The sequence below is a fragment of the Haliotis asinina genome, chromosome 12 (genome assembly GCF_037392515.1).
Source record: "Haliotis asinina isolate JCU_RB_2024 chromosome 12, JCU_Hal_asi_v2, whole genome shotgun sequence".
NCBI lineage: Eukaryota > Metazoa > Mollusca > Gastropoda > Lepetellida > Haliotidae > Haliotis > Haliotis asinina.
In genome coordinates this window covers 16,311,735-16,383,823 of record NC_090291.1, presented here as the reverse complement: position 1 = coordinate 16,383,823, position 72,089 = coordinate 16,311,735, and the positions used below count along the sequence as shown (strand labels likewise).

Sequence of the window (72,089 nt, the reverse complement as noted above, 5' to 3'; positions counted from 1 at the left end):
AATCTACTATTTATTGTGTCAATAAGCATGAATACCGGTAATGACTGCTGCCAGTGGAATGAAAAAACAGTCAGACGCTCATAAACTGTCCCTTTTAGACGTTGCGCATGAATCAAGTGATTTAAACAGAGGTGAACTCGGATGAAGCGAGTAGTTGATTAGGCACATCACAGAAATTCTGACTACTTCTAATCCGGATTTTCATGGATTTGACGAAACTCGTGACTTCATAGTAGTGACGTCCCCAGTGATTAAAACGTGACTTCACCTTCAAGAAACATTAATGCTTTAATATTTATTGACTACATATGCTATAATTGGTGAAAAAAACATCGCATACAATCGCCAACACACAGATATGCATGTAAACTCATGGGCAAAAGAAACTTATCACCCGACATTATTTGTGTTAAAAACGACAAAAACAAAAAAATGTCAGAAAGAATGTTTATATAAGAAAGATAAGCCATTTACACAGCAAAAACTGTATTTGTTGATGCCCTGTCAATGTTCATGCATGCAGGAAGTGAGGTAGATGACACATGGGGTGGACGTGAAAGTTTACACAGAGGATTGCATTCACAGAGTGTGTGGAAAACTGAATCTTGGAAGTGTCTGAGCACAGTACCTAGTGTGTCCACCCCTTGAATCAATGCACGCTAGTACACGTCTCCGCATTGATGTCGTCAAACGCCTGATGACGTCAGGAGGAATCCTCTGCCACAGTTCCAAGAGAACTTGCTCCAATTGTTGGCGATTTGCTGGTGGTTGCTGTCGTTGTCTTAGCTGTCTGTCGAGATGATCCCAGAGGTGTTCAATGGGATTCATGTCTGGGGAACGTGCTGGCCAGGGCAAAACGTTGATGTTGGCGTTGTTGAGGTAATCTTCAACGATTCTGGCAGTATGCGGACGTGCATTGTCCTGTTGCAAAAGAACACCTCTTGGCTGTTGACGCACAAAGGGCAAAACAACTGGCCTCAAGACTTCGTCCCTATACCTTTGGGCTGTCAGATTTCCATGCAGGATGACAAGCTGTGTCCTCTGATCAGCACAAATCCCACCCCACACCATGATACCACCTCCTCCAAATGGGTGCACCTCTTGAATGCAGTTCCTCGCCAATCGCTCACCTCTACGTCGGTATACACGGGCTCGGCCATCATTTCTGTACAAGTTGAAACGACTTTCATCAGTGAAGAGCACTCTCTGCCAGTCACGTCGCTGCCACCGACGTACTGTTCGTGCCCACTGCAGCCGACGTTGACAATGTTGGCGGGTCAAGGGCATTCCACGGAATGGACGGCGAGCTCTGATACCAGCAGCACGGAGACGTCTTAGTACGGTTCGTCTGCTGATGCGGTGTCCCAAGGCTGTGGTCGCCGTTGACGTCGCTGTGACGAATCTGTTCCGTAGGTGTATCGTACGGATATGGCGGTCTTCGGCGGGCGTCGTAACCCTTGGTCTACCTGATCTTGGACGGTCAGTGGTCTGACCTGTCTGCTGAAAACGTCTCAGGAGGTTGCTGATTGTTGCCTGGCTGCAGTGGAATGTTCTGGCAATCTGACGTTGTGACGCCCCCATATGGGCCATACCGATGGCCCTATTGCGTTGCTCCGATGACAGTCGTGGCATAACTTTGATATGCTTTTTGATAATGCATGATTGCACTGTCGAACAGCTGTATTTATGCAACCAATGTGCACGAGAACTTTTGGTTACACTCAAAAAACCTTTTTCACTGTTTTTCGTGCTTTCACGAAAATCACAATATCTCGGGTTTTTTGCTTGCTACTCAGCTTAAAAATGTGTTTTAGCGAATGTTTTCTCAGTATGTTTTACCTAGTTCAGTTTTGTTTAGAAGCGTAAATGGAAATTTTAAAGTGATAAGTTTCTTTTGCCCATGAGTTTATGTTCTGTACTTGAAATGCTTAATGGTCTGATTAATGAGAACTGAATGCTGGTCAGTCTCCACACAACCAAATGGAAACCACTAATATTGATTTCCGTTTGTAATTGCCATTGATTGGATTCATGACCTGAACGTACATATACCTGTACAATTTCAAAATTTGTCAGATTTGAAGCCAATTTGCCCGTGAAGGTTTGCCTGTGAAAGAAGACACAGATCCTCATCAAATAATCTCACAACCCCCTTCAATCAGTGATGACGCCTTTGTACTGTGAAGCGACACCATTGATGGGTCGTTAATAGGTGGATACCTTCTCCCAGATTTGCTTGACAATGTAGTGATAACGTCAAGTCTTGGAACAATGTTTGGTAACATCTTTCGTGTACCTCACTAATTTTGCGTAAATGTCAGACGCACGCGTTTTTATACCAATGTACATATTCAGAAATATTTTAAACATGACCATGGCCGGCTATAGATAAAGGGATTTTGACATCAATTGCCAGTATATAGTATGATTTGAAAAAAAACCCCGAAGAATTGATATGTATGCACAGTACTTCACATGCGTAAATCACTGACGAGTGAGAGGCGAGTGCTTTTAATTGATCAAATATTAAACAGAGTGATGAAAACACCGACATCGTAAGTACATTAGAAACATTCACGAAACTTAACTGCTTTATTGATCCTAACAAGCACAGTGGGCATTTATAGCGTATGAGTTCAAAGTGTGGACCGTCGTTCCTTCATTTCGTGCTGGACTGACAGAGGCAGCTAGTCCGTCATGCAGATTTCTGCCACAGCCTTGACTGTACTGGTGTTGATCATGAATCTCCCACTGAGTGTCACCATCATAAGAGAGATACACCAAGACCTGAGACACAAACTACTCACAAACTATTCGCCGGAGATATTACCCACGACCAAAGATTTCAGATTTCTCAACATATCTCTGACATTTCATCCGTTTTCAATTATGGGACTTGACTTTGCTAACTCTGTTGTGACATTTTCTGCATTGTTTCAGTCAGATTGGGAGGATCCTAATTTGACATGGAATAGTAACGACTACGGTGGTGTTTCAATGGTTATTCTCTCTCCAACCGATGTCTGGACACCCAAACCTCTCATACCCAACAGTGCAGACTCCAGGTCCATTCTTGAAGGTGATAATCCATTGGCGGTGTATGATGACGGACGTGTTAGCCAGCAATTTGTGAGTACGTATAAAACTACTTGCAAAATTGACAGCACAGTGTTTCCATTTGATAGTCAGAGATGTCAGATGATTATTTTAACTCCTTCATTGTGTCAGGTTATACCATCTGTAGCGATGCATATGTCCTCCTGGATAGAAACATCGTCTGAATGGATAATATTGAGTGCATCATCGGAAAAAAGTTCTGGTATTGTTTTTTTTCACGCTGTACATGCATCGTCAGTCAACCTTCTACGTGACCACCATTTTGTTTCCCATGTGTCTGTTGTCTCTCCTGAATGCATGTTCATTCCTACTCCCAATCGACTCAGGGGAAAGGATGTCGTACCTCATCACAATATGCATGTCTTATTCTGTGTTTCTGGTCTTCATCATTGATGTGATGCCCAAGTCAGGATCCCTGTCAAGAATGGCTGTGTATCTGATTCTAGTTCTCACTCAGAGTTGTCTGGCCATCATAACCACAATGTTCATCCTCAAAAAGCGCAGCTGTATCAAAGCAGGATCTTGCTTTCGACACAGAAAAGTTACATCTTCCAGTTCCAGTACACCTCAGACCATAAATGACATTAATGGCACAAATACTTTGGACATGATGTTCTTCGTGTTTTTCCTTCTATGGTGGGGTCTCAGCATTCTGGTTTTCTTTGTTTAGCCTCAGAACATGAAGAAGTTCCTGTCAAGAATGTTTGATGCCATTCGATGCAAGTCATGCCATCGAAGTATTCCGCAGCATAGCTAAACAAACATAGCTGCTTGGATATCGTATGGTCTAATATAGTCTATCAATGTTAGCAAACGGTTCAAGACACTCTGTATTCTAATGTCTGAGACACAAACACCAGGGGGGAAGTATTCCTCATGCTCCCGTATTTTTCAGGGTCTTTTTCCCAAATGTTATTCATCATTCCCCAGTCTCTCTAGTTGCATTTGTTTTTTGGTGGGGACACACTTGCTACTATAAATGACAACGTTCAATCAAATGACTCGCCTTTATTATTCAAGACTCACATTCTGATACCTCATTTGACATTTGCCCATGGTCGATTATGATGCACGCGATATGGTTATGAAAGTATGAATAGTATCTGATTAAAGGGCAAGACACATGATTACACGGAATGCTGTCCAACGCAACTGTATTCCAGGTGAACAGCTTGTGATTCTTTTACTGTGGTGATTGCTAAGAATTTTAAGGAGAGTAATATTTCTTGGTCTCCAGCATTTCACAGGCTCATGTAAACACTGGTTAGGGTCACAGATATCGGGGCGACTGGGAGAAGATATTTGTAATGAAGGAAACCTTCACTGGGGATATACATGGTTGTTTCTGTAATGTGTCACCGAATTGATCTAACAAGGATTTCCCAAAGTCTGGATATCATGTCAAAGATATGACATGCCATGCGTTCTTTCGTCCTTGTATTTATATATTTAGATTGTTTAGGTTACATTAGTGTCTTGAAACCTACCATTTCCTGCTGTAGTTATGGCTTTGTGTTGAAACTACTTTTGGAAGATGCAAAGTAAAAATGAGAAGTGTAGTCATGTTTTGTCAGTTGTTAATGACTGCTGTCGAACATACTTTGAAGAAAGTAATTATTGCATTGCAATAACTGTCATGTCTATTTTACATTGCACAGTCAAAATGTTAAGACGTGCCATTTGAGTTGTAGAGTTGGACAAACAGCTGACACATCCATTTATGTGACATCGACGAAAGAGAATACCAAGCTCGTATTACTTTGAACAGAATCCATCGGTAGGTTGGGGTGTAGCAATGGACATGTCAATGATTGTGAGGTATAAATGTCCTTATCTGGAACTGAACTATATGCAAATTTGTGACTGGTTATTGATTTTTGGTGTGTGTGTGTTTTCTACACAAACAATGTTTTTCGTAACCATGCTTGATGTCGTAATAAAGAATAAATGATCTATGTTTCGTTTCTCCTCTGAAAGTCAACAATTACTGAATATCGAAATATTGTTTTATGCCTGAATGGTATTGAATCAGCGTACCAACCTAGCTATGCAAGTATGCTTGTTTTTTGGTTATTTTGTGATCGCAGTTATAACATGTTTCCTTTGTCGCTCCTTTGTCGGTGGTGATATCTTATTGAACAAAATACCTTGGAAAAAATGTGGGAAGACAAGTGGTGCTGTACACCGACGTGATATTGCTGGAATTATGCTAAATGCGACGCAAACTCATACTCACTCGCCTTCCTGATTGTCTTGTATTTCTGATGCACATCAACGAGACAGACCAGAACGCTTTAATAAGTAGGTGTAAGGGGAGCATGTATATATAACATATCACAGTTGTATTACATTGTACCGATCGAATATTTACCCCCAAAACGATGTATATGCATCTATAATTATGTGAAATTACATTAAATAAGTTGGTTTTATATACCAATTTGATGAACAGTGTTTACAAACGTCAAGTCATTGACTTGTACCGACAATTACTTAACCAGTTTCTTAGCAACGATGTAAACATAAACAAACAGTTGTTATAAACTCGCCTCCGGAGGCGATAACTTTGAAGCTATTGACACATCACAGGATCACATGGTGTAATTACTAGAGGATACTAAACGACCCTCCGTGTAAATACCCAATAACACCTGAAAATTGGCCTACACATGATGTTAATCAACATTGTAAACAAAAAGGTAAACCAGAGGGTTTTACTGTCTGCACTCGTTTGTGTGGAATACTTGTACATCAGTGAAGTGTTATCAGCTAGCCGTTTCAGCTGGTTCCCATGGTAGCATCTGGAGCAGTTCATTTGTGACGTCATTCTGACTTTACGTCACAATATGATTTGAATGACGTCACCGCTGCGGATGACAAAACAAAACAAGAGTTTGCGATGTTTCTACGTGTCAATACGCAGCGAATAGTCTTGCCGTTTCCGGGTTTCGAATACCATTTGATCATGTTTTTCAACCAATCAGATTACGGCACACAGTGACTTTTGGTTTAAAATATTGTCGTAAAAATATTACACTACAGTATCTCCCACGGGAGGGTAATAAAAGAGGATGTTTTGGGGTTGGTAAAACAGCAAGTCGATCTTGAAATAGATGGGTATAAGAAAGATGAAACGCACCACACCAGTTAAGATCTTCATTATCTGAATGCACTCATTAAACAAGATCACCTTAAGTCTATGGTATCCAATCACAAAAGTGGATCACATCCTACACGGGAAACTGAGAATCTTGATTAGATGGAAACCTACATTGGACATCTCTCAACTGAAATGCACTTTATTCACTCACGCTGAAAACTTCAGCATGTATACAAACGGTATGCTAGATGCAATGTACATTGAGAGAAAAAGTTCCTAGCTTATTGGTGTCAAAGAGGGTAATCATTTCATACATATTTGGTCTGACATAATAATACTTCTGAATATATTTTTGTCTTTCTAATTGTAATTTGAGACATACAAAAAAATAATGAAATTCAGCATCAATATCAGATAAGATTCAGGTTACACAAAGTGCACTTTCTATCATTTACCGGGATTTGTCGTAATCTGTTTGTCTGAGTGGAAGGAAATTACTGAAAGTTCGAAATTTTATCAAGTTATTGTAATGCAGAAAATTACACTACCCGGGTTCGAATTGGTCTTCAGGAACCCAAGCTTGTTCAAAGAGACGTCTAACGGGATCGGATGGTCAGACTCGCTGACTTTGGTTGATATCATTGGATCGATGCTCATGCAGTTGATCAATGGATTGTCTGGTCCAGATTTGATTATTTACATCCTGCTGTCATATAGCTAAAATATTGTTAAGCGCAGTGACGAACAAGAAAACAAAAACAGATTCAACATGGAAGTCTGGAAATACGCATGATGAGCACTGTTGACAGGGTCGTGATCACTACCCAGTGAAGTGTTAATTATAAACTCTTCCAGGTTCTCGATTGCGGATGATTGTGGACAGGGAAGTCATTGAGTAAACTGTGAAATAGTGGTTGAAAGGCAGACGAAATGTATAGGCCATAAAATTGCTGAACATTTAGAAAAAACAAACAAGAGTGATCATGTAATGATATAATTCAAACAATGGAAACTGATGGAAAAGTGTCCGTTGGCCTTTTACTATACATGCATGATAATTCGCACCACACATGACGGAACGACTGAAGACGCGCGAAGCGAGCATGGAAGCATGGCAGGTTGATTTCTGGTTGAAGACAACAGATTTCCCACTTCCCTGTGTTGTGCATCAGAAAGGTGTGAATAATTCACACTCTGTACATTTTTATGTCCAGACACTTGCATGATATGCGGAGCATACTTGCATATATATGGAGCTACGTTGTTGTCCTGCAAATTCTGCCAGTGATGTGTGCTCCACTTATCATCCTTTTCATCAACGAACCGATTTTATTTTTACCTATGGGCTGTCACTGAAACCATAGTTGACCAGGAAGCGGTCCACACTTACAAGCTGTGGCGAGATAATAAGGTGTGTCGGAATTGCTGTGATCCGACGGTCTAAGACATTTGTACAGTTTGTACATGACAACCGGACATCTGCGTGTATTTTCGTCATTGGCCCACGCCCGAGGAGGAAGGACTCGCGCATTTCTTGGATCGGCCCCAGTGCATGTCTTCGTTTGCCTCTCACACATCTCAAGATATTCCTTTCCATCAGTGTCGGTCTTAAGTGAACTGTCACCCAAGAATAAATTGCGGTGGGGTGTACAAGACCGCATCCTGAAGTAGATTGTGTTTTGCCACCACAAAGCGTTTACTATGGATTCGGGATTGTCACCACCCAACTGCAATTAGTTTACTTCGTCATCTATCAAGGCCTCAAATTTATTTGGTAAGTTACCCTTTCCATCCCTCTTTAACTGTCTTTGTTTTGACATGAGTACCGTTTTCATTTGTCCCAAAACGGGATCAGTCGCTATGGACCTGCTATAATTGGCATGTTTTAAATGTATGTCAAAACTGACGAGCATGCCACGTAATGTAGCTGGTTGATACTCCTCACCATTAACTTTTCTGGCACTCATGAAAAACTTTGATAAAATTTTGTTCAGCTCAGTGGGAGGGATGTCATAAATTTGTCTGTGTTCATTGTGCATGGAAGACGTACGAATTCAAGATAGTAAGGTCATATTTCGTCTTTTAAGGAGTGTTTTCGTTTTATATTTCAATGTCAAAAACATCGCGAAATCTTTCGACTTTAGCCTCATCAAAGAAATTGTCATTAGGGAGATCACTGAGTACTTGCATGGGTAGATGTATGTCACTGTTTGCTTCACAATGCGCTGAAGTTACAGTCTCTGGTAACTTCCTACTTCTGTATCTTGGAACTTCTTTAACACCATTGGCAGTTTGCACAACGAACGCGTCAAGGGAATTCAGAGGCTGTGTAACACTGATAACACGACCCTTTAGCTGGTTATCTATCTGAACGAGACTGTTGACTGGGACAGGAGAAGCCATCTTGTTGTCGTCTGCGATTGTGTTAACTTAGCTAATGTAAAAAGATAATTCATGAAGTTTGTACTTCAATAAACACGGTGTCTGAAAATTATTTTGTTTGTAAAGTCTTGTATTTGATAGCATTGGTTTGTTCTCGTAGTAGGGAGACTGAACATTCGTAGTAAATTTGTAGTAAAAAGTTATGAATAAAAATGGGGTCATATGGGTCATGGTCGGATAGCTGACCAATGAAATTCGTTTTAGGGTTTATTACACGTGTGGAACATATGATTTTTATGTACTCGGTAATGTTTCACTGTATGGATAATAAAACGATTTACGAAATGTGTACGACTTGTCATTGTATATTTATGACGTGCTACAGAGACCATGGAGAGGCTCGCCTTTGAACACCTAGTATCACCATGTAAATAGTCATCATGAACACATGCTTTAGGATATACATCCGTAAAGAAATAATAGACCACGAGTTTTCATTCATGAAGCATTCAATTCGAAAGAAAAAACGATGTTCTTTAATTTCGGCAGTGCCAAAACCTTTTCTTAAACGTGTATAGCTTTATCCGGCCGGCTCTTAAAACCTTCCATAAATGTCAGGGCACTGAAGTTGGAAGCAGAATGCACGTGGAAATCTGGCACAGTACTAATGACTATAAAAGGTCAAAGCCGTATATTTGTCCTTTGGAAACTGGAACTGAGAAACTACCGAGACTGAATGCTCCCAATCAGGACTTCAATCCTGGGCGAGGACAAGCACGTCGTATAGCTGCAGTTAGTTCAAGGTACAACAGAGCGCCATATCATGTTTATGGGTACGTCCGCTTCAATTCAGAGCCAGTAGTGGCAGACCCAAAATAATCAAATATGGCTTTTCCATCTATCTCGCTGACATGCTTCTGTCAAGCGGTCCGTAGGTCATATGCCTAATTTGAAAAATCGATTTCCAAATAATCAAGAAACGTTACAGATGTATCTAGTCATCCTTCTGGAAACAGTCCTATTCCAAACCTTCTTGAATGTTCAGTCCGCCAAGTTTATGTGCATAAAACTGTGTCAAGAATTTATTGCCACATGCTGTCAGACACAATAGGATATTCTTTGACAGCTTTTCAATAATTTGTTTCCACTGACAGTTAAAACAAGAATGTAAAACAGTTTCGTGAGAGACGATATCAAAGAGGATTTAGGTTTACAACTAAACACTCTCTTGTGTACATGTATGCTATCTGAATTAGTTTTGCATATTTTTGACGAAAGGTCAGCAAATTGTTTTCAGAGAGCCCTCGAGTAGCTCCTCTTTCAGATATACTCCCCAAAATAGCTGAATGAAATATTAAGACGAGTTTTGGTGTGATTCATGCTGTCCTTGACAAACGTCTTTTAGGGAAACATGTACGGTGACGATTGTTTTGTACTCTGCGAGTAACAAGCCACCGCCAGTATCAACGCTGTGTTCTAATTATTTGGGCGTTTAATTTTTCCCAAGTGCTAAGAAATGTGATTCAACATATTCAACATGTATATGTGTTCGGATAAGAATTGTTTCTCTGGGATACCTCTCGCTGCTGCTCACCTACATCTTCTGCCAACTTTGATTCGAATACCTTAAAGTGTCTGTAAACACACAGTAAACTGGCATATAGTCCTTGGCCTTACGAAAGGGACAGTCAATCATTGCTACCTATGATAAGATGTTAGCGTCACCCATCCCTGGCTCAGTATACGCCGAAATCTCCTTTTATTGTCCCCAAGTGCCTAACGATAACAGAAGCACAACACTATCTGACGCGTGATGAAATTCTTGTGAAAAGAAGGTGTCCGTGCTTTGGGAATCGTGGCACTCCCAGGTTTCATTGCAACACATCTGTTATACAGTTTTTGACCCATGATCCAGTACCTACACCATTTGATTTGACCACGAACAGCAGAGATATCGACATTCCACCCCTTCCCAACTCTGTCACAGAGTTCATTCATGCCACCAGTCATAATTATATGCACCCACTGAAAGAAGTTGCGTTTCTGGTGTCATCGGGTTGTTCATACAAATTGTTCCTATCCGCCTGGCGTATTTCGCTGCAGCTGCCAAATGTCCTTGTTGTGCATGCCTCTAATCACGGTATGGTGTGTTCTCATTGCAAAATACTGAGATCTTTACCTAATTGTGTAAATTGCAAGTACATGTTTTACTTTACATGGAAGTAATCGTGCTGCACGACTCTGCTATGACGATTCTAAATGTGTGTTATTAATTGGCACACGTCATTTAACCACGTTCAGGCAAAACAAAAACTAAAATCAGGAAAGTGTTGGAAAATTCAGCCGAAACTTAAAATAACAAAAATGCTACATTTACAAATTTGTTATGTTGAAACTGTACTTTGAAAGTTTTGGGTCTTGGAACCTAAAATATATCTAAGCCTACATCTCCAGGGATTCGACACAATCGCAAAAATACCTGATATGCAAGTGACACCTCAACGCTGTGCTTAGAACAAGCTTCTGATGGTCCCATGTTAGGTGATAAAAACCTCACATTTAGGATACTTAATTAAGGAGACCTAGTTGGAAATGCTATGCGTATCATTGTACTTTGTAAGATGTTCTTACGTCACATCAGGAGCTAGTTAGCCATGTGTATTAAGGGATCCTTAAACTATATTATATCAATTTACAAGTCTGACCTGTTATGGATTCATGTGCATTCATGCACATATTACGAGACATTATATTAGTTGGCATATATTTTATAATTTCACTCAGTGAGATATTAGAAATTGCCTGACGACAGATTTATGTATGTTTCTATGATCAAATGATATCTCACAAGTAAAGAGGGCTGATGATAACGCGCTTCCTGTGGTAATAATGTAAGTCAGAAAGCTATTGTGAGTACGTAAGTTAAAGAAATTCACACCAGAAGGACACAGTGACGATATAAAGTTAACACTGATGCCGACATCATAGGATACCAAGAGTGTATAAACTCCGACCCGCAAAGGACAGCACAATCAGATCTGACAGATCCCATATATAAAGCAATTATTGAATCAGAACTTATGTCAAGTGTTCTTAAAAAAGATGTTTTAGACTGTGTTTAAGAACAATCAACTGACGATCCATACCCGGATTTCCTTTTGTTACAAAGTTGCAAATTATCAACTTCTTACTATCACATATTAAATAATGTTGACTCAGCATTCGAATTAGCTACAGCACTGTGCAATACTTCAGATGTTCCTTGGGCGGTAACTACAGTCAAATGCTCTGACATCTATTGACTCTATGTTTTATATATCGACAACAAACACTCATCGGTGAAAATATATCTATTAGGTACTGACCATTGAGAACATACACTGGCGCTGTTTGAATTGCTTAAATGATTCGTGACTGAAAAACAAATACTTCTACCTCATTAAGCACCACTCATTAGAATGAAAATGAGGGTTAATGATCAACGCACAGCGATAATATTATAGACTTTTCTGTAATCAATAGAATGTTTGCAGTATATATTCGTCATTTCACATCATAGAACACAGTAAATCCTCTTCCAACCAACCTACAGTGAAACTACTCTACCATGCATAGTTCTGTACCAGTTGTAACCCTGTTGGTGGCAATAACAAATCTTCCACTGAGTGTATCTCTCAGTCGAATGATACACCAAGACTTACGAAGCAAACTACTCACAAACTATTCGCCAGAGATATTACCAACGACAAATGGTCTCGACCCGCTCAACATATCGATGGTATTTCAGCCATTGTCTGTTTTGGGACTTGACTTTGCTAACGCTGTTGTAACATTTTCGGCAATGTTTACTATGACCTGGATTGATCCCGATTTGAGATGGAATGTTGACAACTATGATGGACTGCAAAGGATTTTCCCCTCTCCTTCTGATATCTGGACACCAAAGCCTCTCATATCCAACAGTGTAGACTCCAAGTCGCTACTTGAAGGTGATAATCCATTGGTGGTGTCTAATGACGGATATGTTTTCCAGAAGATCGTGAGTACCTACCAAACCACCTGCAATGTTGATAGCACAATGTTTCCATTTGATAGTCAGAGATGTCGGATTGTCTTGGAGCCTCGCATCATGTGTCGTGTTATACCATATATATTCACGAGTATGCCTTCTGGGATGGAAACTTCATCGGAATGGCAAATTGTAAATGCATCGTCGGAAACATCAGGGTCAATACACTTCACCCTACTCGTGAAACGTGAATCAACTTTCTATGTGAGTACCATTTTGTTTCCCATGTGTCTGTTGTCTCTCCTGAACGCCTGTTCATTCCTACTGCCAGTCGACTCAGGAGAAAGGATGTCCTATCTCATCTCCATCTGCATGTCTTATTCTGTGTTCTTGGTCTTCATCATTGATGTGATGCCCAAGTCGGGATCCCTGTCAAGAATGGCCGTGTATCTGATATTAGTCCTCACTCAAAGTTGTCTCGCTATCATAAGCACACTGGTCGTCATCAACAAGGGCATCTGCCTAAAAAGAGGACCTTGTTTTCGTCAAAGAAAAATATCAGCTTCCGGTCCCAATGCATGTAATGCTACAGTTGCCACCACTGGTACACATCCTTCAGACATGATGTTCTTCGTATTTTTCCTCTTGTGGTGGGGTCTCAGCGTTCTGGTTTTCTTTGTATAAATACAACATTCTGTTTGGTACAAGCCACCCCAAGTCCTCGTTCTCACTCATCACCAACAGTGTCTGTGGTCGAGGAAGACCTTGATTTTGCCACTGAAAAAATTGAAACATCTCGGACCACAAATTACTAGTGTTGACACTTTAGACATGGTGTTCGTCGTATTCTCATTCTGGTTGTCTTTGTATCAACAGGCCGTCACGCTCTGTAAAGCCGGCGCAAGTCATACTGCTTTAGATGATCTAAGGACAAACCCAATACGATTTGCGGCATCACCACATACCATGGGAAAGCTATACAAACCGACAGAAAAGCTTCACAGTTAGTCTGCAAATGATACAAGACACTGCGTTCATGGTATTTATATTTTTAGATAACTCTTATATGCACAATCCTCAATGGCTTTTAAGTGAAAAAGCTATGGGATTTTTCCTAACATTGATGTTCCTGCGGTTTCACTTTATATCTTTCAGGAAAAATCACTGAGAATTCCACACTTGGCTATATGATTATACACTACTTCATGAGAGTGGCACAGAAGGTCTCACTGAAACACTGATTAGGATTACATACAAAGAGGACTCTTTCGCTAGATGTTATTTGTGAGAAAGCAAAATCTGAGCATTTCCATGTCGGCTCGACTTTTCCAAACGTTTTGACATTGCCACTATTATAAATTCGTTTCCAGTGACCACATGTTTGTCGTATGAAGCGACGAAGGGGAACGGGTGGTAGGGTTCGCTGACTTGGCTGACACGTGTCATCATGCCCCTGTTGCGTAGATCAATGCTCATGATGTTGATCTCTTTGGCAGGCATGAGTAAGTACAGACCACCTTCAAGTGGATGGAATACTACTGATTGCGGTGTTAAACAACAAACCAACCATCAACGTTACCACTATTAAGCTCCAAAATATTTCACATTTTGTTATCATTTACCAACAAGGCACGCCACTGAGAACCGATTGGGTTAACTTGTTATAATTACAACTAAGCTATTTAACATTCAAAAATAACGTCATCTCGTTGGCCGTTTTCTCGATTTGGGGGGAAGGGGAGGGTGGGGGGATGGTGCGGGAGCGTTTTCGCTGGGGTGCATTTTGTCGGTATCCCATCAATCAAAACACTGATTACACACACAAACACACACACACACACACACACACACACACACACAGAGAGAGAGAGAGAGAGAGAGAGAATTACACACACAAGCCCGCGCACACACAAACAAACAAAAACAAACAAAAAAGCTTGTCAAAGATGAATCAGTTTTTGATGTTCATTGAATGAAATCTACTGTTGTTTTAGTGGGTACTGAGAGTTGTTAGTTGTTGCGATATGATGTTGCCTGTGCTTGTGTGGTAGCAACCTTTCACTGGTTGTGTATAATTTAATGCATGGTATGGGATGGATAATACTGAAATGGAATACCCCGAAAACGGTTTTTGTAAATGTCTTTTCAACTCGAATACCCACATGACCACGGCAGTATTCGATGGGCGGAATGTGCCTATGCATTAAACAATCAAATTGGTTCCAAAACATGCCGTAGAGTCGGACAAACAGCAGACACCCCAAAATATATAACGTCAACATCAGCCCCCATTAAATCCATTAAGTCTTATGTAGCTTAAGACCCAAAAATAGCGAACAGTGTCATCTTAGAGTGCCGTGTAAATGGACTTTCAACACATTGTTTCTGTTTGGTTACTATCTTGTTTGAATTCAAGTTTGGGAATTCCTGTCTTGCAAGGATCGATGAAACCTGTTCATTATGAAAATATTTTTCTAACAACATCTTTATCAGCCAGACCTTTTCCCTGAACGTACGTGATGGCATCATGTTGGTTCCATAAGGAAATGATTGCCATGGTCAGTTGTCAGCATAAAAGAATGGTATGATCGTTTGTCATTGTGCAGAACGAATTGATGAGTGATTTTCTAATTACCGGATTTCAACATTTCTTAACGTTCACCCACATACAGAGCAAGAAATTGTGTTAATGATGTGCAGGTACATTACCTCTACATTTAGTCCGTGGCATCATTATCAAAAGCACATCATTTTTATCGATAGATCTTTTCAACAAGTAACGTTTTGTGATGTTTTCTTCCACCGGTAAAAGAACTGGAATATTGCAGAGTGCAGCGACCAAAAAACGACCAAACTTTCAAAACATCACAAAGAAGAAAAACACAACTGCCCTTTGTATTATAAACCAATACGGGAAATGTAGGTCGTTTCTTGTCTGTTTTTCCGTTTATGGAAATACTTGCAATTCTTGTTTGCTTTACTTTTAGTGTGGTAATTTTATGATATTTCCTTCTTGTTTGTGTACATATTACTGTATGATTGTTGCAATCTAGAACTAAACAGGCATGTGCAACACGTGGATGTTTCAATAATTAATGTAATCTCAGACCTAGTGAGCCTTCCTGAAACACTCCGGGTCGAGCAATTTACATCGAGGTAATGGAATGTGATTCGTGACAACATGAAATTGGTAAATACAGGGATTCATCATGGCACCAGCAAGATTTCTCTCCATGCTTTTGTTTGCATTTTCAGGCAAGGGTCCATCAATGAGTCGCATGTTACTTATTGCAAAGATATTAATTCCGTACCCTGTGACCAGAAGTGATTGGTCTTTCCCCATTAGTGCTTGTACTGATGGCGATGTTCCTAATTAGCTTTAGGATTGACTTCATGATGCTGTTTAACATTTGGGATGAAAGGTATCCTTGATGACATTGTTATTTACTTATTGTCATTCAATGCAATATCAATCAGTGTTCATTAGAAAGCAACGATTTTTGTATAAGGACGCAGACGTAATTGGTGACTGGAGGGTTCTTCATTTGGTGCTCCAGATTTAACACCAAGTGTCACCCTAACTATGTTTCAGCGACTGGTCAACATGACCTGGGTGCTCCAGGGATGCCAATAACAAGAGCTGTCTCTGACTCTAACGTGACACGAACACGCTACTCTAAGCATTGATCAACTCATACGTTTCTACACAATCTGGTTTTTGGACAATATTTAAAAGCGCAGTTTTATTCTCTTGGTGAAATTAGTCAAAACATTAAAGGTGAATGTACATTCCTTTTCATTTCATGGCAGTGATTGGAAAATTCGATACAGGACAAGCAGCATCTCGATATAGGACAAGCAGCATCAACCCTTCCTTTCCCACACAAGTGCCAGTTTGTTAATAGGCCTTGAACTACTGCCCTTTTTTATCAGATAGTGGAAACTCACCAGCTGTGATCGTCAAAACGTATGTCTGACTCGTATCACGATCAAAATATATTCAGCAACGAGAATGTCATTTAGACATGTCAATAGTCGAGAGATGTGTATCCATATTTTAACTGAATGTCTCTCTTGAACATTATAGGTAATGATATTAAGTATAGAGGATACGTGTTGTGTTCTATCCCGTTGTCTCATACATTTTCATATATTCTGTACTATAATATTTCTACAGACCAGATTAAAGACCCCAGGGCTTATAAAAAAGAATAGGATTTGTGGAAGTTGTGAAACATATCACCTTTAAGGATCCGGGTTAGAATTGGTTCACAGCAATCCATAAATGGTAAAGCGACTCGGTGAGATCATCCTATTTACGAGTAATATGTAAGATTATTCTCTTCAAACACTTGCATATTGAATATATATTGTGTAATCTGGAGGAAAACAAACACTCGCCAATACATAAGATTTTTGTGATTCCACTGTATTTGTATTATATTGATAAACAGTAATTAACGTGGGATCGTTCAAGTAAATTAGTGTACTTGTAATGTTTACGGGATATTGATAACACACGTTCGTCACATGACATCATATTGATGACTATACCCATTGCAGTTCCGAACAACCTGCAGTCAGTTCAGTCTTTCAGGAGTGACAAGTCAGACACAGCCAGTCCGTCATGCACATTTCTGCCAGAGTCGTAACTGTATTGGTGGTGATCATGAATCTTCCCTTGAGTGTCACCTTAAACAGATCAACACATCAACACCTGAGAGGCAGACTACTGACGAATTATTCACCCGAGATATTACCAACGACAAAAGACTTTGAACTTCTAAACATAACGCTGGCATTTCAGCCATTTTCCGTTCTAAGCCTTGACTTTGCTAACTCTGTTCTGACATTCTCTGCATTTGTTGTATCAGAGTGGATGGATCCTGATTTGAAATGGGATAAGAGCAACTACGACGGTATTGAATTGATTATTCTCTCCCCAACTGATATCTGGACACCAAGGCCTCTCATACTCAACAGCGTAGATTCGAGATCACTTCTTGAAGGTGATAATCCTTTGGTTGTGTTTAATGACGGACGTGTTTCCCACGGATTTGTAAGTACGTATCAAACTACATGCAATGTGGACATCACAATGTTTCCATTTGATAATCAAAACTGTCGTATGATTATTTTAGCTCCTGTTTTGTGCCATATTATACCACAAGTTCTGGAGTCCATGATTACTTGGATAGAAACCCCATCTGAGTGGCACATTGTAAATACATCATCTGAAATGATGCAAGATGCAATGTACTTTACGCTGCACATGCAACGTCAGTCAACTTTCTACGTCACCGCTATATTGTTTCCCATGTGTCTGTTGTCTTTCCTGAACGCCTGCTCATTCCTTCTGCCAATCGACTCAGGGGAAAGGATGTCGTACCTCGTCACTATATGCATGTCTTATTCTGTGTTTCTGGTCTTCACCATTGATGTGATGCCCAAGTCGGGATCCTTGTCAAGAATGGCTGTGTATCTGATTCTAGTTTTCAGTCAGAGTTGTCTGGCCATATTATCCACACTGGTCATTAACCGGAAGTGCTGCTGTATTAAAACAAAAACGTCAATGATCACTTCTGACACAGCCCACACCACAAATCCCACAACGGATACACGTACTTTAGACATGAAGTTCTTTGTATTTTTCCTCTTGTGGTGGGGTCTCAGCATTCTGATTTTCTTTGTATAACTAGAACATCAAACCCAGAAGACGCCAGATCAAGTCAGGATGTTTTACTGTCTCACGTTCGTGTAGTGGCATAAACACATTTCATTACCGACGTGGTCAACGTATAGGTAGTTGCATACTATTCTCGTTCTTCACACGGGTGTCGTATCGCGTTGACCTGTGTCGTAACGAATTGACCTGAGATTCTAACGATTTGCTTGAATAACCGATGACCTCTCAGTTACGTCATGTTGTGACTGAACTTGTTTCCATTCCATAACAAACACGCGAAGTCATTCATTCTACAACTTATATGCATTGATTGTCAGTCAAACTGAGACATTACATTCGTCGAAAAACAAACGCAATGTTTCCACCAGTGATGTTGGATGAGTGAAGCAACTGTATTCCATTCATTTTCAATTACAAAAAATATTTAGGCAAGATGGTGTACGTACTTCCAACACAAATAATAAAGGTCGTTTTCTACGCACATCTTTTAGATGTGACTGTGGTGTGTGTGTGCCTATACCAAAATAGAAATTAATTCAAGAACCAAAAGTTACAGTGTTCTGTAATCTGATTGGTTGAAAAACATGATTAAATGGTATTAGATTCCCGGAAACTAAAAGACTATCAACAGTGGTGACGTCATTCAAATCATATTGTGACGTAAAGTTAGAATGACGTCACAAATGAGCAACTCCAGATGCTACCATGAGAACCAGCTGAACCGGCCAGCTGATGACACTTCACTGCTGTGTCCGTATTCGATGTAAACGAGTGCAGACACTAAAACCCCTTTGGTTTACTTTTGTGTTTACAATGTCGATAAACATCATGTGTTGGCCAATTTCCGGGTGTTATTGAGTATTTGAAGCACGGGAATGTATTTGGAACCGACGGCGATGTTTATCTCCTAAATCAACAGTATATTGTATAAATATTAAACAGTACTCTCGCATTTTGATCATTGTCCATCTATAATTTTCAGTGTATTTATGGCTGAAATTGAAGCTTTTAGTCGTAAATGTATTACCTGTATGTTGTCAGTTATTAATATCGCAAAAACATGTGCTTGGAATTGCAACGTTTATAGTGTTGCCATAAAACAAAGTAGTAGCAAGCAGTCACGTGATGAAACATGGCAGCGTAATCAAAGCATTGTCCGTTCATTTCCATTCATTTCTAAGCAAGCTCATTTCAGGTTATTTGGTAAATAACAAGTGTGGAAAGAAAATGAACAACATCAAAGATTCAGGCTGTCATATTTCATCAATACCGATTCCTGAGCTTGCATTTATTTCCTCTTTTAGACTAGACCCTGTAACTAGCATTGAATTCGTGGGTCATATATTTCATGGTTTACTGCATTCATACGTTGTGGGTTGTACAATTAGAATAGCTGTTTGGGGCTTTTAGATAACAACGAAGACTTTTTCTTCAGCGTAAAAATGAATACTTTGTTCATTTAGCATTTGTTATGAAGTTTATATCCAGTATGTCTCTGATAAGGACTTCATAATTCCTAAACAAATCACAACAGTATGGAACATGCTTGTTGTCATTTGTTTTGCCCTATTCCAATATAAATGTACATTGATGTGTTTTAGCTCTTTTTGGGATAACCGTACAAGTGGATATGGAGGAAACCATTCTTTATCTTTACATCAAACTGTGTTACATATGACCTGTACTATGTATCATCAATCTGAGACAATACAAGAGTCAGCAAGAACTCACCATATCTTAACGTGTCAAATGAAAACAATGGCTTTGTGCTTTCTTTTATATACGGTAGTGAGCGAGTGGATTTAGTTTTACGCTTTTAACAATATCCCAGCAACATCAAGGCGGGGAAACACCAGAAAGTGGCCCTGAATATTGTATCCTTGTGGGGAATCAAATCCGGGTATTCGACGTGAATGTTTTATTCAATAACTCATCCAGTGTCCCTTAGATATGGTAGGACAGTGGTAGGCAAGACATACTTGAATGCTAATTAAGGACCTTGAATATCCCCTCGGAGTGATCATAATAAAATAAACCGGTCTGTAAAATAATGTTGTAATAAAGGTTAAATCTTCTGTGTCGTGCTTCTACTGTTTAATTTTCGAATATGATTCAAATGGTCACACCATGAAATCATCGTTACAGAACAAATTACACGTTTTGGCAGAAGCCATGCGACCGTTGGTATGTAAAGAGAAAATTTTAATTAATTGTAAGTACATATTGTTGAAAGAATAACCGATGTACAACACCACCGTTTGACAACATTTGCTTGGTTGCACCCCTGCTAAACTGAGCAATATACACTTATCAGTGATACCATGAACATAAAAAAAACTGATATATCACGTCGAAAGGAAACTATACAGATATTGACGATGTTTACAAAGGGATATGATTTGCCATGCCTCTGGTTTTGTTTAGTTTAATCTTGATGAAAATCCGATGAAATTAATGAAATGAAACTTCTCCGAGAGGTAAACTGAAGACTTCTCAATTATTTATTTAGACATAGTTTGGTATTCGAAAACGAAATACAAATCGAGTCTTGACGCATCGGTCAGTTGCCTTCTGATATTATCTTATAACATTCTCCAACGCACTGGTGTTAAGTCAGAAATGATTCACAAACAAAAATGGTTGATTCAGAGAAAGGGAAGATCGAATATGAGTAAAAGACTATACGATTTACTGTGTCAATAAGCATGAATACCGGTAATGACTACTGACAGTGGAATGAAAAAAGTCAGACCCTCATAAACTGTCCCTTTTAGACGTTGCGCATGAATCAAGTGGTTTGAACAGAGGTGAACTCAGATGAAGCGAGTAGTTGATTAGGCACATCACAGAAATTCTGACTACTACTAATCCGGATTTTCATGGGCTTGACGAAACTCGTGACTTCATAGTGGTGACCTCCCCAGTGAAATGATCCAAACGTGACTTCACCATCATGAAACATTAATGCTTTAATATTTATTAACTACATATGCTATAATTGGTACAAAAAACATCGCATACAATCGCCAACACACAGATATGCATGTATGTTCTGTACTTAAAATGCTTAATGGTCTGATTAATGAGAACTGAATGCTGGTCAGCCTCCACACAACCAAATGGAAACCACTAATATTGATTTCCGTTTGTAATTGCCATTGATTGGATTCATGACCTGAACGTACATATACCTGTACAATTTCAAAATTTGTCAGATTTGAAGCCAATTTGCCCGTGAAGGTTTGCCCGTGAAAGAAGACGCAGATGCTCATCAAATAATCTCACAACCCCCTTCAATCAGTGATGACGCCTTTGTACTGTGAAGCGACACCATGAGTCGTTGATAGGTGGATACCTTCTCCCAGATTTGCTTGACAATGTAGTGATAACGTCAAGTATTCCAACAATGTTTTGTAACACTATTTCCTTTCGTGTACATCACTAATTTTGCGCAAATGTCAGACGCCTGTGTTTCCATACCAGTTTACATATTCAGAAATATTTTAAACATGACCATGGCCGTCTATAGATAAAGGGACTTTGACATCAATTGCCAGTATATAGAATGATTTGAAAAAAGACACGAAGAATTGATATGCATGTATGCACAATACTTGACATGCGTAAATCACTGACGAGTGAGAGGCGAGTGCTTTTAATTGATCAAATATTAAACATAGTGATGAAAACACCGACATCGTAAGTACATTAGTAACGATCACGAAACTAAACTGCTTTATTGATCCGGTACAAACAAAATGGACATTTATAGCGTATAAGTTCAAAGTGTTGACCGTCGTTCCTTCATTTCGTGCTGGACTGACAGACGCAGCTACTCCGTCATGCATAATTCTGCCACAGCCTTGACTGTACTGGTGTTGATCATGAATCTCCCACTGAGTGTCACCATCATAAGAGAGATACACCAAGACCTGAGATACAAACTACTCACAAACTATTCGCCGGAGATATTACCCACGACCAAAGATTTCAGATTTCTCAACATATCTCTGACATTTCATCCGTTTTCAATTATGGGACTTGACTTTGCTAACTCTGTTGTGACATTTTCTGCATTGTTTCAGTCAGATTGGGAAGATCCTAATTTGACATGGAATAGTGACGACTACGGTGGTATTTCAATGGTTATTCTCTCTCCATCCGATGTCTGGACACCCAAACCTCTCATACCCAACAGTGCAGACTCAAGGTCCATTCTTGAAGGTGATTATCCATTGGCGGTGTATGATGACGGAAGTGTTAGCCAGCAATTTGTGAGTACGTATAAAACTACTTGCAAAGTTGACAGCACAATGTTTCCATTTGATAGTCAGAGATGTCAGATGCTTATTTTAGCTCCTTTATTGTGTCAAGTTAAACCATCTGTAGCGATGCATATGTCCTCCAGGATTGAAACATCGTCTGAATGGATAATATTGAATGCATCATCGGAAAAAAGTTCTGGTGTAGTTTTTTTCACGCTGTACATGCAACGTCAGTCAACTTTCTACGTGACCACCATTTTGTTTCCCATGTGTTTGTTGTCTCTCCTGAACGCATGTTCATTCCTACTCCCAATCGACTCAGGGGAAAGGATGTCGTACCTCATCACTGTATGCATGTCTTATTCTGTGTTTCTGGTCTTCATCATTGATGTGATGCCCAAGTCGGGATCCCTGTCAAGAATGGCTGTGTATCTGATTCTAGTTCTCACTCAGAGTTGTCTGGCCATCATAACCACACTGGTCATCATCAAAAAGGGCAGCTATATCAAAGCAGGATCTTGTTTTCGACACAGAAAAGTTACATCTGCCAGTGCCAGTACACCTCAGACCATAAATGACATTACTGGCACAAATACTTTGGACATGATGTTCTTCGTGTTTTTCCTTCTATGGTGGGGTCTCAGCATTCTGGTTTTCTTTGTTTAGACTCAAAACATGAAGAATTTCCTGTCAAGAATGTTTCATGCAAGTCACGACATCTAAATATTCCGCAGCATAGCTAAACAAACATAGCTGCTTGGATATTGTATGGTCTAATATAGTCTATTAATGTTAGCAAACGGTTCAAGACACTCTGTATTCTAATGTCTGAGACACAAACACCAGGGGGAAGTATTTCTCTACAATCATGCTCCCGTACTTTATTTTTTTCCCAAATAATATTCATCATTCCCCAGTCTCTCTAGTTGCATTTTTTTTCAACGTTCAGTCAAATTACTCGCCTTTGCTATTCAAGACTCATATTCTGATACCTCGTGTGACATGGTCGATTATGATGCACGGGATATGGTTATGAAAGTAAGAATAGTATCTGAGTAAAGGGCAAGACACATGATTACACAGAATGCAGTCCAACGCAACTGTATTCCAGGTGAACAGCTTGTGATTCTTTTACTGTGGTGATTGCTAAGAATTTTAAGGAGAGTAATATTTCTTGGTCTCCAGCATTTCACAGGCTCATGTAAACACTGGTTAGGGTCACATATATCGGGGCGATTGGTAGAAGATATTTGTAATGAAGGAAACCTTCACTGGGGATATACATGGTTGTTTCTGTAATGTGTCATCGAATTGATCTAACAAGGATTTCCCAAAGTCTGGATATCATGTAAAAGATATGACATGCCATGTGTTCTTTCGTCCTTGTATTTATATGTGTAGATTGTTTAGTGTCTTGAAACCTACCATTTCCTGCTGTAGTTATGTCTGTGCGTTGAAACTACTTTTGGAAGATGTAAAGTAATAAATGAGAAGTGTAATTATGTTTTGTCAGTTGCTAATGGGTGTTGTCAAACACACTTTGAAGAAAGCAATTATTGTCATGTCTATTTTACATTGCACAGTCAAAATGTTAAGACGTGCCATTTGAGTTGAAGAGTTGGACAAGCAGCTGACACATCCATTTATGTGACGTCGACGAAAGAGAATACCAAGCTGGTATTACTTTGAACAGAATCCATCGGTAGTTTGGGGTCATAGCAATGAACATGTCAATGATTGTGAGGTATAAATGTCCTTATCTGGAACTGAACTATCTGCAAATTTGTGACTGGTTATTGATTTTTGGTGTGTGTGTGTGTGTGTTTTCTACACAAACAATGTTTTTCGTAACCATGCTTGATGTCGTAATAAAGAATAAATGATCTATTACTGAATATCGAAATATTGTTTTATGCCTGAATGGTATTGAATCAGCGTACCAACCTAGCTATGCAGGTATGCTTGTTTTTTTTTTGTGATCACAGTTATAACATGTTTCCTTTGTCGCTCCTTTATCGGTGGAGATATCTTATTGAACAAAATGACCTGAAAAAAATGTGGGAAGACCAGTGGTGTTGTACACCGACATGATATTGCTGGAATAATGCTAAATGCGACGCAAAATCATACTCAGTCGCCTTCCTGATTGCCTTGTATTTCTGATGCACATCAACGAGACAGAGCAGAACGCTTTAATAAGTAGGTGTAAGGGGATCATGTATATATCATACATCACCAGTTGTATTACATTGCACCGATCGAATATTTACCCCCAAACGATGTATATGCATCTATAATTATGTGAAATTACATTAAATAAGTTGGTATTATATACCAATTTGATGAACAGCGTTTACAAACGTCAAGTCATTGACTTGTACGGACAATTACTTAACCAGTTTCTTAGCAACGATGTAAACATAAACAAACAGTTGTTATAAACTCGCCTCCGGAGGCGATAACTTTGAAGCTATTGACACATCACAGGATCACATGGTGTAATTAATAGAGGATACTAAACGACCTTCCGTGTAAATACTCAATAACACCTGGAAACTGGCCTACACATGATGTTTATCGACATTGTAAACAAAAAGGTAAACCAGAGGGTTTTACTGTCAGTACTCGTTTATATCGAGTACGTGTACATCAGTGAAGTTTTATCAGCTGACCGTTTCAACTGGTTCCCATGGTAGCATCTGGAGCTGCTCATGTGTGACGTCATTCTGACTTTACGTCAAAATATGATTTGAATGACACAACAAAACAAGTGTTTGCGATGTTTCTACGTGTCAATACGCAGCGAATAGTCTTGCCGTTTCCGGGAATCGAATACCATTTGATCATGTTTTTCAACCAATCAGATTACGGAACACAGTGACTTTTGGTTTACAATATTGTCTTAAAAATATTACACTACAGTATGGGAGAGTAATAAAAGAGGATATTTTGGGGTTGGCAAAACAGCAAGTCGATCTTGAAATAGATGGGTATCAGAAAGATGAAACGCACCACACCACTTAAGATCTTCATTATCTGAATGCACTCATTAAACGAGATCACCTTAAGTCTATGGTATCCAATCACAAAAGTGGATCACATCCCACACAGGAAACTGAGAATCTTGATTAGATGGAAACCTACATTGGACATCTCTGAACTGAAATGAACTTTATTCACTCACGCTGAAAACTTCAGCATATATACAAACGGTATGCTAGATACAATGTACATTGAGAGAACTTACATATTACGTTAATGAAATTATTTCTTCAATAAAACCTTTTTAAAAAAAGAGGGTGTTAAAGAGGGTAATCATTTCATACATATTTGGTCTGACATAATAATACTTCTGAATATATTTTTCTCTTTCTAATTGTAATTTGAGACATACAAAAAAATAATGAAATTCAGCATCAATATCAGGTAAGATTCAGGTTACACAAAGTGCACTTTCTATCATTTACCGGGATTCGTCGTCATCTGTTTGTCTCGAGTGGAAGGAAATGACTGAAAGTTCGAAATTTTATCAAGTTATTGTAATGCAGAAAATTGAGGTATGGTTCAAATTTGAGAGATGGATTTTTGAAAATGCGATACGGGGTTTGCTTTGAAAGAGGTTTCAATTGTTGACATCTATGTTAGCAGATAAATATCTTTTGATTTACTTTTGATAACAGTTTCAAGTCAAGATATACTTTTAAAACATTGTAATTTAAACTCAGTCAAGAGGCCATGACATCTAAACACAGGAATGAATCACATTCCACAACAACAAACTTGATCTTGATGGAGGCCTACATTAGAGAGGATCATCACATATTCTGTGCCATTCAGTCACAGGAATGGATCACATAAAACAACAGGAAACGGAGGATCTTGATAATTCGGAAGCCTACATTAATTAGACGAGATCACCTTAAAATCTATGGCATCAAATCACAGGAATGGATCACATCCCAGGAAAATGAGGATGTTGATGAGATGGAAGCCTACATTAGAGAGGATCACCTCATATTCAGTGGCATCCAATGACAGGAATGGATCACATTCCACAACAGGAAACTGAGAATCTTGATAAACTCGAGGCACATGGTAGTCGAGAAAACCTCAGGTTAAAATCTCTTTATCCCCTTACAGAAATCGATCACTTCACTCAACTCTAGGAGGATCCTAGTAATAAACTCAAAGCACAAAAGGATGAACCAGAGCGAGCAACAGAAGAAAGTGTGTTCGTTCTTTAACGTTGCACTAAATATTCGAGCTATATGGATTCGGTCTGTAAATAGTCGAGTCTGAGCCAAACAATCCAGTGATCAACATCATGAACATCTGTCTATGGAATACGCTGAAATGTCATTCAAAAGTTACTGTTTCGTACCCGTGAATATACGTTTCTGTTTACCCGTCGATTCGAATTGGTCTTCAGCACCCCAAGCTTGTTGAAAGAGACGTCTAAAGGGATCGTGTGGTCAGACTCGCTGACTTTGGTTGATGTCATCGGATCGGGTTGTCTTGTCCAGATTTGATTATTTACACACTGCTGTCGTAGAGCAGCCATATTGCTAAGCGCAGCGTTGAACAACAAACAGAAATGGACACGAGAATATATGGAAGTCTGGAAATGCGCATGATGTGCTCTGTTGACAGGGTCGTGATCACTACCCGGTGAAGTCTTAATTATAAACTCTTCCAGGTTCTCGATTGCGGATGAATGTGGGCAGAGAAGACAGTCATTGTGTAAACTGTGAAATATTGGATCAAAGGTAGACAACATAGGCCATATAGGCCATATAATTACTGAACATTTGAAAAAAAACAGACAATAACGATCATGTAACAACAATGGAAACCCACTTGTAGAAAACTGTCCGTTGGTCTTCAACGATACATATATGACAATTGTCTCACAACGAGTTCGCTGTAGATGAAAGAATTGGTCAACGCATGCAGAAACATGTACATCACATTTATGAGCTTCCTCAACAAACTACATACATCAACTCCAAACCAACAGATTTCGTCACGGATAAAAGAATTCGTGAACACAACAAGCCAGTTTTCGTGAAAGTTATTCTACAATAAAAATGTGTGTGTTCTACATACACCATAAACAGTTATCAAGGTGGTAGATTATATCGTACGTTTACAGCGTTTTGGAAAGCATTTGTTTCGGTTCCTAGAAAACGATATTATTCATGACATTTATTTCTATGATTATCGTTTCTAAAGTTTTGCTGTAGAGTATATTAACAGGTACAAAACACAATCCTATATATACTATGACGATTTTTCTGAAATATTTCAGATATCTAAAGGTGTACTTCAGGGCTCTGTCCCTCATTAACAACGAATAATTGGCAAACTAGTTAGCCAGTGAAGTAGACACTGGTCACATGTACGAACCGAAAATAATTATTTCCAGTCTTACAAAGAAGCGTCACAATGTTTGGTTTCTAATTCAATTTAGTCTCGATAAATCTAAATATAATAAAGTTGTACATAAGAACCTGAGGGTGTTAACAATCCATGAAACCTTCAATGTACTTCAAACCACGGTTTACACAGAGCTTATAAAAGTTTGAAGTCACAGCACCAGAAATAATTTAGCTCTCGCGCATATTATTTACTAATTGCTTATTCCTAGCATTCTTTTACAACATCGTTTCCACAACCTGGAACCTCCCTCTGAGCAAGAGATACACCACTATCTGTATTCTGCAAGCAAGTAGCAGCAGCTGTGGCTGAACTTTGAGATGCAGCTTTCTTTGTTTCCTCTTCAGCCGCATCCTCAATATCGACCTCATCCACAGCTTCATCCTCAGCCTCTTTCTCCGCATCTACTTCCACATCTACCGCCTCTGCCTCAGCCTCTGCCTCTGCCTCAGCCTCTGCCTCAGCCTCTGCCTCAGCCTCTGCCTCAACCTCTTCCTCAGCCTCCAGCTCAGCCTCTGCCTCAACCTCTTCCTCAGGTAGTGGCTCTGCAGCCTCATCATTTCCGCCTCCTGCGGCATCCTTTTGAGTAGAGTCCTTGGCACTAGCGGCATTTCCCAAATGAGTTTCGACGTCGCGACTCTCAGATCGCTTTTCCGACTGCTTGAATGTCTGATGAAAGAGGGACAAGTCCTCTGATTGAAATACAATGCCTTCTTTCACGTCGAACATATCGAGTAGTTTATCATAGCACTCTTTATTGCGACCTGTGGACAAATTCAAATGTTTTACTCATGTTAGAATACAGGTGAGCACAAACACATACATGATAAGAGGTTTGCCATTCTCCACAATATTTGACCAGTTGTTCAGAAGCTCATCATTTTATAAGCTAACTAAAAATAGAATAGTTATGTGTTCATCTAAATTTTCAAGTTCGAAACCTAAAATCATTGTTTGAAATGTGTATGGTCATATTGTCCATACGCCAACAAAACTGGTTCAGAATTGAAGTCATCAACCCAAGCTCGTTGACTTGCTGACTAACGGGATTGGGTTCTGAGATTGTCAGGCTCGTTGACTTGGTTGACGCAAGTCATCATATCTCAACTGCGTAAACTGCGTAAATCCATCTATCCATAAACCATAAAGTGCCAAAGATATCTGACGAAGGATTTGGTTGTGTGGTTAATATTGGCATATCCATCTACCCTCGCTCACTTCCTGAATATGGTATCAGAAGCTTTTAATATCAATGTGTACGTGTTGGTATGTATGCCCATGCATCTGTTCCTGCCAGTGCAACAAAATGTGTGTTTTGTAGGGTGACACTATTCTGTAATAATTCTTTTCTCAGCTGCTATGGTATCGTGATATTGAGATTAAATAATGGAACTACACACATGCTAATATCAACACATGTCACTATACCCGGGAGCTTAATCCTAATATGTATTGACCTTGTTCTCGTTCGCTTTTATACTGGTACAGTAGATCCATACTCTGCCACTGTGTCAGACCGATGCTGTACTTGTCTTCCACCCATTTGCCTCTTAGTGTTGTGAACTTGTAGGTAGCTGCGATGTTCACCCCTGTCTTCCATATCCTACAAAAGTAACCTTTTTAGCGTAAAACAATAAACATTACTTCCGAAATCTGAGTTGTAAATATGAGGCTCATTATCATTAGTCGTGCGAGTTGGTTGGTTGGTTGGTTGGTTGGTTGGTTGGTTGGTTAGTTAGTTAGTTACCGTAGACAGACCAGCGCGAAAATATGTAGTCATTCTACATTATATTGAATTATGATTCGATATGACAAATATGAGAATTTTTGCATAGAAGAAACCTGTACAAATACCTTTAGATATTTTTACTTGGTGCACAACAATATCCTCCACTTAAGAAAACAATTCCACTTTTGACAATATCTTGAGCGATATAAATACTGTAGTGTTAATGGAAAGCTTTCTATGAAGGAGTTTGTGGCATAATGAAAATTAAAAACAAACAGGAAAAAGGTTTGAACTCCCGTTAACGACGCTGTGGTAAGAATTGATTAGATGTCATAAATTTCAGTGATGGCAATTGCCACGGGGTGGACGTGACGTCAGTTAAATATGACAAATAAGAGAACCCACCTGACTTTTCGTAATGTTTCCTTATACAGTTTGAAAAACTTGGCCAACTCAGCCTTTGATGGTGATGGCCTCATGTACGATGATGACATCCAGAAGACGCGGTTCGCTGCGAAAGGAAATCACATGGGCGTTTCATTTAAATGTCATAAAGTGTCACAAAACTCACAAGAAACTTTAGTGATACATTTGGGAAATAACCTTGAACGTTGATACTGGAGGTGATGACTACAAAAATAGGATAATCGTTGTTATTTGAAGCACAAAAAAAACCCAAAAAAGCACTCGACAGACGTCTGGTACTTGGTTTCGTTGTGTTTATCTTTAAACTGTTATTTATCTGTTGAATGTAACCAAACCTTGGAAATCATTGGAGCAAATGAGACAGCCAGATACACAGTATAAAACATTAATGGACCTTTTACAGTGTAAATTATCATATAGTTATTGCCTTTTAAAAAGCAACAGGGGTTTAGTGTTTTTTCTGTTTGTTGTTGCTGTTGATGGTGGTGGTGATATTTTTCTGGGTTTTTTAAAAGAATTTTGATTAACGTTGTGTAAATTGTAAAGCAGTTAACTAAATTAAAACTAACATTTCATTATTCATTTGTCTACGAACGCTAATATGTGATGTGGATTGTCTCAGTCCAGCTAAGTTCCATGCAGGAAGCAAAAGTTCCTAGTATGGTGATCTACCTCAATGTGTTGGCGATCTACAGCCCATTTTTATAATGTATTGTCCTACTTTTAGAGATTAATACTGTGATATTCTAGTTGCTTTCACTGTCCTTCGTTGACACATTCTTGTATAATTTACATGTATTTGTGAATTTAAAACCTGTATTCACTATCATTCTGGATAGATAGTGCTTTCATTAGCGTATCAACATTGGGAGGGGGGTGGAGGTACATAGGAGTCAAAGTGAGTGAGGCTATCGCGTGGCCTCATATTGCTGTAGTGTTGCTAACACAAACAAAATCCATATTCATTCATCTTAATACATATAGTCTTTCAGTATGGACAGACAGTATAAGCGTAAGCCCACTTTTCAAACACAGAACGCACCACCATTCTCTATATCACCAACCCTAAACACAACACATGGGATGCAGGGGCACAACGTGCGTAGGTGTCATCAATTGTTTTCGACAGTTTTCAATAGAGTCGATAAATCACTGTGTTGACCATTTATTTTTACAATCTTCTTGAATCACTCAGCTGATAGTGCCTCTTTGTCGCTGTTTTGCTTTGTTTGACGATGAAAATCATACAAAGTTCGCGCCATACACTAATCATTTCTCAGGAGTGATAACTGTACTAGCAACTATGGTCATAAGGAAACGCAAGTGGTGATGCACTTTCAAAACATTCATTATTATCATATCCACATTGATTGACTCCCATATATGTACATTTCAGTGACTATTTTAAGAATAGCTCACCACAGAAGAAACGTTCCAGTAAGTAGATCAGAACAGTTCCAAAATGGAACTGTGGTTTCTACCATAGGTTCTCTTTCATTTTCATATATGGTTTGGTTTCTCTTGAAATTATACAATTTGAAGTTACACGTCCGTTTCCTTGACAATAACGCTATATCACCGCTAACATAACACACATTGTTTTGGAATCTGTTGAATATAATATTAGCTTAAGCGCTAATAATCTTCCCCGTACTGTTCGGTCATTATTCTGTCAGCTAGCATGATGTTTCTATTTCATCTACTTCACCTGCTTTGAACTTTTCGCACATTACTGCAACAACGGCGTCACATGTTTTCATCCAACATAGATCAGCGACCCCTGGTGTCTTATTGAACCAATCAGCTGCCACTTCGACAGACGGGAACTTCAAAATGGCGATAGAGGTTCGTGCTGGCCACATGTCGGGGTCATGAATGACCTGTAAACAAACCATATTTTGCCGTTATTTGTCTTTTAGATAATTAGCCAATTGTTTATCTGTTTATTGTTTTAGGCTACAGTCTAAAATAGTCCAGGATTTGTAAGCACAGTGGAAGCTCTCTAAACCGGCACTCTTTGTGACTAAGTAAATAATCCAGTTTAGACAATGTACCGGATTGCAGAACTGATCATGAATGTGCAAGTCACGGACGAGACTTTGTGCCGGTGTTGACAACGTGCCGCATTGGGCAGATGCCGGTTATGACAGCGTCCACTGTAATTGAGTCTGGACCAGAAAATCCGGTGGTCAACATCATGAATTACAGAATTCTTCGTAGTTGGAATAAGATGTCAGCTAAGTCAACACGGGTTACTTCATGTAACACGGGCCTTCATGTAAGATGAATAACTCTTCGGCGGTGGAATGGCCAAATGTTGAAAGCATTCGCTCGTCACGCCGAAGATCCGGGTTCGATTCCTCACATGCGTACAATATGTGAAGCCCAGTTTTGGTGTTCCCCTCCGTGATATTACTTGAATATTGCTACAAGCGACAAAAAACTCACCACAGTTTCCAATGGTTATATACATAAAGTAAAAATAAAATATACGAAACATACAATAGGAACCTTCTTATACTTTAAGGCACAATAACAGCCTCTCGGCAATTGATAATTTGGTTAAAATTAAGTCCAACCTTTTGTTCTTCACTATCTTGACTTGATTAGTGTATGTTCCCGTAATTTTCAGGCACTCAATGAAGTGTGCCATTGTGTTTGTGACTGATTCCACAGGTCGTGTAGAGAACAACTATCGGACTAACAGTCGACCTGCTTTGGGCAGAGATGTCAGTGGACATGCCAGTGGCTTTGATGCTTTAATATAGAATTATAAAGGAAGACGGTTTTTAGATCACCTGTTGTGCAAATGCAATGAGTTCTCCCTCACTCGCTGCAAGACTCTTCTTTTGTCTTTCAATAAGATGTCTGAAGTCCGTTACATGGCCATCTGGGAAGCGAATCAGTAGCAAGCCATAGGGCTTGTCGACCTTCTCTGGCTGCAAATTGAAGGACATACCCAATGTGAGAGACAATGGCTGTAACCTTCCGCTCAGAATACTTGATATTCGATTCAATTCAATTCCAACCCTGAAGTGCATTTTAGTATGTTGATTCAACGATAAAGTTGGAATGTATCCAGACGTACTTGTTACTTGGTCTTAACGGGAAAGGCACCAATGAATGGGGACAATATTGCAGAGGCAACGTAAACGTTTTACTAACTCACTCATGATACACACAATTACAGTAACACATTATGCAAAGATGGGGTGGCCTAAAACGCGGGGCAAGAAAATTCGGGTCACACTTCCACCTGGTATTGCTAAAAACACTAAAATTGGTAAATAATCTCAGAATATTACAACGAAATGTACACATCTGGATAAATACACTCCCAGTCTTCACAAATGTATAGCTTGATTGTTATATATATACACGAAACAAATGACTACATAACGAGAGTCCCGTAGTAAAGCTATTCTCAAAAAAGTCGCGGTCAAAGATGTTAAGTCACTGTTCGGCCAGACATGGCCCGGGCTGTCAAAGACAACTTAAACCTCACATAGGTATCTTGAAAAGTGTCCAGATTCATAGACTAGTGTTGTATCTACCTATATTTTACGATATAGAGTTCCAAAGCATTGTATTTGAGGTAAACACGTTGCTCAAAGTGAAGCTCTCTTTTCAAAACCGTTGAAGAATTACGATCTTGCACAGAATTAGGATTATTATATCCATACCCGTGTTATATACCCATACCCAATATACCCATGTAAAGGATATCGCATGCAAAAAGACGTGGTGTGGTGACTGCCCAAATCGCGTCATTTCTGATGTGAGTTTTAAGTTAACCCTGTTTCTCCATCATCATCGTGCACGTGCATGTGCACGTGGGGATCAATGGCCTCGCGCACATGCCGTCGAGGCAAGTCTTGGATGATTTCTCGAAATAGCCTGGCATACATAGTAAGGAAACAAAACCCACGGTTTGTCATCTAGCTTCATGCACTCTTTTAAAAATGTGTCGAGCTCAATCTCACATTTGAATACATGACACGTTTGTACGCATAACAACTTACGCTGACATTTACCTCTAAAAGAGCGACTGCAAAGTAGGGTCAAAAGTCCAAAGGACGTTATTGTTCTTAGTTAAAATTCGATTTTTCAGATGTTTTGTATAATGTGTTGTGTACTTTTAGCAAGTTACACTGCTGTGGTACTTCTTTCTGGAGTCACCCCAAGATACCGGAATAGATGGAGACAAGGCCGCAGAAATCATGATGCCCTCAACACGGAGGCTTACACCCTGACCGAAAAACTGAAACACCTTTGTGATGAGAATAGACTGACCTATGTCGGCCATCCTAACTTCATGTCTTCCAGGAGAGTAGTGCAGGACTTCATTGCCTGTGATGAGCTTAGACCAAACAGAGACTGCACTCTTTTGATAGAGGCTTTTTTGGGAATGGAGAGAAACAAGGGTTTAACTTTATCGGATCAATTATGTGGGGTTTTGTAACATCCTAAGGTAGATATAATACATATCTATGTGTTTAAGATACATGTGTGAGCTTTAAGGTGCTTTCGACGGCCCCAAACAAGCCGGACCGAACACTTGTGGTCAAGATAACTTTGAGAGTGTTGGGGGGTGATCATTTACAGGTTGGCATGATTTAAATATAGCGAACAGAGGCCTTCTGGTGATATTCAATCGAATATTGATTGATGTAAAACCATTTTCGGCCCGACGAAAATTATCGGAATTAATTTTATGTTGATCCTGTCAATGTAGAAGATGTGTTTCCATGACGGAACGATGCATGGCGAGGGCATAGTTTGAAAATACATTTCTGTATCACTTTCATTCCATGAGTCTTACTTACGGTGGGATCTGGATTGTCCATCTTCACCACATCGTCATAGGAGGGGGGCATCGGAGGAGCAGAAGGGTTGAGTGGGGCCCTAGTTGCAGTCTTTGCCTGTGCGGCGGTGTTAGCAGCAGCACGTGGTTGAGCAGCAGCACGTGGTTGTGCAGCTGCTGCGGCGGCAGGTTGTGGAGGGGGGAAGGTGTAATTGATGACATACGGACACATCGGTGTGTAGAGAAAGCTCACAAAATGCCCTTCTGATTTGTCAAAAATGTCCACTCCGCGGACACATTTGGTGTAGCGTAAAGTTGTGGAAGGACTAGCCTCTGAAATGAGGATATGGAACATCTGGGTTAATGACACGTCATATAAACTACAATTTTATAAAGAGAGCCTGATACCACCAGATGCCTTGATAACACAGAACCGTGGATGAACCAGCCTCTGAAATGAATCCACAGTAAGAAACGTCCGGGTGTAATCTGGGTCAATGACACATCATATCAACTATAGAAAGCTTGATACCTCCAGATGCCTCAATAAACAAAATGGAATAGACTGTCAGTCCATCATATGACCTGAGCTGGTGTTCAGGAAAGCCATGCTTGCCTGAGGGATCAAGATCGTGGACGCGGTTCACACACGTCACCTCTCCCATTAATGTAGTTCAACGTTCACAGTGGCAATCACTGGATTGTCTTTCTTTGTAAGCCACCATCATGTATCTGCAGTATTGATGTGTGTCGGTAAACTATACACAAAAGACCAAATTTCAGCTATTTTACTATCGTATTTACTCGAATGCATTCTGTTACCCTGGCCAGATCCTTCTTTCAATATCACATCTGTTGTGGCCATGATCTTGTAGAAATTATGTAGGTTTGATTCACACTGTTAAGTTCCCTAGTCACAATGGCACCAAAGGTTGGTGATGCCAGGAATGACCTTGTCCTTCAGATTTAATCAAACTGATGACACTGCAATAATTTCGTTCCAGATTATAAAGATTATACTGAGGTTAACGTTTCGATTGGTACGAGTATTATGACCTCCAAAGATACTGACTAGTATATGGAGATCATCCAAATGTTTATGAGCTTCAAATCCAGTCTACAGTACGTGGGTGCTAGTAAAACTGGTTCTATATATGCAGAATTAATTGTGCCGTTCCAGCTATGTTCAAATCAGGATCAAACAGTGACCATACCAGGTGAGAAATGATGAGAACATGGCCCTCAGAACGAATTGTTACCCCGTTCTGCTGACAAAGCAGTTCATTTGAGAAGAGTCCATTATTAAAACATACGCTTGCATTCACGTTAAATAATCTTCACAGTGAGACTTACGAGTGGCACCGCCAGTTGCAGCCCTTCTCACAGACGCTGGGGTGTGGCCGTAAGGTATGGTGCTGATAGTGACGGGCATTGTGGTCTCAAGGTCTAATCCGAAAGGCACCTCTACCAGGACCTGGTGAAGGGAGAAGCAGACTATGTTCTTTGCTTAGCAACCTCTCTGGAGTGAGTGATAAATTTCAGAGCAACTGGCAAATATGACTGACTGGATACTATTTACCGTTACGAAACGCAGAAAGTGCTGCCAGTAGATTGTATTAACATATCCCAGCTAACGTATAACGTTGGGGGCAGGTTGTAGGTTTGTAATGTCAAGTTCCAGCGTTCGAAATAATCGCCGGCCCGGAGGCCCAGCGGCGGTTATCATTGTATCAGTTTCAAACATTTGCAGGCCCTTTTGGCCTTCAATGAATTATCTGTCAGTTTTCTTTTTTCAACTGGAATCTTTCCAATGATATTTTTTCGTTATTAATGTTCTGGAATCATTCATGATCCATCATGTTACGATAACTTGCAGATTCACTTCCCGGTATTTCAGAGCTACTTCCTGGTATTTCAGCGCTACTTCCTGGTATTTCAGCGCTACCTCCCGGTATTTCAGCGCTACTTCCTGGTATTTCAGCGCTACTTCCTGGTATTTCAGCGCTACTTCCTGGTATTTCAGCGCTACTTACTTGTATTTCAGCGCTTTGCGCATGGGAATGTCTATCTATCAGCACCATACGCTTCGCTAGTTGGTTTTGTAGAAACAGTGCGAAACTGTCTGTTTTGCTTTTATTGTTTTTACTTTAACAAAATTGCTTACGGATTTCATTTAGGGCCTGTAGATTTTAAAGCCTGCAGACCCTGATGGTCAGCTGGCAAAGCACTGGTCACAAGATTAGAATCTTGTCATTTTATAACGTTATGTTACAACGTAATAACAAAATTTGCAAATTTACATTGAGGAAACGTCATGCTTTGGCCTCCTTACAAGGTTCTACCAACGTTTTGTGAAACTGTTCACTTTGATGTTATTTCTTCATTATTTAGTTACAGCTTCAGAATAAACATCACCAAAGCAACATGCAAATTGACGAAGGAGGATTCTTGCTACCGGAAAAGTTATTCAACTATTGACTTTAAATAGAACGAAAAGACAACGCAAAATACTCCAACATCAAATGACTTTAACCTTGTATCGACGTACAAATGACGTACCAGAGTGGGAGTCCTCAGGATAACGTTGTGACACTGTGAATTTGTTTGCTGGGATTTTGGGTTTCAGAGCAATATTGCCTACGCTTCACAAAACTCTGTTGTCCTAGCGCTCAGTGTCACCTACCCGGATAAAGTATCTGACTTCAATCACGTGACAGGACCTCATCTTCGTCGATGGTGGAATGGCGTCTACATCCAGCAGCTGGTTATCCCACACTCGCTCCTCTCCCTGTAACAGGACAGATACTTTAAAGGGTCCACAGAACAATCGTAATAGTAACGCGTGTTTTCTCCGCAACCAGTGCTAATCCGGATCTTCGCGGGTCCTATACAATGGCGATCAGCATGTGATCATATCGTAATTATATAATATCAACACTATGTTTTTCTCGGACCCTTGCTTGTGGTTATCAAATGCTCTTTAGTCTTCGAGAGTACAGCAAGCCTCATTTTAGACTGGTGTGAGTGAGTGAGTTAGTGAGTGAGTGAGTTAGTTTTACGCCGCTTTTAGCAATACTCCAGCAATACCACGGCGTTGTATAGTGAAAATGGGATGTCCGTATCAGCGTCACATCGTATTATCAATCTCAACTCACTGGGGAGTATGCAACTCTTGCTGCCACTAGTCGCACCGAGTTTATTGTGACTCTCTCATCCTAATGAGGTACCCAATTCACAGCTGGGTGGACTAGGACACATAGTCACAGTACTTTGTCCAAGTTTACTGCACATTGCTGTGCCCACAACTAGGTGTATGCACGTACTCATGTAGCCACCATCTGGTAATATACCAACGGATTCGTGCGTTCTTTTAAATGCACAGGGTTGTGTACTGTACACTAGGGGCTGTACTGTACACTAGGGGCTGTGACAAAGAGTCTGCACACAAAGGTAACTCCAAGGTGTTTACCTCCGGTCACAGGTGGGCTCGTTCCCGACACCTCAACCTTGCTGGATCACTATCCTGGCGCTTTAGCCAGCTCGCCCACCGCGCCCATCGTACAGTATAGGAAGTTCAGTATAGGAGGTTCGACAGTCGCAGTATTACGATATCTTTATGTAACGAGGCTCAGATCGGGCCCGCGATACGGTAACAACACCTATGCTTTGGGTTATGACCAACCTTCTTTATAGGAGACGATTCCAAGATTCTGATGATGTTGTGGATATTTTTGGTCTCGTTGTGCGCAGTGAAGACGATTTTCTGCTCCAATTGTGCCTTCAGTTTCCCCAGGTCCTTCGTAGACTCGTTTTTTACCACAACTGAAACACACGATTGGTCATATATACTGAGAAGCAAAAGAAACGCAATTCTGACTCTTTAACATTTTTGTAGAGAAAGCACATAAATATGAACGCTTATCTTTATGACATTTCATTTTTTCTGTTTCTCTTTCAAAATTGCGTATATTTTGCTGTTCAGTATGCTGTGAGTTTAGGAAAAAACAGAAGAAATCAATATAGTTCCTTCGTTGTGGGCGTGTCACCAAGAGCATAGTGTACCTTTCAGAGCGACCTTTTCCCCTGCGCAGTAAGCTCCCCTGTCTATTTCGGCGTTCAAGCTCAGAGAACCAGCATTTCCGATTCCCAAAGCCTTGGATAGTTGTTTTACTACTGCTCGTCGGATTTTTGCCTTGGACAAAAAACACACAGCTTTAGGTTGACTATCCCAAACAGTGTGCGAAATAGCAACCGGTCCGCTAGCCCATGACGAGTAAAAATCCATTCTGACCAGTAAATCTCCACTGGTCCGACTAATGAGTGAATTTTCATGGGTTCAGTTTGTAAATAGTTTGTAATCAGTTTGTCACTCTCTCCGACTTGTTAGGTTAAAATACACTTAAAATTCCTGCACGATTATGGCCTGATAAGAATGTTCATCATTATTAGCAGCTTAATGATGAAATCCGTGTCATGCCGACAATATCTTATTCTCTATTTTTGTAATCTGTTCTCAGTTTCTATATTTAAACTACGGGCTATTGAAATATTTTGTGGGCTAATACCTTTCAGATGTAGCCAGCCCAACTGGCTAGCCAAATTTGGACACTGTTTCGCACACTGATCATAAAGCTTTGGGGGGAAAAATAAGAGCTATCACTAGAACCACTTGTAAGGGAGTATTGTTTTAGATTTCTTTCCAATGAAGCAATCCTTAAGACCAGAACAAAAGGACTAACTATTCGCTGAACATTCAAATAGAGAATCGAGGCCTGTGTATAATATTATATCTATTATTTATTATTTTATTTGAAAAAGGAGGTTGGGTGAGCTGCGATTAAACTGTTCACTCTCCTCACTGAACACCAATTTCTTACATGGCTTTAATGTATGAAGTACATTTCTACACAGACATAGTGCTAAAACTGTACAGACTCAACTGATCTCAACATTCACTTGAGAACAGTCAGAAGAAGTCATGAACCCAAGTATTTCTAAGTTAGTGAGTGAGTGAGTTTAGTTTTACGCCGCCTTTAGCAGTATTCCAACAATATCACGACGAGGACACCAGAAATAGTGAGTGAGTTTAGTTTTACGCCGCATCCGCAATATTCCAGCTATATGGCGGCACACCAGAAATAGGTTTAACATTGTACTCATGTGGGGAATAGAACCTGGGTTTTCGGTGTGACGACCAAACGCTTTAACCACTTGCCTACCCCACCGCCCAAATATTTCTAAGACGTCATTTATTGAATGATCGATGATGTACCAGAACTTTATCACTTTTACCGTGTTGAGCATTGTTGTACCTTATAGTTGTTGACGTTGATGTCGTCCAAAACGGTGATACCGGTGTACCAGCACTTGTCGAAATTGGGGAACGGCCTTTCCACCTCAACCTTGACCCAGTATCTGATGGCACCAAACTCGCCCTCGAAGGAGGACGGTAGCCCTTCCTTTGGGAGGATGAACTTATACCTGTAATGGTGTTGTCCAGCTGTCAGGGTGTGGTTTGGTCCAGCAACGTTTTCTGGGAGACAGAGAGAACGGCATGAACACAAATCACTATCACCACTGATGTGGCAGTCAACAAAGTTTCCCCCGTGAAGATCCGGTTTAGAATTGTTCTTCAGTAACCAACGCATGACATAAGAGGCGACTAATGAGATGAGGTGGTCAGACTCGCTGACTTGGTGAACTCATGGATTCCTATTCCAGTTGCGCTGTTGATTACTGGAGTGTCTGGTCTAGACTCGATCACTTACAGACCGCTGTAATATAGCTGGAATATTGGTGAGTGCGGCGTAAAACAACAAATGTTTAGTGGCTAACTATCGTACGTCGGAAACCTTGGGTTTATCCAATACACTTGTTAACCTACGACAGTTGGACTTCAGTAGGATTATGAGAAAAGTTGAAAAATTATGAAATGAGTTGATTATAGGTAGAGTAGCCTTTAGTGAGTGAGTTTAGTTTTACGCCGCACCAGCAATATTCCAGCTATATGGCGGCGGTCTGTAAATAATCGAGTCTGGACCAGACAATCCAGTGATCAACAACATGAGCATCTATCTGCGCAATTGAGAACCGATGACATGTGTCAACCAAGTCAGCAAGCCTGACCACCCGATCCCGTTAGTCGCCTCTGACGACAAGCATAGTCGCCTTTTATGGCAAGCATGGGTCGCTGAAGGCCTATTCTACCCCAGCACCTTCGCGGGTCGTTAAGTTTTTTTTAAGTATCTGCAGCTTCAGATAGACCCAGTCATATGCCAAAACTAGCAAATATTGCTTCGGCGTGACGAGCGAATTCTTTGACCAATCGTCCCCAATCAGAGACTTGTAATGATGCATTGTTATTATTAGATAATCTGAATAAAAACAGCGTTAATATTAGGGATTCTTAATTATCATATCTTAAGAGCCAGCAACGATTAATGATCTGGGTGTAGGTATCAGGTTCTCCCTGTTGTCATTGTTAACGTAGCAGAACTAACTGTCATGGCTAATGATCCTTCTGCCTGATTCTCACGTAATGTCGTTTAGCTTTCACACATTTATCTGCCTTCCCTACAGCATTTTCATAAACTCGTGAGAGCTCATCTGGATTAGAAACGACAAAACTCTTTCCACGTCCATAAGAAGTTTCTGCTAAAAGTCGTGTACATTATCTTGACAGCTCTCTACCATCTGGGATATCTCTGTACCTATTCAGCTCACGAATACAGACACTTGGTTTAAAGTCCATACCACTTACAGGTCGCTTCCTATACAGTAGGTATTGTCCTACTTAAGAGATTAGCTTTCCACTGAAGCAGCTTGATATCAGCTCAAATATCACCTGTTATCAATATACATGTTGTACATTTTAATATCAGGCCAAAGACTGAGTGGGTGAGTGAGGTTAATTTTAAGCCGTTTTAGCGGCGACCTGCAGTACAAAATAATACACAGTACAGATGCGTTACCTGATATGTATACAATATGGGTCAAAGAGGCAAATTTCACTAACAGTACATATAACACGTACTTCGTCTGCCATAGCTTTACAATGCTTACATAATTAACACTAGCCAGACCATTTCTCATTAACTGAATACCAAGTATATTACATCCTGATCTAAACATTGTAAAGATTGATAACACTGATACATTGATTTCATTATTGTTTCGGGGCTAGCCAAGAGGCTAAAGCTTTAACTCGTCACGCCGAAGATGAAGGTTTGATTCCCCACATGGGTACAATGAGTGAAACCCAATTTTGGTGTCTCCAGCGAGGATATTGCAATACTGCTGCGTAAAAGGATACCCAGTTTTTCATAAAAATAATAAAAGTCACGAAACTTCCTTTTTCTACAATTGTAAACTGTCTTGAACTTACGTCCTTTGCCAAATACTGTAAATACGCGTCCAATATATTTCTCCCTGGCAACATAGTCCCTAGTTCCCCCAAGGGTACTAGAGTACTCGTCCCACTTGACCAGCGCCTCTCCATACAGATAAACTCGGACCCCTTTCACTGTGACATTCTCTGTAACTTCGAGCACTAATTCCCCCGTCACGGCCTCCCCTGGACGGTACACTTCCTTCCCTCCGTCTAGAAGCACTGCGCATGTCCTGAATGTCGACATCTCTGGTCTTGGAGAAACGACTTTTTAGACTATATAACCCGGCGGTGACCAACAGAAAACGGAGGAATGTCTTCGGGTCGGTAATGCGTTGTGTCGGTGGCGTATTTCACAGAGGACACAATGAAGTGAGTGTTTTGGCCGCTGGTCTCATATGCAACAACCTGAGTCACATATAGGATTGCAGACCAGGTGACTATAGCGACATCTCTCGGTGTGCTGGAGATAGTAATGCGATACCGTTGTGATAACACCATGACATACGCCCCCTATATTGAAGCGTACTTCAACTGAAAGTTCGTTTATCACATATCTTATACACCCGAATACTGATTGATGAAATCAACATGACTGACAGGTGTATTACGACATGACTGATTAAATGAAGCAACCGCTCGCGGGAAAGAGATTTGGGCCTTGCTTGCATCCTCGCATTCTTTTTTTCATGTATGTGCAGTGTATACCCATCCTTCATAATATGCTGTTTAGTTTATTGGTTTAGTAATTGATTTATTTTGTATGTTATTTGTTATTTTCCTTATTTACTTTTTATTTATTCATTTTTTTTATGATTATGGTAATTTTTTTCTTTTTCTATATTATTTGTTTGTTTGGTTTAGTTATTGGGGGGATTTTCAGACTGGGTATTATTAATAGTAGTAATGAGGGCACCCCTACCAAGCCACAAACGCCTAAAACACGAAACAGTATAAACATTTATTTGTTTGCAAAGAACCAGACCAGTTCAAACTGTCATTTGTCATTCATGAAAATAGCTTGTTCACTTTCTCAGCTCACTCTGAATTGGAATAGATCGAATGGATTATTCCACCTGTCTGGGTGCCACGACTTTAGCACAAACCAAAATCAAATCAGATACAGGATTGTCTGGGACGGTATTGGTCTATAGACCATCAAAACCAATAGGCAGTGATATTGCTGAAACTTTTAAATTACTAAAAGCTGCGTAAAATCATATCCGTTCACTCACTCACTCACTCTTTCCTTACGTCTTAGGATTGTACAAGTCAAATTGTGCCGATTGGTATCCAGTCATGGTGTTTGTCCGGATTCATATTGGAGTATATGTTAGGCCATATCTGACCAATATAAGAATACTAAAGAATACCACGGAACTCGCTTTGTAGAAATAGCTAAAACGTACTCCCATATAACTTCAGGTAGGCATATCAATATATTTAAGACTGAAGACTCTTATTAAAAAGAACAACCAAACAACCACCAATTTGTGGTAAACTCACTCACTAACCCAATCACCTACTCAATCAATCACCAACCCGCTCGCTAGCGCGCACACTCTCTGACAAACTCACTCACACGAAGTAGAAGTTCCACATGTCCAAGATCCCTGGCTGAACCCCCATGAGCAGCACTATAAAGTTTTTACATAGGAATTGCAGAGGACGTAGAAACAATGTTATTTATTATTACGACATTTCAGACCATCAGCTTTTATTTTAGAAGTGACGTACAAAAACAAAGTTACGTACAGATGCAACTGATATTTACCATAACAATTCTCCCGGATGGTTTTCACCTCCATGTGATAAGCTACTGGTGGCTCTCATATTTTGGTGGGAGAGTGTCCTTTTTCTATCAAAAGCAATCACAAAACTGTTTCCGTCCGACTTTGCAAACAACCTTTACGCTTTGTTCCCTGTGCATTTCTCCATCTTGAGCAGTACGATCGTCAGCTAACTAATACCATCATGGGCGACCTCAATGGATCTAATCCCTAAGGGGGAAGTACCAATACTAACAACAAAGGTAAACGTCTTGATGATTATATTTCAAATAATTATTTATGCAGTATAATGATGGATCAGACCTATGTTTGCACATTGACACGGTATGTTTGGCATATTCTGCACCGATCTTTCACTAACAGATAAACATTATTTAAGTTACTTTACAATGATATATCACAACACTTTCAGCTATAACCCCGACTGATGATCCTCTTGCATCAAGACAGGATTTAGGTCATCTGGCTATTATTTCAAATGCTTTCTACTGACAAACTGGATTCGAACTTGTTTGTCAATGCTCTGAATCCTATTCAGGGCATTTTTGAGTAAGATGCACAGTTCATTTTCACCCGTTTTCACGACAAAAGGTGTGTGTGTGTGTGTGTGTGTGTGTGTGCGCGCGTGCGTGTGTGTGTATGCGTGTTAGCTCCCCTCTCTGGATCCGCCTATGCCATCCATTTTTCTCGGGCTATCTGATAAAACAGTGACAAGGTCCCCTGCTAAATAACACATTCTTAAACTGTGGTTTACCGACCATTACAAACACTCGAGAAGAAGAATTAGGAAGAAGTCAGAAAAATACTTTCGCCGACATCCGACAGTTCATAATTTAAATAGCGTAAAATTAATCAGCGCTAAGGTTGGACATACGTTTAAGCAATAAAGTAAGTTGTATCAAAGATAAATTCACGGGCACCTGTGACTTAGGTGTGGAACATGATCCAGAGAGTCATAGACAAAGGTACAAAATCTAGCGTTCATCATGTGAAATATTGACATTATCATACTTACAAATCTTACATTCCAAATAAATTGGATGAATCTATAGCTGCATTTTCTTCATAATGAAACTGAAATCCACAATTTCAAAAAATGTATAAATCAACAAGAATAGATGAAAATGTACTTTAATTTTCAAAATGGAGTGCGCAGTATTTTCACTACATGGCTTTAATACGTTCACCCAATTTATCCTTTGACACACAAACCTTTGATGATATGTGGTAAACTGGACTTGACCTCCTTCGTGGTATACTATTTACTGTTTCGTTAGCCTAGATTCTTTCATTAAACATCCGTTGTAAATGCATGTTATATCAATTTTGCTCGACCGAGAAAAAAAACTTCAGATACAACTCGGAAGGGTGGTATTTTAAATGATTCACATACTTTGACAACCTTGACTTTGTCTCCATTTATATGACGGTTTTTAACATTTAATATTGTGATATCGACATCAACTCCCCATTTGGCTTTTGTCGATATTTTCCTGGCCTTTGGTCAGACCAGAACTAGCTCTTTCCCTGATACGAATTATTTATCAGATGAACAGGAAAATCAAAATAGTAATAATAATCACTGTTCAGTATTTGCGATGATACTGGAATACTGCGTAAAGATAATACTTCCTGAGCATGTTGTTTTCAGTCATTAAAACATTTGCCTTCAAATCGAGTGAGTGAGTGAGATTAGTTTTAAGCCGCACTCAGCAATATTCCAGTTATATGGCGGCGGTCTGTAAATAATCGAAATAGTCTAGACCAGACAATCCAGTGACCAACAACATGAGCATCAATCTGCGCCATTGGGAACCGATGACATGTGTCAACCAAGTCAGCAAGCCTGACCACCCGATCCCGTTAGTCGCCTCTTACGACAAGCATAGTCGCCTTTTATGGCAAGCATGGGTTGCTGAAGGCCTACTCTACCCCGAAACCTTCACGGGTCTGCCTTCAAATCATCCAATTGGAAACTTCAGATCTATACAATGATCTTTCATCTGGTCAATACGAGTTGGTACTCTCCTGCTCAGTCATGTCGGCGTAGTGGATTATGCATTTTCTAATGCTGCACTACCATCAGGACCACCTTCAGGACCACCACCAGGACCACCACCAGGATCACCATCTGTACCAACATCAGGGCCATAATGTTTGTTTGACTCAACATCATCATCAGGAACTATGGACAGTGCTGAAAGTGTTGTAAGAACACATGGGGACGTATTTGAAGTTGGAAAACTCGTCATCCGTTATGCAGGAATAGAATCCCCGGTTGCATTTGATGTAGGCTGTGGAACTGGAGACACCGACCTCTGAAATGAATCCACAATGATAAACAACCGGATGATACATTTTAGTCACAGCAGACACCAGCAAAGCACGAACAAATTTAGATTATGCTGCTAGGTTAGTGATGGCATAGCCATTAATCGCTTTGCTGACAGGATTTTCAGATCAGGAAGGGAACTTTTCCTAATCTTTTTCTGTGTTATTAAGTGTTTGTGCTCCTATGACAGTTGAGTATTTGCCTGATGGGTGTTGTTTTCTTGGTGTCTGGGCTCCAGGTGGGTGGTTCTGACCTATCTCAGATGTTCTTTTGTTGAATACTGTTGTCATAGCGCTTTGGGACAAGCTGTGACTTACGAATGGCTCATATTTGATGTCATCTATCACTATCTTGCAACTATCACAGGCCAGGGCTACCTTCTACAGACTTCCCCACTGTACTGTATAAGTGCTGTATAAGTAGTGTAACTGTTATATACTCTACCCCAAAAGAAACGCATATGTATAAAGTAAGATAACACATGTAATTCTTGATTACTTGCAGTCAAACTTTACTGACCAAATGTCCTTTATCATGTATAGTTTATAGAGAGTTCAAAGGATGAATGCGTCCGTTTCCAGTTGGTCTTTCTCATTAACATCTGCCATTGTCTCCATGAACCCCAAAATTTTGTTCTTCGTAGTCACGGCATGGCATGGACTGAATACGTCTTTGAATTCGACTTTCTGGACTTCAAGCTCATTACTCTTGCAATGCCCTCGATCTAACTGATCTAGCTGATCTAACGCGTCGGTTGACGTTCACTACGCGTTGACTGAGGTCATCCCACAAATCATTGATGGGGTGGAGGTCGGACGATTTGGAAGGCCAGGGAAGCACTGTGATGTCCTCAGTCTGATGCTACCAAATACTGGCATGGGTTGTGTGAGGCCTAGCATTATCTTGCTGGAATAACTCCAGTTGCCGGACAATCATCGGAACCATAAACACCCTTGAGGTTCCGTCTCTGTACCGAACAACAGTTCAATTGCCTTGAAGGCGCACAAAGTTATATTCTGATTGTAGGATATGTCTCAAAACATAATAACACTGGTCCACCATATCAGTGAACCTGGGCGAAACGTTCATTTCAACGTTGATAAACATGTACACGTCCGTCATAGCACTGAAGCAGAATGCGTGATTCGTCACTGACCCATACACGTGGACAGTTTTGTAGATTCCAGAATCGAACGATGATGTGTATTCTTTCTGTTATAATGGCAAAATTATAAGTACCATTAACTTTGAAAATACTTCCTATGGGATACAATAATTCACTATAGAGAACTTCGTCCCTTGGACCCATAGGAAACCAGTAATTGGTTGCTCAAATCCCAAAATAATATACTAAACTTGTCAGTCCAATACCTGTGACACCTTTTTCAGTTCACACTGGAATACTGTTACGTTAAACACTTTACTCACCTGAGCATTCCTTTGAACATATATAGTATATCATATATCTTGTATCTTCCAAACTCTACAACTATTTGATGACGTCACGTATTATGTGATTTCATCTGACAAGTCCAAGTACTTAACGCTCACGACCAAACCCAAATTTGTAAACACATTTTTTGTGTGTTCGTTTCTTCTGTTTTTACGAGCTCAGCAATATTTCAGCTGTACGCCAGCGGTCTGTCAACCAATACTTTGGACCAGATAATCCAGTGATTAACATCATCCTCTTGATCTACGTAACTGGGATATAATGACAATTCAGCGAGCCTCACACACACGATCCAGTTAGTTGTATGTTACGACAAATATCGGTTGCTGAAGGTTAATTCAAACCGGAACATCCAAGGTCGTAAGCATTTTCATGGAGCCTTAGTCAGACGTACCCGTGCTGGTGCCAGCAGTAGCTCCCCATACCGTTACCCCAGCAGCAGGGGCGTGGCCGTACGGAATGGTGCCAATAGTGATAGGTAAAGCGATTTCAATGTTCTGACCCAAAAACACCTCCACCAGTACCTGTTGAAAAAGTCAATATATAAACTGCATTGCTGTGACAAGGTTTATGAGTTCGTACTTAAATTGTTTGAAATAGTTGTTATGACTTTATCAGCCTGAGTTGGCGAATACGAAGTAGCACAATTGACAAAGATAAGCACGTCGGTGATGTTAAATCTAAGAATGTCGATACAAATCAGGTGTTCGAATCTCACACATCCTAGCATGGACCAGAGACACATAACATTGTGACACCATAGATCATTGTGGCGTTTGTACTGAGGCATTTGTTACACTCCTGGGTCATCTGGTTTTAGGTTCACACGTAAGTGCTGCGATTTGTGACAATGTATCTCATAGCACAATATACCAACATGTTCATGGTGCAACTACGGACTGAGAACTGAGATACCTTATGAACTTTATGGCCAAAAGTGTTTTCAATTTTCAATAATTAGGAATACACAGGACATTGGCTAAAATATAGAAACCTTGATGAAAGTTCTTCCTACCTTGATAAAGTAACTGACGGCAATGATGCGACAGGATGTGGCCTTGGTCGAAGTCGACCAAAAGTTGGTCTTTCCACACCCTATCCTCTCCCTGGACAGAAGAAAGGTTTTGATTTTGTCGTGGATTAATGAAATATCAGATGACAATCACCTACTATGCTTGGAATAAGCAAAGCCAAAACATAACGTATCTCGAACGTCTGCCCCAACTGATTTCACTGAGCGTAAATGGCAAAGGTTGGAAACCGTTATAGAAACAGATCATCAGCAAGACATTATGACTTCAACCGTGTGCAAAACACTACCCTTAAAACCTGAATACTTTGACCATAGAATGGATGTTATTTTAAATACAGAAATGCATATATTGTGAATACATATTTGTGAAGTAATAGTTACAATGAACGCGGTATTTTGCATCTGGTTGGCCAACCTTCATGACTGGAGTCCCATCCAGAACCCTGATTACGTTGTGCTCTGTCCTTATTTTGCTTTTGGAAAACTCATTTTTGGCTTTGTAGACAACTTTCTGCTCCAACTGAGCTTTCAGCTTCCCTAGATCCCTCGTTGACTCGTTCTTCACCACAACTGGAGCACAAGACTCATTATTTATTATGGATTTAAACATACAAATTGTCAACATAGTTCCTCCAGCTTTGTTAGAACAATGTGTACCTTTCAGTGCGATCGTTTCTCCTGCGCAGTAAGCTCCCCTGTCAGTTACAGCAGTCAAGGTCAGAGAACCAGCATCTCCAAAACCAAGAGTCTTAAAAACCTGTTTCTGTGCCTGGCATTCCACTGATGCCTGGAAATAAAAACAATAACATGTAGGTTGAATGTGGGCAGGTTTAAATAAATGAACAGAACTACGAGAAACATGGTTTGATATTGTTTCTGCTACAGTTTTCACGCAAAGTCTTCAACGTGACATAGAAACTACTTCACTTTCGCTGACATGAAACTGTTTGAGGTCCTCCGCTTTTAGTTAACGAGCTTCCAATCGGCACCTCAAAAGTAGAAACTTCAAAAGGCACTATGTTCAGCATCCATATAATTGTACCTGATACTCAGAGTGGTTGACGTTGATGTCGTCAAGTATGGTGATGCCGTGGTACCTCCACTGGTTGACGTTCGGGAACGTCATCACGATCTCAACCTGGACCCAGTATCTGATGGCGCCACACTTGCCCTCGAAGGAGGACGGAAGGTTTTTCCTTGGGATTTTGAAATTGAACCTGTAATTGTGTTGTCCCGCTGTCAGGATGTGGTTTGATCCAGTGGCATTTTCTAGGCGATAGAGGTAATACTACTTTGTTATCAATATGGACAGATACAAGGACTAGGAAGCGAGTACTGTTTGATACCATAGTCAGCAACAGGTTAGCCTATTGTGACATATATTCAGGGGCTATACATTGCATTCCTTTCCCCACCATTACCATTCCTCAAAGTTGTTAAATATGTTTTCTTTATAGTGCCTCATATGTGTTTATATACTCCTCTTCATACTCCCGACCCGTGAAGGTCCCGGGGTAGAATAGGCCTTAGCAACCCATGCTTGCCATAAAAGGCGACTATGCTTGTCGTCAGAGGCGACTAACGGGAGGTTAGACTTGGTTGACACATGCCATCAGTTCCCGATTGCGCAGATCGATGCTCATGTTGTTGAACACCGGATTGTCTGGTCCAGACTCGATTATCTACAGACCAACGCTATATAGGTGGAACATTGCGGAGTGCGGCGTAAAACTAAACTCAATCACTCACTCACTCTTCATACTCCCCGCCATTCAAACTGGCTAGACAGGAACCTGCAGCTGATCACCCTTAACAACAACCAACTCACAAGATATCTGTCCTCAACATATATCAAAACTCTCAGAAAATGTGGAACAAAATTGAGAGAAAATACATAAATATAACTCAATAAAACCTCCCGAACCTGCCCACAAACAAATACAAGCCAACGCAGTTGCTGCCCACTTCTCTGAAACTAGTCGCTCAATCAACTATCCATCACACTTCCAAAACACCAAGAAACACCTACCCCCATACTAGAAGATGCTATTTAGATCTGTTTTCATCGAGTGAAAAGAAAAATAAAACTACTTACTAGTTGTAGTAAATGATTGCTGACCAAAGGGATTTTGCATGACACTTGTAACATAACGATATCTTCCTCTTAAGCGAGGTTATGGTCGAAGTAACAATAATATTGTAAGTAGTATCATACTCTCACCTCGAGTGAAATGTTATGTTATATGCAATGTCATGCAACATCCTTTAGTCCATCTATCACATACACATTTTACTACCAGTAGACAGTAGGTTAGATTTTGTAACTCTGTGGAAACAATCCTAAATAGCATTTATTCTCAGACACCACTTTTAAAAAAATGGTCTGAAGAGAATCAATTAGATTACGGTTTGTTTTCAGATCCTACTTGTAGTTGAATATGTTTTTGAATCATGACAAAAGAGACTTTGCATGACACTGCTTGTAACAGAACGATTTCTAACCATTATGACAACAAGCGGAATCGTCTATGAAAATACGTTGTATCTCGGGAAATAAGCAAAATTAAATTAAATTAAATGGCAGTAGATTGTGAAAACAGAGCTTTCATTTTTAAAACAGTTGTCACGATTGCCGGTTTGGACAAACCTATAAACAAGATCGTCTACCTCACGGAAATGTAGATGAATACTACACCAACCCATATAGGTATACCTCACATTACGTCACGGAAACTCGCCCCTCTGATTGTTTGAACTTTCTTTCGCGGGAAGAAAATTGTGCACTGTTTTCAAATAGGTCGATTTAAGGCAATTAAATGTCGAAATGAGTAGTTTTAATAACGGGGTTTCATTTGTAACGATGTCAGTAAATGGTTTATGTATTTGTATCGCCAGGGAGTATATGTGATCTTTAACAACACATTCATTTACATTTACATAACGGTTCAGTATTTACACAACAGCACACTCTCTCACCCCCTAGTCAACTACACCCACTTACTCATATACCAGCTACACCAACAACCGCCCCCTTTCGCCTTCCACCATTACTACCTCCACTATCCCCCACCACCACTACTACTTTTAACAAACCTTTAACCCCTTATCCCTTCAACGCTCCTACAGCCACCCGTATTGTTTATCGTGTTTTACTGCACAAATGTACATGAATAAAATGGACACTAAAGAAATAACTCGAGCACGTGTGTCATAGTATACGAAACTCCTGCAAAATTACATTTTGCCGTCAAACGCTAGGGCAATACAAAATTTCACACTCGTTTCGTATAAAACGTATGACTAACATGCCCATGTAATAACCTCTATTTATGACGCCCTGTCAGAGTGGCCATCCACATTACGATAAACACAAACAGGCATCTCTGGTCTACGATTATATTAATGGAATCTATCAACTGTTCTATAGATGGAGAAATAGTCTCATTTTCATGACGTCATCAAACACCTGCGTGACCTCACCGTGACCTTGGAAAACACTAACCTTATATTTTTCACCACGACCTTGAGCGGTCCTCACAACCATAGGTGTATTTTTAGGTCAGACGCCTACCAACCATACAAATAGATGAACTGGTTTCATCCGGTTTGACAGTGAAATACATAAACCCCTCTCATTTGGATTAGGCATCACTTCGTCCCTGAATACTCAGACGACATCCAGGTATCTCTCTCTCCCTCTTGAAAATGGAAGCTACTCACCGGGATGTCCTAACAAAAAAGGCAGATGCAAGTACAGCAGAGTGGCGCAGTGGAAGCGCACTGGGCTCATAACCCAGATGACCATGAGTCGAAACCACGCTCTGCCTTTAAAAGGACAGAAACGGTCATTTAGCGTCATTTATCACTGGACCAGTGACAGTGACACTCCATCTGAAATCGCTGTGTGAACAGAAACAATGAACAGGAGATACTGGAGACCCTATCAATAGCAGCAACAGCACGAAACACCACAACAAGCAGCACACAGCAATTGAAAGGAACCCTCAAGACTGATGACACCACCTATCAGGAAGAAAGGGACTCCTTGTAAGTACGGTTTACTTACTGAGTCACACTTTGGCCTGTGTAGAAGTCGCCTAGAAGTCTAAGGTCTACAAGTCTTAAGACTAAGAAGGGTGTCTTAGACCCCCTAAGCATGGAGAGCGCGAAGCCAGTTACAGAGTCGGTGATTCGTGTTGGTTTTTTATTCTTTTGTTTCAGAACAATCATCCTCCGACTTCATTCTGAATGAAGTGGTGCCAACGGTTTCATGAAAACAGATTTTTAAGTGTTATCAATGTGGTGTCATTCTCAAGAACTGGGAAGGCGATGATGATCCCTGGGTCGAACATGAAAAGTGGTTTCCAGACTGTCCCTATCTGACTCTGGTGTGAGTCCCTCAGACAGAGATGGCCCGTTGGGGTAGTCGTGTGGATTTGTTATGTAAATACTGTCTACTGATGGAAAATAAATGAGTATAAGGGTATATCTCTTGTCTGTGTATAAATAGAGGTTTACTCATTGAGATCAAACAGAAACCTGTTTTCTAGAATGATGGCCATTTCAAGATGTTGAGGAAATTCGACAAGACATCTTAGACATGAACAGAGAACAGACAATCTTGCTTCATTTAGTCGTGGACCAGTGACAGTGACACATCACCTCAAGTCGCTCCCGTTTTGGTATTTCGTCATGAATAATCCACGATACAAACTCTTTGTACCCGATGCCGAAAAATGGACCCGATTGTACATGCTCAGGGCTGAAGGGAAAGGAGATCCTTATCATTCCATCATGCGTGGAGGAGAAAAATCTGCCGTGATGTCTGTGGATCGCTTTTTAGAACTGTACGATCCAGAGATTAAGAAAGAACAACCAAAAGAAACCTCAGAACAACAACCTAAGATTAATTTCGTGACCCCAACTCAACAAGTGGTAGAACAGGCAAAAGTAAAGTTGAAGAGGGAAAGGCAAAGGTTCATCCAGCCAGGGGAAACTACCACGGAAGCAGTGTCAAGAAAGAAAATGGAAATAGATTTCTAAATAGAGACAAAAGGGTAAATGTGTCATTTGTAGTAGGACTGTGGCCGTGTGAACATGCATTCCTGTCCGTATGCTCCAAACAATATGTTTGGGCTCATGGCTTGTCCCGCCATATTCGAACAAAACTTCTGGAGAGGATCTCAAGCAGCAGCAGCAGCAGCAGCAGCAGCAGCAGCCGCAATTGCCACCACCAGTGCAACCACATTCATCGGAAAGTATACCCAGGAAGAATTTAGACTCTTACACCCGTTTAGCATGATTGTTTCTGGGCCGACCTCCTGTGGAAAAACCTACTTGGTGAAGCAGCTTCTAAAAAGATTGAACATTAAACCTTATCCCGAACGTATTTCATGGCTCTACAAACGATGGCAGCCCTTGTATAATGTCATCTTGTGATGACTGCGGACTCATGTTGCAAGATCCTTCTGGTTTGCAAAAACACAGGCAAAACTGGTGTCCCGAAAAGTCCAATGGGGGCCCTCCTGGAATACCCCGAGTGAAAAGAAAATGGGAGGAGGATGTGAAGAGACCACGTCCTCTGTCAGAATGTGACTATTGTGGTCAAGTGTTTAGCAGTAACCATAACTTACAACAACATTTACACGACAAGCAATGTCCTGAAATGGAACAGGATGATGATGATGATGATGATGATGATGATGATGATGATGATGATGATGAGATGTACTGGATGAGAAACGCCAGCTGTAGACGAAGAGAGGTTTTAGCGAGGACGTAATCCAAACCAGACTGAAAATAGTAACCTGGATCGCGTTTAAGGAGACGTATGCTCGCTTTATTACTTATCTGTATCATATGCAGTGGGGCCCAAAGACACAAGGACTATTAACAGAAGTAAAAGATGGCAATAATATGTATGATGATGTGTTTTCCAAATTGTTCAAATACGAGGCTTGGGTGGAGGGGTTGACTGAGGATGATGATGATACAGACACCCTATCTGAGACAGAGAGCGAAGATGATGAAGGACAATGACATGTACTATAGACTATTGGGCGTGCTCCTATCCCATAGTTTTCTCATTTTAAAACGGAGCTAATAAACCATGAAAACAGTCTATCGTTTTGTTGTTTCTTAATGAGTGGTACCCACCTTTAGTCACAAGGTGTGTGCCAAGTGGATGCTCCCCATGGAGTTGCCCATTGAGTCTGCAACTATTTACACCAATGCGTTGTCCGACAAACCATTTCCTGGTGGAAGTCTAAGGAAGCGCACGTACACAGCAGCAAAGTTAGAACAAAAGCTATACATCACTATATGAATGAGTGAGTGAGTTTGGTTTTACGCCGTTTTTAGCAATATCCCAGCGATATCACGGCGGGGGACACCAGAAAATGGGCCTCATACATTGTACCCATATAGGGAATCGAACCCGGGTCTTCGGCGTGACGAGCGAACGCTGTAACCACTAGGCTACCCCACCGTCCCCATCACTATATGAGTATATTCAAGTTATTCATTTGTGTTTGTTTTAAAACGTCTTATCATGAGGCATTCATTCAATCCTATTTAGCCAGAGCAAATTCATAATTCCATCCTAGTAACACTGCGAGCGGCCTCGTACGCATACCCTCAGTGCTGTCTGTCGCCAGTGTAACAGTTGACAGAAACATGATAGCTCCTCCTCGCTAGAGCAATGTGGGTCACCACATGTTTAAATGCAGCCTAGCATTGCTTTAAGCCGACCCTAAAGGTTAAACTCGTTGAATCTCGTAATTATATGGCAATACTGTCTGCTTAGTCTAGAGCTGGGCAGTGCATGAACGGTTTCTGATAAAACGTATTAGAGACTTGTGCCAGCCTACCCAAGACTTCTTGGCGCTAATATGCGGCGGTGACTGAGAGATACACAGATGTGTATTTTCATCTCATGCGCGTTGGTGGTTGATTCATTCCATACAGCCACAAACATGTGAGGTTTGGATACACATGGTTTAGTATGGAACACACATGCTGGCATTCCCCGTCAGGATACCATAATGCGCATAAAGAAAGTAATCATGACATAACGGTAAGTCATTCTGATTCATATGTAGTATGGCAAATGTGTCCTTAAGCCGGCGAACTATTAACATCTATGTACGCTTCATCTCTGAATATGTATGGATCCAAACAAAACACAGCAGGCAGAAAATATAACATGTGAGAGAACAATATGAGGAGATATCATATGACCACATGCCTCAACGTCACACACTTTGAGATATGCGACAGAAAAGGTGATTGAGTATGTAAACATGTAAACATGGTGTAAAGACAAGTCAAGTGATTATTGTCAGCGGAGTTCAAATGAAAACCGGTTGAAACTGGTTTGTAGACCAGTAAGTATTGATACTTGCTGATTGGTCCAAATCAATGGGGTGATGCCATGGCGTGATGTGTCATACCGGTTCTCACGGCGGGGTGTGAGCCAGGTGTTTAATTAGGTCATTGGAGCGGCTGAGTGAGTTCGATACTGTACGGTGATTGGTCCAAATGAATGGCGTGATGTGATGGTGTGATGTGTCATACCGATTCCCACGGGTACGCGGTCTTTGACTTCCGGGAAATGAGGTGACGCAGGTATCTGACGTTATAAAAATGGAACTATTTCGACATCTATACAACAATCAACTGTCAGTGTGGTTGCATATTTTTTCAAATGTGATTATCTTTCACACATTACCATGCTACTCAAAAAAAGGTTCGATGAGGTTCGACATCACAGTCTGAAAAGTCTGTATGGATACATTCGCTATAATTTCTCATTCCGCACTAAACTCACTCACTCACTTAACCAAATCAGTGGGTCTGAGTGTCCCACGCACTTGGTCGCTTCTGACTCGATGATGAAGATTAATTTTAACTCGTATCTGGAAACGTAAAGAGAATACTGTGGAAGCTGTTTAAACAGGCACTCCCTGGGGCTGAAGAAGTGATCCGAATTAGACAATGTACCGGATTATAGAGCTGATGATAAATGTACAAACCACGGATGGGACTGAGAACACTGACAGCAAATTTTACATGGAACCACAATGCCTGTCCCAAAGTGCAAATTCCAGGACACAAAGGCAATATCGGGCTGTCCCCTGAGTTAACTGATTAAGTTTTTCCGTTGGGAAATGGTTCCTCCAGGTTTTACTTTATTGCAAGTTTGTGAAGTTTCATAACCTTACCTTCCATTCCAAATACGGTACAAAACTCTTCGAAATATTTTTCAGAGTCCTTTTGTTGAGTGCCGAACCCGTTCCACATGACCAGAGTGGCCCCACACAAGTAAACACGGACTCCTTTCAACGTAACGTTCCGTCTCACGTCCAGCTCTAAAGACCCCGTCACTGTCTCCCCCTTTCGGTACACTTCCTTCTTGCCGTCAAGAATCACTGAGCATGTCTTGAATAGCGCCATCTTTCAGCCCCAGAGAAAACGAACTGTAACAAACAATATATTTCTGGAGACGAGTTAGAAACCACGGTGTCAAAGGTTTAGATTGATAAGCTATTATATAGGTAGTTCTTGTTACTCCACTGAGCACAGCGTTATGTGCAGTGTGGTATGTGATAAGGAGATGTTATTGCTCCCTGTTTTATATACAGTACATTGCAACATGCATATGACAGTAGATCACCACAACGCTCTAATTTACGCCCCCAGTACGGGAATGTATCTCCGTGAGCGCTCATTGATCTGTTAGACGTATATTTGCGTCGTAATTGTCAACGGAAATTACCAGATGACTGAACTTTGCACGATACATGCATTCGTGAACACACTTCTCCCTATGGAAAACAAAATTTTCACTTTACTGACTGAATCTGGTCCGATTTTTGGCAGGCTTCCATCCCACAGCTGAAATATTTGCTGTGCGCCATACAAGACATCGTGACGTATTGTCACGTTTGCATGGCAACACAATGGCGACTAAGGAATGAGACCAGTGATCAATAACGTTTCATTTTCGAGTTTGAGGACGTATTAAAGTTACCAAAATGGGTGTTGTGTCGTGGAAATCAGGAAGGGTATGTGGGGACATGTATAATTGAGAGGTACGTGTGCATAGTTTCGAATGTCACCGAATTCTTGGCGTACATTTCACCCTGAAATCGGAGCGAGTCGATGTCGACTCGACAATCCAGTATGGCAACTGCTGCTCCTTTACTCTATTAATATGTGACGTGCGTGTAGATCTATGGTCTATGTTTAAGGAACAGTGCGATATCGGGTTCCTGTGTGTACACGGGATATACGTCAAAACAGAGGGTCTACTGAGCAGCAGAGGAAACAGAGGGAACGCAAAACGGGGCGTCAAGTTTTTAAATAGAGGGCATAAACCTGAACTCTTAACTTTTCTTTGACTTTTCATTTGTTCTACAAATGCATCTCTTTTGCTGTTCAATATATACAAAGAGGTGAAGTTCAGCCGTGTTCAGAAGTACACATTTACAACAAAAAACACACACACACATGCGCAAACTATTGAGACAACACATATTGCCCTTCTACTCACTGTTCAAGGTGAAAGTAATGACGTCATTGCATTGTGTGTGCTATTCTACATAAAAGCTTATTGAACATACAGTCATCTGGTTAATTCCGTTGACTGTTACGATTATGTATGTAATTACTACTATGAAAGCTCGTTTATGATACTCACGAAGTAGGGTCGTATGTTGCAGCGTTATCGAGATGTGATTTCACAATGCCAATTAGAAAGTGGTCCGAAGTAACATATGCTTTGTTATCGTGATAGTATATCTTGTATATCTCCACGGGAGGATACTGGCGCTCACTCACAACATACCTACAGTCACCTGATCGATCAACTATCATATGCATGTCGCAATGCATTGTATGTAATACTGGAGACAATAACACACCTCCATAAGACGTTATCAACCTGCACAGCCGACCCAGTTATCTCTCATTCGTCACAACAAAGACAAGTATCACATGTCTGTTTCTCTACGAACGATGCATACATTCCAGACATAAGAGAGACATTAGAAATGTTAAAGAGCAATTGCAAAAGGCATTTGTGGGAAGGGTCATGGAGTCATCATGTATTACCCGGGGTGAATATATTGTTTGCTCAACCTGACGTTCAGGGAGGACTGAGACTTATGTATAGTAATGGTCACTTGGTAATTCGTTCACCCTATTGACAAGAAACCTCTTGGTAATACACATTCTGTGCTGATGGAAGTATATAAGAGGGTCATTTTTAATTTTTTAAACTAGAGATTGGTTTATTACACTGTGAGCAAGGCGTGTTAGTGTGTATTACTGCAAATAGTGTGACTGTGATTAATTATTGTGTTACCTTAAATAGGGTGATGGTTACCTGTACATCGTTTGACTGTGACCTGTAATTGATGTGACTGTGACCTGCAGCTTGTTTGTCACTGTCCTTGTTTGACCGTGACTTCCTGTTTCTGATATGATAAACAGTATGCCCAGTGTTAGTCTCTTTCACTGTTAGTGTGCTTCTGACATGTAATTAGTGTACCTGTTAAATGTAATAAGCGTGACAGTTACCTGTAAAAAGTCTGGCTGTTACCTGTCAATCATGTGACTGTGACCTGCTAATAGTATTATTGTCACCCCTGTAATTAGTGTTCCCCCGGACCAATTAGTAGCGTGAGTGTCACCTACGACAACGTAACTGTTACCTCTAAACCCTGTTACTGTCACCTGTAGAAAGCGTGACTGTTTCCTTTAAAGTCTGTGTCTGTGATCTGTGATCTGTAAAATGTGTGACTGTGTCCTTTAAATTCTGTGTCAGTGATCTGTGAAAGGCGTGAATGTTTCCTGTACTTTGTGTTAAAACTGGGAATTTGTAATAAAACTATGAAGATCCATTAGCTTACTTGTTATGTGACCAATGTCCGGGGTAGAACAGGCCTTCAGCAACGCATGCTTGCAATAAAAGGCGACTATGTCTGGTCCACACTAGAGTATTTGCAGACCGCCGTCATATAGCTGGAATATTGCTGAGTGAAGGGTAAAACTCACTCACTCACTCACTCACTCACTCACTCACTTGTCGATCTTGGTTAGAATTGGGCTTCAGTAACACATGCTTGTCGTAAGAGGCGACCAACAGGGTTGGATGGTCAGGTTCGCTGGCTTGGTTGACACATGTCTTCTTTTCTCAATTCCGTAGAACGATGCTCATGACATTTTATCACTGGGTTGTTTGGTCCAGACTCGACTATTTTCAGAAAAGCGTCATATAGTTAAAATATTGTGAGTGCGCCGTAAAACTAAACTCAGTAACTTGCTTGACATATTCTTGACAGGTGTGCTCGACAAATAGTCAATCAATAGACAATTTTTCAGTCGTCAGATTAGAAAACATGGTTGTTTAAAGGTCACATGCAACGTAAAACACAACTTTGCGGATTCTGATACCTTTCGGTATGCACTTAGAGAAACAAATCATCAAAAATGCCAATTCAACCTATAAAGTTGGATAAAACGCGATAAAAAAGCCCGCGAAATCAGAGTTCAAACAATTCACTAAAGTTCCACCAGCGCTGGGGGGAAAGTGGTTTCAACAGCTGTGCTGCGCTAGGCCATAACGCATGCGCAGTGAATAGGTTCGCGAAGCTTGAAACAAAATGCTTGCCCTGAGTATGAATTCGTGAGCAGTAGCCTAATCTTAGTTCAGAGAAAGCTGAATGTCACGTGCAATTTGAACTTGACATCTATCAGGCCACAGGCCATAAACAAAATGAACTGATTTATGACTCGTGCACCCGAGTCCTGTCTCTGCCGCATTATGTATTTAGGCAGGTGTGATACTTGTACACATGACATGTTTTTATGTCTGTGGGTTGCAAACAAACTACATCCATTTTTCTCTGATGACTGGATCTGACAGAAACTGGTGCAAACTCTTGCCAGTTTCAAGTCCTGCTTTGTACTTGGAAGATTGGCAGTTTCCAGCCACGCAGTAGTTCACAATCTCTACTGAGATGATTTTTGATTGGATCGAACGCAAATTCAGAGAACATGTATTTACAAAATCCAACATCTCTATATACGTACAACTTCTTCTTCTAGTGCATATGATTTTGTTTGACAACGATATATGAATCCATACTGAAACGACGCATCAAGTACAATAAAAGAAGTTGTTACCCATAAAGAATCTCACTTTCTTATGACTCACCATACTTCTAAAATGCTCATCAAACAGATCAGCTTTCTGTACACACAATGAGCCCTCAGCGTATCAGCAAATGAACAAGCCAGTCGGAAGCCGTCGTTACACTTCCACCCGCTATGACTGGGTTCGGTCTCCCGAGGGCTTCGTTTCGAGGGAAGTAAGCCCAAATACAAAATATTGCACTATTGAATCGCGACTGCAAGCTTATAATTTTGTTTATTTGGTTTCTTACAAGCAGCAATGTGTATTATATGTCATGAATATATGATAATTGTGTTTTAATTATGTTTTTAATTATGTTTAACTTAACTGCTTGGATTAATCACACAGATTCCTGAAGGACTCGTCACGATATGGCTGAGATATTGCCGATGTGACGTTAAATAATAACTCACTCACTCACTCCTTTAGGCACTGGACTGTTCCCTATTATGTGCCACAATATACATCAGAAACAAACAAATTAATGTATCTGTATAGTTTTATTAGGAAGAGGAATAATCAATAAATTTCTTTATCATCAGTTATGTTTAAAAATACATTAATCTGGACTCCATACAGAAAATCTTTACTGTAAGTCAGCTACTGGGGCTTTTGTGTCCACAGTTTCTTCCTCATCTTCCCCGTCAGCATCTTCCCCATGACTTGAAGACTCACTTTGGGTTTGGCTTTCAGTGTTATCGATATCTTCTGACTGCACCTCGACCGCTGGACTCTCAGATCTTGTAGACTCTGCCCGTCGTTCTCCTGAAGTCTCGTTCACATTCTGCGAAGCCTCATTCACTTCCCCTGAAGCATTGCTTTCAGCTTCAGCTTGAGTATTCTGTGACTGGAATTCAACACTTGGGCTGTCAGATCTCTCAGCCGTTTGTATTGATGTCATTTGAAAGAGAGACAAATCTTCCGATTGGAAAATAACTGATGGCCGGACGTCAGCCATTTCCCTGAGTAAATCGTAGCATTCCTTGTAGGGAGCTGTGAACGAAATGCAATGTCTAAACGTAAGAGTAGACACATAGTGTGATCAGGAGTGCTTTTGACAACAACACTAGACGGACTTGGCCTTTCCTGATATTCCTGCCTGATCGGTGCAATAAAATTACTAACATGAATATTGATTTCTTTTTAACAATCAAATAAAGTATCGCAGTTACCATACTAAATAGAGACGTGTATTTTAGACTCAAGGCATAGTACAAAGAAACGCTCTTGCTCCGATGACAACTTATCACCAAATTCAGTTCTGCAGCTCCTGGAGGTTAATCACAAACATATTTACCAGTTTTGTTTTTGTTTCTGAATTCGAAGTAAAGGTCCATTGTCTCCCACTGGGATACTGTGACGTGCGTTTTGTCTTCCACCCAGCTGCCTCGTAATGGTGTGAACTTGGAAGAAGAAACCAAAACAACCCCCTTCTGTAACAGCCTGTAGCAACCAATCGATTTCAATAGATGTCATAGTTGTTCGGAGGTTAACACGTTTGTTAATGCCACTGAAGACCCAGATTTGATTCCTCAGTGAATACACTATCTGAAGCCCATTGTACTTCATGTACCCCATTGTAATATTACAGGGATAGCACTGACTGCAAAACGGCTTGTCTTTAAGACTCAAAATATGTTCGTCTCTAAGGCAATATATCTTTCAGGCTAAACATGCACAAAACATTCCGCAATTTGATGTTGTACATGTATGAAACAGGTTATAAAACATACCTTAAAGGACGCACCGTCTTAAGAGCTAGTTTGGTGTATCTGTTGACTTTGGCTTTTTGCAATGGCAACTTGTACTTGATAGATGTCATTGAAAAGACGTGGTTAGCTGACAATAAAGATGGTATTAGATTATGGTACTGAAATATTTCGAGACTATTGATGACTAACAGTTAGGCTGTTAGACGATGAGGTTAAGAGAGAAGAGGGGTGGTGAAAAACTACAAAACACTACGCCACACAGCTCCATTTTCTATTTGTATATTATTAGGAGAGTAGCCATATATGATGGGAAGGCAGGACACCCCTGAGACCATTCTCCTTCACCCAACTGCTTAATCCACGTGTTTGCTTGGTCCACATTCGAGTATTTTCAGACCATCCTGATAAAGTGGAATATTGCCGATCGCAGTACTTTTCAAGTGAGGTTCTATACTTCTTCATCAGAGAGGCATAATTTATATATAAAAATGTCAACACACCTTCTCTGAACTGTTCCTTCATTGTTAAAACAATGGCGTCACAGGTTCCCAGCCATCTTGGATCAGTCTTGTTGAACCAATCAGCTGCCACCTCCTCAGATGGGAACTTCAAAATGGCGACAGAGGTGCGTGCTGGCCATTCGTTAGGTTCGTGAAGGGTCTTCAATATTTAAGAAAAACTTTTAGGATATCGACATGCTATATGAGGCAAAATAATTTAATCAATAATTAAATTGTTACTGGCACATCCTCATATATTTTCTATCCGAACCATATGTGGTGGTGTGTGTTGAAGTTAAAAATCAGATGAAGTTAAACAATGTTGGGCGCAGACAGCCCATGGATGGATGACTGTGTTTGGCAACATTAATCCTGAGATTTTTTTGGACTGCCCCACAGCAAAGCACATGTGATACATGTGGTCTCTCCTCAGGTAAGTGGCTTTGTTAACAAAACTGCCTCTGTTCACGTAGTATAAATGTGTTCTTGTTATCCCATGACCACAACCTTCTAGCGCCTAACAGACAGCTTGGATTATCCAGCGTCAGCACTAAGTTCTGACTGCATTGACACTGGAACACTATCCAGAGCAACGTAAAACCAAACTCATTGATGCAAACAAGATATACAGTATCTAAACAGCCATGCATTCCCGTTGTTCTTTGAGATGGTGATGCACTGAAATCTTAATCCTGAACCTATTTAGATTGTTGGTCCTGTGCTGTTGAGAGATGATAGTGCTTCAAATAATTTCAAGGAAGAACTTCCATTCGTGGATAACATGTTTAATCACCTGTGGCGCAAATGCTATGATTTCGCCCTCACACTCTGCAAGACTCTGGTGTTCTCTCCCAATGGTGTCTCTGAACTCCTCAACACGGGTGTCTGGGAATCGAAGGAAAAGCACCCCATACGGCTTATCTGCCATCTCAGGCTAGAAAGGCAGACAAATATGTACCCATAAATTTATAAAACAAAGTTCATTTTGAAAATAATGCCAAAGTATAGAGAACAAAACTTTATATACATTAGTAACAATGGATTCATTTCAAACTGAAATTTCAGTTTAAGCTCCTGAAAAGATAGAATTATGCTTAAGGAGTGTCCCGTTTGAAAAGGGAACATAACACATTTTTTACTTCAGAACAGCAACAGTGAGAGAATACTTTTCCCCAGCTACTGCCTACTTACTGTTACAGCTGTTTCTGTAGTAGCAGCTGGGTTGTCCATCCTCAGCACATCTTCATAGGACGGGGGTAGTTCCATCGGAGGAGCAGTAGCTTGAAGTGGTGCTTGCGGGGGGACATATGAAGTAACTTGGGAAGGAGCTTGGTAAGGACCAAGAGATGGTGCTTGGACAAAGGTTGCTGGAGGAACCTTCTCGCTTTGAGAAACCGGTTTAGGTTGAGTATTTGTGGCAGCAGCAGGGCTTGGTCTTGAGGGAGTAGCTGTAGGACTTGGTCTTGAAGGAGCAGCAGCAGCAGGCCGTGGTCCTGCGGGAGCAGCAGCAGGACTTGGTCTTGAAGAAGCAGCAGCAGGTCTTGAAGGAGCAGCAGCAGCAGTAGGGCGTGTTGGAGGGGGAAACGTGTAATTTACAACGTAGGCACACATGGGGATGTAATTGTAATTCACAAAATTCCCTTCTGATTTCCGGCAGACTTGAAATCCCCGGTTGCATTTGGTGTAGGTTATGGCACTGGAGGCATCAATCTCTGAAAGGAATCTTCAATATAGACCAATCGGATGGTATATATGTCAATGTCACTTTCCCTAAAAATCCTACGTTTTCACTTAAACCTGTTTGGGAGATGTGGTAAAGCCTATCTGTTCAAGACTTTGTTGTACCAAGGACTTTTTCGATACATCACATGGATACAGTCTGTCAAACTCTTTCTTGTGTCATCCGCCATGGTACTATAACAGTGTTAAAATCTTAATCACACACCCATTCTAAAAAAGAGGTTTTTACAAGATTAGTTGTAAGATAATATTATCTGAAACATGGATAAATTGGGACTCGTCTTTTTGTCTGGAAAGACGTATATGTTTACAAATAAAATATTAACGTAGCCTAAAAAAAGTCTCAATTTCATGCTTAGCGCTGAGATAATCTGGACTTGAACAGTCACTCTAGACTTAGAAGGAGTTCTTTCTTAATGAGCATTCTTGTGGGTCTGGGAGGCAGACTAGACATACCTGTACTGGGGCCTGCAGTAGCTCCAGCAGTAGCAGGAGTGTGGCCGTACGGTATGGTGCCGATAGTGATGGGAAGGGTGGTCTCAAGGTTAAATCCCAAAGGTACCTCAACCAGAACCTGGTTTACAAAACAAAATGTATTTACAGTATTCTGGGTCCTAAGTGTATAATAGTACATGTTAACACAAGAATTACACATTCTCAGTAAAGTACGCCACGTTGGCTGACTGGGTTACAACAGATATTGTGCTGGTGAATAGGTGACTCGCTCATTCACTGGAGTTTACATCATCAATATCTGCCAACGCCTGAAACTGCTGTTAGAACGCTCGCTGTGTTACATTCTGCATAACTGGTTCTCTCTTGCACTAAGAATGGTGAATGGTTTGGATTAGTTTAGCAGTTTCTTGTTGAAGGTAACACTGTGGACATGGATTTCTTATTTTATGTCACTATTTTATTTTTAATGTTACCATGAGGAGGGACGGATGGATTGAAATCTTTCAGAAAACACATCACCTAACTTATGGTCCTTCATAGCAAATATTACTGAGATATTTCTGTTTTGAGAATATATAGAAAGCTTCTAATGATGTAGGCAGCTTGATCTGTAGCAGTGACCTACCTTGATGTAGTAGCTGACGGCGATGATGTGACAGGACCTGGTCTTCGTCGATGGTGGAATGGCGTCCACCTCCAGCAGTTGGTTGTTCCACGCCCGCTCTTCTCCCTGCACAACAGGAAGGCAGCTTCAGATTTTGAAACTTAAACGTCAACGTCTTAAGGCGTCTTTATCATTTGCTGATACTGATCCCATAAATTCCTCAACAGAGATGAAAATTATAGGAAATAAATAACATCCGGTGATAAGAATGACTAGTGTCCCCTGAACCGAAAGCTGGAAGGGGGAACTGAGGCAAAGAACGGTCTGACATACCACTAATTGCGCTTTAACTGTTGAAAAAAAAAAATTTCACGTGAGTAATTGTTCAACATGGGGTTGGAAATGTGAGAGCACAGCCCAGTGAAGAAATGGGTGTATACATTTGATGGTGGCGATATTTTATTTTGACATTAAATATAATTTTCGAACCGAAGCGAGGAAAGAACGTTGCCAACCTTCGCTCGCTTCGCTCGCATGTATGAAGACTGATTATTTCTCTATGCTACGCGACCCATTTGCGCTACAGTTTGCCTGTGAGATACCTGACACACTCATGATAGTCAGCACCATTCTGTGGTCAGTTTCCCCCAGTCTCGGGAACGTATTTAAGCCGACTTTCCTTCTTCAGCTCCTATTGTGATACCACTAACTCACTAACAATCACTTTAAGCCCGACCAACCTTCGTGACTGGAGTTCCCTCCAGAACCCTGATGACGATTTGCCGTGTCTTCGTTTCATTGTTAGCTGTGTAGACAACTTTCTGCTCCAGTTGAGCCTTCAGTTTCCCCATGTCTTTCGTTGACTCATTGTTTGCCACAACTGAAACACAAAACTGATTGTATAACGCGAGCTTGAAAACAACCCCAAAACGTGTCAACATTGTTCCTCCAGGTTCAACGTATCATTCAGAGTTGCAACAAAGTGTACCTTTCAGTGCGACCTTTTCTCCTGCGCAGTAAGCTCCCCTGTCAGTGGCAGCTGTTAAGGTCAGAGTACCAGCATCTCCTAAACCAAGGGCCTTGGAAACCTGTTTCTTTGCCTGACGTCGTACCGATGACTGTCACCAAGAACATAACATTTTATGAGAGTGAAATGCTACAATTATATCCGACAGAGTATTTCGGTTGCATGGAGACACGGAACACCAAAATGGGCGTGACACATAGTCTCTGCTTCGGGAAGCGAACCTGGTTCTATGGCACGAGTTACAGAATGGCTTAATCCTTAAGCGCCTCAAACATCAGAAGGTACAAAGTGTAAGCTACATAGTTATACGGTGATGTACTGTTACCTTATACTGAGGGTCGTTGACATTGATGTCGTCCAGTATGGTGATGCCACGGTACCAACACTGGTTGAAGTTGGGGAACGGCCTGTCCACCTCAACCTTGACCCAGAATCTGATGGCGCCATACTCTCCCTCGAAGGAGGACGGAAGGCCTTCCTTTGGGAGGTTGAACTTGTACCTGTAATTGTGTCGTCCCGCCGTCAGGGTGTGGTTTGGTCCAGTGGCGTTTTCTGGTAGAGAGAGGTTGTATCATTTTGGTGTTAATATGGACAGATGCAAGGTATGAAGAAATGTTTTAACGCCAAAGTCAGAATTATCCCTGATTATATCTATTGTATTTTTTATTTGTTTTTGTTTGTTTGTTTGTTTGTTGCTTTTTTTTCTTTTTGGTTGGGGGGTGCTCAAATGGTTGAGGTGGGGATGGGGCTGTTTGTCTCAGCCAAAATGATGTACCGTTTACTGTTCATGAATAAAGTGCTAACATTTGTCAACAATCAGTGCATCTGATTTTAAGCGACATGGCAATATCAAACTGGTAGGTGCAACTGATATTAACCTACATGCTATACTTGATTTAATCCAATGGCAAAACAGAAACAGGTGGTTATATAAACCTGATAAAATGCATCATCAACAGGTGTATTTAGGGTCATCGTAATTATATAGTGCACAGATACAATTACCCGGTATGTTAAGACTATTCTTGTTCAAGGCTGCTTTTCCTGTGTTGTCCTGTGCACCTTCTAGCTTAGGTCTATGCTATAGGTTTACAAGCCAAGTCCCTGTTGACCTACTTCATAGATACTGTTTGTAGCAGTTATCTGATATTGGCATAGATTTTAATAACATTCCAATGTCCCGTGACAGATTACACACTGTTCATCTTGTGCCCAGCCTGCCAGTGATAAATGTAAGTGTGGTTAATATTTAAATTAAATGTATTTTAATTTATATCCTTGAAGGAATTGACATCAAAATCAAAGGTTCTTGAAACAAACAAAAGAATAAACTGAATATTTCTGAATAATTAGTTTTAGTTAAAACATAGTGCATGATGTGGACTTAAGATACAATTTTTTAAACGTTATTTGTATATATGTTACCTTTTGAAATTACTTTCTAGTACAAGAACAACTGTTACTTTACATTTTTTAAGTTGTTCTAAGACTCGATGAGAAAATACCTTATTTCTATGCATAATAAAATTTCATAAACCTACGTTTCTTGCCAAACACTGTATAAACAAGTCCAAAGTATTTTTCTTTGGCGATGTAATCCTTGGTTCCTCCAAGACTGCCAGGTGAGAACTCGTCCCACTTGACCAGCGTCTCCCCATACAGGTAAACTCGGACTCCCTTCACGGTGACATCCTCTGTGACGTCCAGCACTAACGACCCCGTCACTGTCTCCCCCTTCCGATAGACTTCCTTCTTGCCGTCAAGAATCACTGCGCATGTCTGGAATATCGGCATCCTTGACACTTGTATTGAGGAATGCGAATTTTAGTCCAAGGTTAATGGCGTCTGAAGTTGGTAGTGTGTATCACAGCGCTCTACACGATGTTGTGTAGTGGGTGTGTAAGTGTGTCGAAGCAAGTGCGAGACCGGTGTTTATACACACCGTAAGATTGCGACAGGTTTGTGACTTTGACCCATGTGATAGTGTGAGTGTATTTCACGTGGGATGTGCTGTCAGATATGGACGCCGTGGCATACCACAGACGTACACACACACAAAAAGATCCAAACGTGTGTCAGCTGTGCGTTGATCTAAAGTAACAGGGTCTCAGTATTGAATGACACAGTTAGCGAATGCTGAGCGTGACGTCACTGTTATGAGTACTTTAATAGAAATGCTGACATAATTGAAAAATTACTTACGTTCAGCGGACCTACGGAATCACTCCAAAGGCTGCGAGTGCGGGATAACGTTGACCTCAGAGGTGTTTTGGTTTGATTTTCGAGTTTGAGGACGTATTAAAGTTAACAAAATGAATGTTGTGTCGTGGAAATCAGGAAGGATGTGTGTGGACATGTATAACTGAGAGGTACGTTTGCATAGTTTCGAATGTCACCGAATTCTTGGCGTACATTTCAGCCAATGAGTCGATGTCTGCACGACAATCCAGTATGGCAGCTGCTGCTCTTTGACTCTATTAATATATTCGACGTGAGTGTATATCTATGGTCTATGTTTAACCAACAGTGCGATATCGGGTTCCTGTGTGTACACGGGATATACGTCAAAACAGAGGGTCATTTTTAATAACTGCACATTGCAGAGTTTTCTCCTATTGTAACATATACTGAACAGCAGAGGAAACAGAGGGAACGCAAAACGGGGAGTCAAGTTTTTAAATAGAGGGCATAAACATGAACTCTTAACTTTTCTTTGACTTTTCACTTATTCTACAAATGCATCTCTTTTGCTGTTCAATATATACAAAGAGGTGAAGTTCAGCCGTGTTCAGAAGTACACATTTACAAAACAACACACACACACATGCGCAAACTATTGAGACAACACATATTGCCCTCCTACTCACTGTTCAAGGTGACAGTAATGACGTCATTGCATTGTGTGTGTTATTCTACATAAGAGCTTATTGAACATACAGTCATCTGGTTACTTCCGTTGACTGTTACGATTATGTATGTAATTACTACCATCAAAGCTCGTTTATGATACTCACGAAGTAGGGTCGTATGTTGCAGCGTTATCGAGATGTGATTTCTCAATGCCAATTAGAAAGTGGTCAGAAGTAACATATGCTTTGTTATCGTGATAGTATATCTTGTATATCTCCACGGGAGGATACTGGCGCTCACTCACAACATACCTACAGTCACCTGATCGATCAACTATCATATGCATGTCGCAATGCATTGTATGTAATACTGGAGACAATAACACACCTCCATAAGACGTTATCAACCTGCACAGCCGACCCAGTTATCTCTCATTCGTCACAACAAAGACAAGTATCACATGTCTGTTTCTCTACGAACGATGCATACATTCCAGACATAAGAGAGACATTAGAAATGTTAAAGAGCAATTGCAAAAGGCATTTGTGGGAAGGGTCATGGAGTCATCATGTATTACCCGGGGTGAATATATTGTTTGCTCAACCTGACGTTCAGGGAGGACTGAGACTTATGTATAGTAATGGTCACTTGGTAATTCGTTCACCCTATTGACAAGAAACCTCTTGGTAATACACATTCTGTGCTGATGGAAGTATATAAGAGGGTCATTTTTAATTTTTTAAACTAGAGATTGGTTTATTACACTGTGAGCAAGGCGTGTTAGTGTGTATTACTGCAAATAGTGTGACTGTGATTAATTATTGTGTTACCTTAAATAGGGTGATGGTTACCTGTACATCGTTTGACTGTGACCTGTAATTGATGTGACTGTGACCTGCAGCTTGTTTGTCACTGTCCTTGTTTGACCGTGACTTCCTGTTTCTGATATGATAAACAGTATGCCCAGTGTTAGTCTCTTTCACTGTTAGTGTGCTTCTGACATGTAATTAGTGTACCTGTTAAATGTAGTAAGCGTGACAGTTACCTGTAAAAAGCCTGGCTGTTACCTGTCAATCATGTGACTGTGACCTGCTAATAGTATTATTGTCACCCCTGTAATTAGTGTTCCCCCGGACCAATTAGTAGCGTGAGTGTCACCTACGACAACGTAACTGTTACCTCTAAACCCTGTTACTGTCACCTGTAGAAAGCGTGACTGTTTCCTTTAAAGTCTGTGTCTGTGATCTGTGATCTGTAAAATGTGTGACTGTGTCCTTTAAATTCTGTGTCAGTGATCTGTGAAAGGCGTGAATGTTTCCTGTACTTTGTGTTAAAACTGGGAGTTTGTAATAAAACTATGAAGATCCATTAGCTTACTTGTTATGTGACCAATGTCCGGGGAAGAACAGGCCTTCAGCAACGCATGCTTGCAATAAAAGGCGACTACGTCCGGTCCACACTAGAGTATTTGCAGACCGCCATCATATAGCTGGAATATTGCTGAGTGAAGGGTAAAACTCACTCACTCACTCACTCACTCACTCACTCACTCACTCACTCACTCACTTGTCGATCTTGGTTAGAATTGGGCTTCAGTAACACATGCTTGTCGTAAGAGGCGACCAACAGGGTTGGATGGTCAGGTTCGCTGGCTTAGTTGACAAATGTCTTCTTTTCTCAATTCCGTAGAACGATGCTCATGACATTTTATCACTGGGTTGTTTGGTCCAGACTCGACTATTTTCAGAAAAGCGTCATATATTTAAAATATTGTGAGTGCGCCGTAAAACTAATCTCAGTAACTTGCTTGACATATTCTTGACAGGTGTGCTGGACAAATAGTCAGTCAATAGACAATTTTTCAGTCGTCAGATTAGAAAACATGGTTGTTTAAAGGTCACATGCAACGTAAAACACAACTTTGCGGATTCTGATACCTTTCGGTATGCACTTAGAGAAACAAATCATCAAAAATGCCAATTCAACCTATAAAGTTGAAAAAAAGCCCGCGAAATCAGAGTTCAAACAATTCACTAAAGTTCCACCAGCGCT

At 40.5% G+C, this 72,089-nt stretch overlaps 3 protein-coding genes across 4 annotated transcripts; all 3 read right to left on the bottom strand.

Moving 5' to 3' along the window:
• Positions 1–27,513: 27,513 nt before the first annotated feature.
• On the bottom strand, positions 27,514–42,804 carry LOC137257920 (uncharacterized). Its single transcript, XM_067795428.1, has 12 exons — positions 42,339–42,804; positions 40,267–40,487; positions 39,017–39,146; positions 38,637–38,776; positions 37,638–37,742; positions 36,308–36,428; positions 34,977–35,287; positions 32,949–33,089; positions 31,859–32,030; positions 30,130–30,235; positions 29,453–29,598; positions 27,514–28,759 (listed from the first exon to the last, which is right to left on the bottom strand). The coding sequence occupies exons 1-12, from the start codon at positions 42,586–42,588 to the stop codon at positions 28,203–28,205; spliced, it is 2,400 nt and encodes a 799-aa protein (XP_067651529.1). The 5' UTR covers positions 42,589–42,804; the 3' UTR covers positions 27,514–28,202.
• A 2,442-nt stretch (positions 42,805–45,246) lies between these two features.
• LOC137258984 (arrestin domain-containing protein 3-like) lies at positions 45,247–57,557 on the bottom strand. Its single transcript, XM_067796686.1, has 7 exons — positions 57,172–57,557; positions 49,992–50,218; positions 49,607–49,736; positions 49,365–49,519; positions 48,932–49,022; positions 48,311–48,440; positions 45,247–46,449 (listed from the first exon to the last, which is right to left on the bottom strand). The coding sequence occupies exons 1-6, from the start codon at positions 57,401–57,403 to the stop codon at positions 48,406–48,408; spliced, it is 870 nt and encodes a 289-aa protein (XP_067652787.1). The 5' UTR covers positions 57,404–57,557; the 3' UTR covers positions 45,247–46,449; positions 48,311–48,405.
• A 4,076-nt stretch (positions 57,558–61,633) lies between these two features.
• LOC137257917 (arrestin domain-containing protein 3-like) lies at positions 61,634–69,106 on the bottom strand. Of its 2 annotated transcripts, none has more exons than XM_067795425.1 (12): positions 68,729–69,106; positions 67,513–67,739; positions 67,149–67,278; positions 66,901–67,040; positions 66,182–66,286; positions 65,557–65,674; positions 64,552–65,072; positions 64,154–64,294; positions 63,361–63,520; positions 62,882–62,987; positions 62,446–62,591; positions 61,634–62,141 (listed from the first exon to the last, which is right to left on the bottom strand). In XM_067795425.1, exons 1-12 carry the CDS (start codon positions 68,979–68,981, stop codon positions 61,735–61,737), a joined length of 2,454 nt encoding a protein of 817 aa, XP_067651526.1. In that variant the 5' UTR covers positions 68,982–69,106; the 3' UTR covers positions 61,634–61,734. The 2 variants fall into 2 exon arrangements, with proteins under 2 accessions (XP_067651526.1, XP_067651527.1); XM_067795426.1 differs by having other exon boundaries at positions 62,446–62,551; positions 68,729–69,094.
• Positions 69,107–72,089: the final 2,983 nt, after the last annotated feature.

Excerpts from the sequence above, each read along its gene's own strand:
- LOC137257920 (XM_067795428.1), bottom strand. The coding sequence starts at position 42,588 with ATGTCGACATTCAGGACATGCGCAGTGCTTCTAGACGGAGGGAAGGAA. Across the intron at positions 38,777-39,016 it reads GGAAAAGGTCGCTCTGAAAG|TTGTGGTAAAAAACGAGTCT; the intron begins GTACACTATGCT and ends CGTGTGTTTCAG. Across the intron at positions 28,760-29,452 it reads TAAAAGCGAACGAGAACAAG|GTCGCAATAAAGAGTGCTAT; the intron begins GTCAATACATAT and ends ATTTGTCCACAG.
- LOC137258984 (XM_067796686.1), bottom strand. The coding sequence starts at position 57,403 with ATGGCGCTATTCAAGACATGCTCAGTGATTCTTGACGGCAAGAAGGAA. Across the intron at positions 49,023-49,364 it reads ATGGGACTCCAGTCATGAAG|GGAGAGGATAGGGTGTGGAA; the intron begins GTTGGCCAACCA and ends TCTTCTGTCCAG. Across the intron at positions 48,441-48,931 it reads CCGTCAGTTACTTTATCAAG|GTACTGGTGGAGGTGTTTTT; the intron begins GTAGGAAGAACT and ends CTTTTTCAACAG.
- LOC137257917 (XM_067795425.1), bottom strand. The coding sequence starts at position 68,981 with ATGCCGATATTCCAGACATGCGCAGTGATTCTTGACGGCAAGAAGGAA. Across the intron at positions 67,740-68,728 it reads TACAGTGTTTGGCAAGAAAC|AAAACGCCACTGGACCAAAC; the intron begins GTAGGTTTATGA and ends TCTCTCTACCAG. Across the intron at positions 62,592-62,881 it reads AAGACGGTGCGTCCTTTAAG|GCTGTTACAGAAGGGGGTTG; the intron begins GTATGTTTTATA and ends TGGTTGCTACAG.